At 43.9% G+C, this 72,089-nt stretch overlaps 1 pseudogene; it reads right to left on the bottom strand.

The window, feature by feature from the left end:
• Positions 1–38,203: 38,203 nt before the first annotated feature.
• LOC125519114 lies at positions 38,204–43,995 on the bottom strand (annotated as a pseudogene).
• Between the last annotated feature and the right edge of the window lie 28,094 nt (positions 43,996–72,089).

Below are 72,089 nucleotides of genomic sequence, written 5' to 3'. Positions count from 1 at the left end.
CTAGGATTCCTTTTGAATGGCTTTTTCCGCTGACCGGATTTAGAGCCTCTAAATCCAGCATTAACTGTCGTATCCTCAGCATTGTCGCCATTTATGCGGCGCTTCTGCTTGTTGCGACGCGACCTGCCACTATTGTCCCTGGTGTCCGAATTACCAGGGTTCTTGGTTATATTGTTGCTACGAGCAAGCCAGCTGTCTTCTCCCGCGCAAAAGCGGGTCATGAGTGTCGTGAGTGCTACCATAGATTTCGGCTTTTCCTGTCCAAGGTGCCGGGCCAGCCACTCGTCACGGATATTGTGTTTGAAGGCTTCTAGGGCCTCAGCGTCCGGACAGTTGACTATTTGATTTTTCTTTGTTAGGAACCGTGTCCAGAATTGCCTGGCCGATTCCTCTGGCTACTGAATTACGTGACTTATGTCATCGGCGTCTGGGGGTCGCACATAAGTGCCCTGGAAATTGTCGAGGAATGCGGCTTCCAGGTCCTCCCAACAACTGTTTGATCCTGTTGGCAAGCTGTTAAGCCAATGCCGAGCTGGTCCTTTAAGCTTGAGTGGGAGGTATTTGATGGCGTGGAAATCATCGCCGCGGGCCATGTGGATATGAAGGAGATAATCCTCGATCCATACCGCAGGATCTGTTGTTCCATCATATGATTCGATGTTTACGGGTTTTAAACCCTCGGGGATTTAATGATCCATTATTTCATCTATAAAGCAGAGTGGGTGTGCGGCGCCTCTGTACTGGGCTATATCGTGACGTAGCTCCAATGAGCCTTGTCTACTGTGTTCGGCCCCGCCGAATATGTGGCCGGCGTGACGGTTACCGTCTTGAGCCGTGGGGCGCCCACGCGATCCGTAGATCGATCTTGTTTGCCTTGCCTTGTCCTCCAACATGTCTCGTAAGTCCGGCGCATATTCCCGTGCCTTGGTACGGGGTGCGGCTTGATTGGAGGGCCGAGAGGCCTCTCTGTCGCGACCACGAGGTGGCCGGTCGGCCGCATCAAGTGCTTCCTCCTCTAATCGGGGTAGCAACCTGCGCTTTGGGTAGCTCTTGGAGGGGCGTTCGAGTTTATGCTCTTCGGCCGCAAGGACTTCAGTCCATCTGTCGACTAGCAAATCTTGATCAGCTCTAAGCTGTTGCTGTTTTTTCTTGAGGCTTCTTGCCGTGGCCATAAGCCTGCGTTGAAAACGCTCTTGCTCGACGGGATCCTCTGGTACGACGAATTCGTCGTCCTCGAGGCTTGCCTCGTCTTCGGAGGGAGGCATATAATTATCGTCCTCGACCTCTCTGTCTGCCGCTCTCTCATGAGGGCTGGTTTCTCCATCCTCCTGTGCTAAATCTTGCTGGAGGGGGTTTTCTTCGGCACTTTCCAGAGTATTATTATCTCCCGTGCTGGAATCACCTTGTTTGTTTTGGCGGGATTTTGAGCGGCGCCGCTGACGCCGGCGCTTAGGCTGTTTCTTGGAAGGGTCATCCTCCGCGCTTCCATCGCCATCTCCCTCTTTTGGGGTGTCCACCATGTATATGTCATATGACGAGGTGGCTTTCCAGGGCCTAGTAGGCGCTGGTTCTTCATCATCTCCTTCATCGGCGTCCACACCGTCGATATCTTCGGAGTCGAAGTCGAGCATGTCGGTTAAGTCGTCGACAGTGGCTACAAAGTGGGTGGTGGGTGGGTTTTGAATTTCTTCATCGTCCTTACCCCAACCTTGCTGACCGTAGTCCGGCCAGGGCTCTCCTGATAAAGAGAGAGAGACTTTAGTGACTTCAGGATATCGCCGAAAGGCGAGTGCTGAAAGATGTCCGCGGTAGTGAACTCCATGATCGGCGCCCAATTGGATTCGATCGGCAGGGGCGCGGAGGTTTCGGTGTCCGGAGAGGAGTCCGGCTCCTTGGAGTCATGAGTCTCGCAGAGTATGGAGCTGGTGCTTGGCTCAATCGCCGTTGGGGTCGCAGCCCCTGAGGTGGCATCCAACTGCCCATCCTCGATCGACGCAGTTGGCTCCGAATTAAGGGTCGGAGCCGATGCGGGTGCGGCCTCCAGGGCACTGTTCGGCGGCAAAGCTAGATCATGCTCGTCGTGACAGTGCGGCGCGCTCGGCAGTGGCTCGAATCCATCGAAGATCAAGTCCCCGCGGATGTCAGCCGTGTAGTTTAAACTTCCAAATCTGACCTGACGGCCAGGGGCGTAGCTTTCGATCTGCTCCAGACGGCCAAGCGAATTGGCCCGCAGTGCGAAGCCGCCGAAGACGAAGATCTGTCCGGGGAGGAAGGTCTCACCCTGGACTGCATCGCTATCGATGATCATAGGAGCCATCGAGCCTGACAGCGACGACACAGAGGAACTCTCAATGAAAGCACCAATGTCGGTGTCAAAACCGGCAGATCTCGGGTAGGGGGTCCCGAACTGTGCGTCTAGGCCGGATGGTAACAGGAGACAAGGGACACGAAGTTTTACCCAGGTTCGGGCCCTCTCGATGGAGGTAAAACCCTACGTCCTGCTCGATTAATATTGATGATATGGGTAGTACAAGAGTAGATCTATCACGAGATCGAGGAGGCTAAACCCTAGAAGCTAGCCTATGGTATGATTGTTGATGTGTATGTTGTCCTACGGACTAAAACCCTCCAGTTTATATAGACACCAGGTAGGGTTAGGGTTACATAGAGTCGGTTACAATGGTAGGAGATCTACATATCCGTATCGCCAACCTTGCCTTCCACGCCATGGAAAGTCCCTCCCGGACACGGGACGGAGTCTTCAATCTTGTATCTTCATAGTCCAGGAGTCCGGCTGAAGGTATAGTCAGGCCATCCGGACACCCCCTAATCCAGGACTCCCTCAGCAAGAACTACCAATCTAGTTGGCCAAACCAAACGGATAATTCGAAGAGACTTGCAAAGGTAACCAATCATACATAAAAGAATTCGGAGAAGATTCAAATATTATCCATAGATAGACTTGATCATAAACCCACAATTCATCAGTCTCAACAAACACACCGCAAAAGGAAGATTACATCGAATAGATCTCCACAAGAGAGGGGGAGAACTTTGTATTGAGATTCAAAGAGAGAGAGAAGAAGCCATCTAGCTATTAACTATGGACCCGAAGGTCTGAGGTAAACTACTCACACTTCATCAGAGAGGCTATGATGATGTAGAAGCCCTCCGTGATGACGGCCCTCTCCGGTGGAGCTCCGGAACAGGCCCCAAGATGGGATCTCGTGGATACAAAAAGTTGCGGCGGTGGAATTAGGTTTTTGGCTCCGTATCTGATCGTTTGGGGTACGTATGTATATATAGGAAGAAGAAGTATGTCGGTGGAGCACCGAGGGGCCCACGAGGCAGGGGGGCACGCCCTGGGGGGGCTGCCCCCACCCTCGTGACCTCCTCTTTGACTCCTTGGAGTAGGGTCCAAGTCTCCTAGATCACGTTCGGTGAGAAAATCACGTTCCCGAAGGTTTTATTCCGTTTGGACTCCGTTTGATATTCCGTTTCTCCGAAACACTGAAATAGCTAAAAACAGCAATTCTGGGCTGGGCCTCCGGTTAATAGGTTAGTCCCAAAAATAATATAAAATTGTAAAATAAAGCCCAATATAGTCCAAAACAGTAGATAATATAGCATGGAGCAATCAAAAATTATAGATACGTTGGAGACGTATCAGGCATACCCAAGCTTAATTCCTGCTCGTCCTCGAGTAGGTAAATGATAAAAAGAGAATTTTTGATGCGGAGTGCTACTTGGCATAATTTCAATGCAAATCTTCTTAATTGTGGTATGAATATTCAGATTCGAAAGATTCAAGACAAAAGTTTATATTGACATAAAAATAATAATACTTCAAGCATACTAACAAAGCAATTATGTCTTCTATAAATAACATGGCCAAAGAAAGTTATCCCTACAAAATCATAGACAAAAGTTTATATTGACATAAAAATAATAATACTTCAAGCATACTAACAAAGCAATTATGTCTTCTATAAATAACATGGCCAAAGAAAGTTATCCCTACAAAATCATATAGTCTGGCTATGCTCTATCTTCACCACACAAAATATTTAAATCATGCACAACCCCGATGACAAGCCAAGCAATTGTTTCATACTCTAACTTTTTCAAAACATTTTCAATCTTCACGCAATACATGAGCGTGAGCCATGGATATAGCACTATAGGTGGAATAGAGTGGTGGTTGTGGAGAAGACAAAAAGGAGAAGATAGTCTCACATCAACTAGGTGTATCGACGGGCTATGGAGATGCCCATCAATAGATATCAATGTGAGTGAGTAGGGATTGCCATGCAACGGATGCACTAGAGCTATAAGTATATGAATGCTCAAAATGAAACTAAGTGGGTGTGCATCCAACTTGCTTGCTCATGAAGAACTAGGGAAATTTGAGGAAGCCCATCATTGGTATATACAAGCCAAGTTCTATAATGAAAGATTCCCACTAGTATATGAAAGTGATAACATGAGAGACTCTCTACTATGAAGATCATGGTGCTACTTTGAAGCACAAGTGTGGTAAAAGGATAGTAACTTCGTCCCTTCTCCATTTTCTCTCATTATTTTTTTATTTGGGCCTTTTATCTCCCTTTTTATGGCCTCTTTTATTTGGGCTTCTTTGGCCTCTTTTTTATTTTATTTTTATTTTTCGTCCGGAGTCTCATCCCGACTTGTGGGGGAATCATAGTCTCCATCATTCTTTCCTCACTGGGACAATGCTCTAATAATGATGATCATCACACTTTTATTTTTCTTACAACTCAACAATTACAACTCGATACTTAGAACAAAATATGACTCTTTGTGAATGCCTCTGGCGGTGTACCGGGATATGCAATATGACAATGATGGAGAGTGTCATAATAAACGGAACGGTGGAAAGTTGCATGGCAATATATCTCGGAATGGCTATGGAAATGCCATAATAGGTAGGTATGGTGGCTGTTCTGAGGAAGGTATATGGTAGGTGTATGATACCGGTGAAAAGTGCGCGGTATTAGAGAGGCTAGCAAAGGTGGAAGGGTGAGAGTGCATATAATCCATGGACTCAACATTAGTCATAAAGAACTCATATACTTATTGCAAAAATCTAGAAGTTATCAAAGCAAAGTATTAGGCACATGCTCCTAGGGGGATAGATTGCTAGGAAAAGACCATCGCTTGTCCCCGTCCGCCACTCATAAGGAAGACAATCAATAAATAAATCATGCTCCGACTTCATCACATAACGGTTCACCATACGTGCATGCTACGGGAATCACAAACTTTAACACAAGTATTCTTTAAATTCACAACTACTCAACTAGCATGACTTTGATATTATCACCTCCATATCTCAAAACAATTATCAAGCATCCAACTTTTCTTAGTATTCAACACACTCAAAAGAAAGTTTCACAAATCTTGAATACCAAGCATATTATTAAGCAAATTACCATGCTATTAAGAGACTCTCAAAATGATTTAAGTGAAGCATGAGAGATCATAGTTCTTTAAAACAAATCCACCACCGTGCTCTAAAAGATCTAAGTGAAGCACATAGAGCAAAATTATAATGCTCAAAAGATATAAGTGAAGCACATAGGGCAAAACTACATAGCTCAAAAGATATAAGTGAAGCACATAGAGTATTCTATCAAATTCTAATTCATGTATGGCTCTCTCAAAAGGTGTGTACAGCAAGGATGATTGTGGCATACTAATACACAAAGACACAAATAATAAAAGACGCTCCAAGCAAAACACATATCATGTTGGTGAATAAAAATATAGCTCCAAGTAAATTACCGATGGAAGTGGACGAAAGAGGGGATGCCTTCCGGGGCATCCCCAAGCTTTGAATTTTTGGTGTTCTTGGATTATCTTGGGGGTGCCATGGGCATCCCCAAGCTTAGTCTCTTGCCACTCCTTGTTCCATAATCCATCAAAAGAATTCACCCAAAACTTGAAAACTTCACAACACAAAACTTAAAGTAGAAAACTCGTGAGCTCCGTTAGCGAAAGAAAACAAAAGACGACTTCAAGGTACTGTAATGAACTCATTCTTTATTTCTATTGGTGTTAAACCTACTGTATTCCAACTTCTCTATGGATTATAAACTATTTTACTAGCCATAGATTCATCAAAATAAGCAAACAACACACGAAAAACAGAATCTGTCAAAAACAGAACAGTATGTAGTAATCTGTATCTAGCGCAAGATCTGGAACCCCAAAAATTCTAAAATAAATTTCTGGACATGACTAATTTATCTTTTAATCATCTGAAAAAAGAATTAACTAAATATCACTCTTCAAATAAAAATGACAGCAGTTCTTGTGAGCGCTAAAGTTTCTGTTTTTTACAGCAAGTTCAACAAGACTTTCCCCATGTCTTCCCAACGGTTCTACTTGGAACAAACACTAATTAAACACAAAAAACACAACCAAAACAGAGGCTAGATAATTTATTTATTACTAAACATTAGCAAAAAGCAAGGAATAAAAATAAAATTGGGTTGCCTCCCAACAAGCGCTATCGTTTAACGCCCCTAGCTAGGCATAAAAGCGAGGATAGATCTAGGTATTGCCGTCTTTAGTAGGCAATTCTTCTATGAGGCGTCTATTTCCCTTAGGAATTTCTTTCTTTCTAGTGATTATCAAACTTTTAGGCACAAGATCGAAAAATTCATTTGTAGCAATTGGTTCCTTAATGATAGCAAAAAGATTAGGATGAATACTTATAGATTTAAGATCCGCAGTTTCCTTACTAGATGATTCACCCTTATTTTTAGGAACATACATAAGCTTGGCAATTTTCTTAGGAGGACTTGGAGTATACTTTACGGAAGAAAAAGCGGTTCCCAAGTTTGTAATGATACCCTCAAGTTTATCAATTATAGTAGAATCTAAGTTTATGTTCTCATTAACTATGGGTTCCTTTTCCTTAATATTTATCAAAGTCATTCCTACCTTAGATCCATATTGAGTAATTTGATTGTGGATATTTTTATCTAGATTTTAAATTAATTCAATAGTAGCAACTTTATTTCCAATAATTTCAAGTCTTGGCATAACATGCTCCAAAGTTAACATGGTTCCATTAACCAAAAGAGGTGGTGAGCCAAATACATCTAACATAGCATTATAAGAATCAAAAGTATGGCTACCCAAGAAGTTCCCTTCGGTAATGGTATCGAGGATATATCTATACCAAGGATTAACACCTACATAAAAATTGTGGAGGAGAACTAAGGTAGATTGCTTCCTGGTAGATCTATTTTGAGCATTGCAAATTCTATACCAAGCATCTTTTAGATTTTCTCTCTCCCTTTGTTTAAAATTTAAAACTTCACTCTCGGGAGACAACGGAGAAGATATGAGACTAGCCATGACGACAAGCGAACTAGCACACGAGCAAACAGGAAGCAAGCGGGCAAAAAGATGCAAATAGAGAGGGAGGATAGAGAGAGAGGGCGAATAAAACGGCAAGGGAGAAGTGGGGGGAGAGGAAAACGAGAGGCAAATGGCAAATAATGTAATGCGAGAGATAGGGATTGTGATGGGTACTTGGTATGTTAACTTTTTCGTAGACTCCCCGGCAACGACGCCAGAAATGGCTCATTGTCGGTAGTCAAATGTTGACTTGCGCGAACCTCCCCGGCAAAGGTGCCAGAAATCCTTCTTGCTACATCTTGAGCTTGCGTTGGTTTTCCCCGAAGAGGAAGGGATGATGTAGCAGAGTAGCGTAAGTATTTACCTCAGTTTTGAGAACCAAGGTATCAATCCACTAGGAGGCCATGCTCAAGTCCCTTGTACCTGCACAAAACGATAGCTACTCGCAACCAATGCGATTAGGGGTTGTCAATCCCTTCACGGTCACTTATGAGAGTGATATCTGATAGATATAATATTTTTGGTATTTTTGGTATAAAGATGCAAAGTGTAAAGTAAAAGCAAAGTAAAAAGCAAAGCAAGATTAAAGTGATGGAGATTGATATGATGAGAATAGACCCGGGGACCATAGGTTTCACTAGTGGCTTCTCTCAAGAGCATAAGTATTCTACGGTGGGTGAACAAATTACTGTTGAGCAATTGACAGAATTGAGCATAGTTATGAGAATATCTAGGCATGATCATGTATATAGGCATCACGTCCGTGATAAGTAGACCAAAATGATTCTGCATCTACTACTATTACTCCACTCATCGACCGCTATCCAGCATGCATCTAGAGTATTAAGTTAAAAACAGAGTAACGCCTTAAGCAAGATGACATGATGTAGAGAGATAAATTCATGCAATATGAAATAAATCCCATCTTGTTATCCTCGATGGAAACGATGCAATACGTGCCTTGCTGCCCCTTCTGTCACTGGGAAAGTACACCGCAAGGTCGAACATAAAGCAAAGCACTTCTCCCATGGCAAGGACTACCAATCCAGTTGGCCAAACCAAACGGATAATTCGAAGAGACTTGCAAAGATAACCAATCATACATAATAGAATTCAGAGAAGATTCAAATATTATCCATAGATAGACTTGATCATAAACCCACAATTCATCGATCTCAACAAACACACTGCAAAAAGAAGATTACATCGAATAGGTCTCCACAAGAGAGGGGGAGAACTTTGTATTGAGATTCAAAGAGAGAGAAGAAGCCATCTAGCTACTAACTATGGACCCGAAGGTCTGAGGTAAACTACTCACACTTCATCGGAGAGGCTATGATGATGTAGAAGCCCTCCGTGATGACGGCCCTCTCCGGCGGAGCTCCGGAACAGGCCCCAAGATGGGATCTCGTGGATACAGAAAGTTGTGGCGGTGGAATTAGGTTTTTGGCTCTGTATCTGATCGTTTGGGGGTACATATGTATATATAGGAGGAAGAAGTACGTTGGTGGAGCACCGAGGGGCCCACGAGGCAGGGGGCGCGCCCTAGGGGGGGCACCCCCACCCTCGTGACCTCCTCTTTGACTCCTTGGATTTTTGTCCAAGTCTCCTGGATCCCGTTCGGTGAGAAAATCATGTTCCCCAAGGTTTTAGTCTGTTTGGACCCCGTTTGATATTCTGTTTCTCCGAAACACTGAAATAGGCAAAAAACAGCAATTCTGGGCTGGGCCTTCGGTTAATAGGTTAGTCCCAAAAATAATATAAAAGTGGAAAATAAAGCCCAATATAGTCCAAAACAGTAGATAATATAGCATGGAGCAATCAAAAATTATAGATACGTGGGAGACGTATCACCTCCCAACAAGCGCTATCGTTTAACGCCCCTAGCTAGGCATAAAAGCGAGGATAGATCTAGGTATTGCCATCTTTGGTAGGCAATCCATAAGTGGCTCTCATGATAGTTTCATATGGCAATTTTATTTTCTTTCTTGGAAAGTGTTCCATGACCTTTTTTAATGGAAATTGAAATCAAATATTCCCTTCCTTCATATCAATAATCGCACCAACCGTTCTAAGGAAAGGTCTACCAAGAATAATAGGGCAAGAAGGATTGCAATTTATATCAAGAACAATGAAATCTACGAGCACATAATTCCCATTTGCAACAATAAGAACATTATTAATCCTTCCCATAGGTTTCTTAATAGTAGAATCCGCAAGATGCAAGTTTAGAGAGCAATCACCAAAATAGCGGAAATCAAGCAAATCACACAAAACATTGGGGATAGTGGAGACACTAGCACCCAAATCACACAAAGCATAAAACTCATGATCTTTAATTTTAATTTTAATAGTTGGTTCCCACTCATCATAGAGTTTTCTAGGGATAGAAACTTTCAACTCAAGTTTTTCTTCTTAAGATTGCATCAAGGCATCAACAATATGTTCGGTGAAGGCTTTCTTTTGACTATAAGCATGTGGAGAATTTAGCATGGATTGCAACAAGGAAATACAATCAATTAAAGAGCAACTTTCATAATTAAATTCCTTGAAATCCAATATAGTGGGTTTAGCAACATCTAGATTTTTATTTCTTTCAATCCCACTTTCAATTCATCATAAAGATCTAAATACTCCGAATTTTTAGAACGCCTTCTAGGTAAAGGAAAATCATATTCAGTTTCGTCAAGATTCATATTGCAAAACAAAGATTTAATAGGAGACACATCAATAACTTTTAGATCTTCATCTTGATTTTCATAGGAATTGGAAGAACACGCTTTAATAAAGGCATCTTTGGAAGCACGCATCCTAGCGGTTCTTTCCTTGCACTCGTCAATGGAAATTCTCATGGGTTTGAGAGACTCATTGATATCATTCTTAGGAGGAATAGATCTAAGCTTTAAACAATCAACCTCAAGGGAAATTCTATCAACGTTCCTAGCCAAATCATCAACTTTAAGCAATTTCTCTTCAAGCAAAGTATTAAAATTCTTTTGTGAATTCATAAACTCTTTAACACTATTCTCAAATTCAGAGGGCATCTTATTATAATTTCCATCAGAGTTGTTGTAGGAATTCCCATAATTATTAGAAGGATTACTAGGATATGGCCTAGGATTAAAATTCCCTCTATAAGCGTTGTTACCAAAATTATTCCTACCAACAAAATTCACATCCATAGATTCATTGTTATTCTCAATCAAACTAGACAAAGGCATATCATTAGGATCAGAAGAAACACTCTTAGTAGCAAATAATTTCATAAGTTCATCCATCTTTCCACTCAAAACATTGATTTCTTCTATCGCATGCACTTTTTTATTAGAAGATCTTTCAGTATGCCATTGAGAATAATTAACCATAATATTATCTAGGAGTTTAGTAGCATCTCCTAAAGTGATTTCCATAAAAGTGCCTCCCGCGGCCGAATCTAAAAGATTTATAGAAGTAAAATTCAATCCGGCATAAAATTTTTGTATAATCATCCACAAATTCAAACCATGAGTAGGGCAATTACGTATCATTAATTTCATTCTCTCCCAAGCTTGTGCAACATGTTCATGATCAAGTTGCTTAAAGTTCATAATATCGTTTCTAAGAGAGATGATCTTAGCAGGAGGGAAATACTTAGAGATAAAAGCATCTTTGCACTTGTTCCAAGAATCAATACTATTTTTAGGCATAGACGAAAACCAAGCTTTAGCATGATCTCTAAGCGAAAAAGGAAATAACTTCAATTTAACGACATCATTATCGACATCTTTTTTCTTTTGCATATCACATAAATCAACGAAGCTATTCAGATGGGTAGTGGCATCTTCACTAGGAAGGCCAGCGAATTGATCTTTCATAACAAGATTCAACAAAGAAGTATTGATTTCACAAGACTCAGTATTGGCAAGAGGAGCAATCGGAGTGCTAAGGAAACCATTATTATTAGTATTGGTGAAGTCACACAATTTGGTAGCATCTTGAGCCATCGCGACAAACACGCAACCCAACACACGGGCAAACAAAAAGGCAAGCAAAAAAAGGCAAACGGAGAAAGAGAAGGAGAAGGAGATTGAGAAAGAGAGGGTGAATAAAACGACAAGGGTGAAGTGGGGGAGAGGAAAATGAGAGGCAAATGGCAACTAATGTAATGCGAGAGATAGGGATTGTGATGGGTACTTGGTATGTTGACTTTTTGCGTAGACTCCCCGGCAACGGCGCCAGAAATTCTTCTTGCTACCTCTTTAGCTTGCGTTGGATTTCCCCGAAGAGGAAAGGATGATGCATCAGAGTAGCGTAAGTATTTCCCTCAGTTTTTGAGAACCAAGGTATCAATCCAGTAGGAGGCCACGCTCAAGTCCCTCGTACCTGCACAACGTGATTAGGGGTTGTCAATCCCTTCACGGTCACTTACGAGAGTGAGATCTGATAGATATAATATTTTTGGTATTTTTGGTATAGAGATGCAAAGTGAAAAGTAAAAGGCAAAGTAAAAAGCAAAGCAAGATTAAAGTAATGGAGATTGATATGATGAGAATAGACCCGGGGGCCCTAGGTTTCACTAGTGGCTTCTCTCAAGAGCATAAGTATTCTACGGAGGGTGAACAAATTACTGTTGAGCAATTGACAGAATTGGGCATAATTATGAGAATATCTAGGCATGATCATGTATATAGGCATCACGTCCATGACAAATAGACCGAAACGATTCTGCATCTACTACTATTACTCCACTCATCGACAGCTATCCAGCATGCATCTAGAGTATTAAATTAAAAACAGAGTAACGCTTTAAGCAAGATGACATGATGTAGAGAGATAAATTCATGCAATATGAAATAAACCCCATCTTGTTATCCTCGATGGAAACGATGCAATACGTGCCTTGCTGCCCCTTGTTTCACTGGGAAAGGACACCGCAAGATTGAACCCAAAGCTAAGCACTTCTCCCATGGCAAGAAAAACCAGTCTAGTAGGCCAAACCAAACTGATAATTCGAAGAGACTTGCAAAGATAACCAATCATACATAAAAGAATTCAGAGAAGATTCAAATATTGTTTATAGATAGACTTGATCATAAACCCACAATTCATTGGTCTCAACAAACACACCGCAAAAAAGAAGAAGATTACATCGAATAGATCTCCACAAGAGTGGGGAAGAACTTTGTATTAAGATCCAAAAAGAGAGAAGAAGCCATCTAGCTAATAACTATGGACCCAAAGGTCTGAGGTAAACTACTCACACTTCATCGGATAGGCTATGGTGATGTAGAAGCCCTCCGTGATGACGGCCCTCTCCGGCGGAGCTCCGGAACAGGCCCTAAGATGGGATCTCGTGGATACAGAAAGTTGCGGCGGTGGAATTAGGTTTTTGGCTCCGTCTCTGTTCGTTTGGGGGTACGTAGGTATATATAAGAGGAAGAAGTACGTCGATGGAGCTTCGGTGGCCCCACGAGGGTGGGGGCGCGCCTGGGGGTATAGGGCGCGCCCCCTACCTCGTGCCCACCTCGAAGCTTCCTTGGCGTAGGGTCCAAGTCTCCTAGGTCATATTCGGGAAGAAAATCACGTTGCAGAAAGGTTTATTCCGTTTGGACTCCGTTTGATATTCCGTTTCTTCGAAACACTGAAATAGGCAAAAAACAACAATTCTGGGCTGGGCCTCTGGTTAATAGGTTAGTCCCAAAAATAATATAAAAGTGGAAAATAAAGCCCAATATAGTCCAAAACAGTAGATAATATAGCATGGAGCAATCAAAAATTATAGATACGTTGGAGACGTATCAAGCAGCAGCATATAGTTCATCACACATAGAACATGTCACATATAGGCATCATTGAACAAAAGAAGCAATGATTCTGAAAAACATTCCACATAAAAGGAATAGTGCATAAAAGGTGAAATAGTAATGAAGACACTCGACTACCACAAGTTTACAAGTCTCAAGAGGCAAGAGTTCTCAACATACAAGGAACAGTTTCAAACATAACATAACATGAAGTTCACACAATTTTGGAGACCGAAGTGATAACATCAACATTAGAAGGCATCATTCCGTTTGCTGCCCCAACTCCACCAACCGGAGTGATAACATCAACATTGAAAGTGTTGGGGAACGTAGTAATTTCAAAAAATTTCCTACGCACACGCAAGATCATGGTGATGCATAGCAACGAGAGGAGAGTGTGATCTACGTACCCTTTGTAGATCGACAACGGAAGCGTTTGGTTGATGTAGTCGTACGTCTTCACGGCCCGACCGATCAAGCACCGAAACTACGGCACCTCCGAGTTCTAGCACACGTTCAGCTCGATGACGATCCCCGGACTCCGATCCAGCAAAGTGTCAGGGAAGAGTTCCGTCAGCATGACGGCGTGGTGACGATCTTGATGTACTACTGTCGCAGGGCTTCGCCTAAGCACCGCTACAATATTATGGAGGACTATGGTGGCAGGGGGCGCCGCACACGGCTAAGAATATGATCACGTGGATCAACTTGTGTGTCTCTGGGGTGCCCCTGCCTCCGTATATAAAGGACTAAAGGGGGGGTGCGGCCGGCCTAGGAGAGGCGCGCCAGGAGAGTCCCTGCCTAGTTGGAGTAGGATTCGCGGAGGGGGGAATAGAGAGAGAGAGGGGCCGGCCCCCTCTCCTTGTCCTATTCGGACCAAGGGAGGGGAGGGGCGCGCGGCCCATGTAGGGCTGCCTCTTCTCTTTTCCACTAAGGCCCATCATGGCCCATATAGCTTCCGGGGGGTTCCGGTAACCTTCCAGTACTCCGGTAAAATCCCGATTTCACCCGGAACACTTCCGATATCCAAATATAGGCTTCCAATATATCAATCTTTATGTCTCGACCATTTCGATACTCCTCGTCATGTCCGTGATCACATCCGGGACTCCGAACAAACTTCGGTACATCAAAAATGCATAAACTCATAATATAACTGTCATCGTAACCTTAAGCGTGCGGACCCTACGGGTTCGAGAACAATGTAGACATGACCGAGACATGTCTTCGGTCAATAACCAATAGCGGAACCTGGATGCCCATATTGGCTCCTACATATTCTACGAAGATCTTTATCGGTCAGACCGCATAACAACATACGTTGTTCCCTTTGTCATCGGTATGTTACTTGCCCGAGATTCGATCGTCGGTATCCAATACCTAGTTCAATCTCGTTACCGGCAAGTCTCTTTACTCGTTCCGTAATACATCATCTCGCAACTAACTCATTAGTTGCAATGCTTGCAAGGCTTATGTGATGTGCATTACCGAGAGGGCCCAGAGATACCTCTCCGACAATCGGAGTGACAAATCCTAATCTCGAAATACGCCAACCCAACATCTACCTTTGGAGACACCTGTAATGCTCCTTTATAATCACCCAGTTACGTTGTGACGTTTGGTAGCACCCAAAGTGTTCCTCCGGCAAAACGGGAGTTGCATAATCTCATAGTCATAGGAACATGTATAAGTCATGAAGAAAGCAATAGCAACATACTAAACGATCGAGTGCTAAGCTAACGGAATGGGTCAAGTCAATCACATCATTCTTCTAATGATGTGATCCCGTTAATCAAATAACAACTCTTTTGTTCATGGTTAGGAAACGTAACCATCTTCGATTAAGGAGCTAGTCAAGTAGAGGCATACTAGTGACACTTTGTTTGTCTATGTATTCACACATGTATTATGTTTCCGGTTAATACAATTCTAGCATGAATAATAAACATTTATCATGATATAAGGAAATAAATAATAACTTTATTATTGCCTCTAGGGCATATTTCCTTCAGTCTCCCACTTGCACTAGAGTCAATAATCTAGTTCACATCGCCATGTGATTTAACAGCAATAGTTCACATCACCATGTGATTAACACCCATAGTTCACATCGATATGTGATCAACACCCAAAAGGGTTTACTAGAGTCAGTAGTCTAGTTCACATCGCTATGTGATTAACACCCAAAGAGTACTAAGGTGTGATCATGTTTTGCTTGTGAGATAATTTTAGTCAACGGGTCTGCCACATTCAGATCCGTAAGTATTTTCCGAATTTCTATGTCAACAATGCTCTGCATGGAGCTACTCTAGCTTATTGCTCCCACTTTCAATATGTATCTAGATCGAGACTTAGAGTCATCCAGATCTGTGTCAAAACTTGCAACGACGTAACTTTTTACGACGAACCTTTTTGTCACCTCCATAATTGAGAAATATTTCCTTATTCCACTAAGGATAATTTTGACCGCTGTCCAGTGATCTACTCTTAGATCACTATTGTACTCCCTTGCTTAACACAGTGTAGGGTATACAATAGATCTGGTACACATCATGACATACGTTATAGAACCTATGGCCAAGGCATAGGGAATGACTTTCATTCTCTTTCTATCTTCTGCCGTGGTCGGGCTTTGAGTCTTACTGAACTTCACACCTTGTAGTACAGGCAAGAACTCTTTCTTTGACTGCTCCATTTTGAACTACTTCAAAATCTTGTCAAGGTATGTACTCATTGAAAAAACTTATCAAGTGTCTTGATCTATTTCTATAGATCTTGATGCTCAATATGTAAGTAGCTTCACCGAGGTCTTTCTTTGAAAAACTCCTTTCAAATACTCCTTTATGCTTTGCAGAATAATTCTACATTATTTCCGATCAGCAATATGTTGTTTACATATACTTATCAAAAATGTTGTAGTGCTCCCACTCACTTTCTTGTAAATACAGGCTTCACCGTATGTCTGTATAAAACTATATGCTTTGATCAACTTACCAAAGCGTATATTCCTACTCCGAGATTCTTGCACCAGTCCATAGATGGATCGCTGGAGCTTGCATATTTAGTTAACACCTTTAGGATCGACAAAACCTTCTAGTTGCATCGTATACAACTCTTCTTTAGTAAATCCATTAAGGAATGTAGTTTTGTTTATCCATTTGCCAAATTTCATAAAATGCGGCAATTGCTAACATGATTCGGACAGACTTAAGCATAGATACGAGTGAGAAAATCTCATCGTAGTCAACACCTTGAACTTGTCGAAAACCTTTTGCGACAATTCTAGCTTTGTAGATAGTAACATTACTATCAGCGTCCGACTTCCTCTTGAAGATCCATTTATTTTCGATGGCTTGCCGATCATCGGGCAAATCCATCAAAGTCCATACGTTGTTCTCATACATGGATCATATCTCAGATTTTATGGCCTCAAACCATTTCGCGGAATCTGGGCTCATCATCGCTTCCTCATAGTTCGCAAGTTCGTCATGGTCTAGTAACATGACTTCCAGAATAGGATTACTGTACCACTCTGGTGCGGATCTCACTCTGGTTTACCTATGAGATTTGGTAGTAACTTGATCTGAAGTTACATGATCATCATCATTAGCTTCCTCACTAATTGGTGTAGTAGTCACAGGAACAGATTTCTGTGATGAACTACTTTCCAATAAGGGAGCAGGTACAGTTACCTCATCAAGTTCTACTTTCCTCCCACTCACTTCTTTCGAGAGAAACTCCTTCTCTAGAAAAACTCCGAATTTAGCAACAAAAGTCTTGCCTTCGGATTTGTGATAGAAGGTGTACCCAACAGTCTCCTTTGGGTATCCTATGAAGACATATTTCTTCGATTTGGATTTGAGTTTATTAGGATGAAACTTTTTCATATAAGCATCACAACCCCAAACTTTAAGAAACGACAACTTTGGTTTCTTGCCAAACCACAGTTCAGATTGTGTCGTCTCAACGGATTTAGAGGGTGCCCTATTTAACGTGAATGCAGCTGTCTCTAATGCATAACCCCAAAACGATAGTGGTAGATCGGTAAGAGACATCATAGATTGCACTATATCCAATAAAGTACGGTTATGACGTTCGGACACACCATTATGCTGTGGTGTTCCATGTGGCATGAGTTTGTGAAACTATTCCACATTGTTTTAATTGAAGAACAAACTCGTAACTCAAATATTTGTCTCTACGATCAGATCGTAGAAACTTTATTTTCTTGTCACGATGATTTTCCACTTCACTCTGAAATTCTTTGAACTTTTCAAATGTTTCAGACTTATGTTTCATCAAGTAGATATACCCATATCTGCTCAAATCATCTGTGAAGTTCAGAAAATAACGATACTTGCCGTGAGCCTTAACACTCATCGGACTGCATACATCAGTATGTATTATTTCCAATAAGTCAGTTGCTCGCTCCGGAGAACGGAGTCATAGTCATCTTGCCCATGAGGCATGGTTCGCAAGCATCAACTGATTCATAATCAAGTGATTCCAAAATCCCATCAGCATGGAGTTTCTTCATGCGCTTTACACCAATATGACCTAAACGGCAGTGCTACAAATAAGTTGCACTATCATTATTAACTTTGCATTTTTTGGTTTCAATATTATGATTATGTGTATCACTACGATCGAGATCCAACGAACTATTTTCATTGGGTGTGTAACCATATAAGGTTTTATTCATGTAAACAGAACAACAATTTATTCTCTTACTTAAATGAATAACCGTATTACAATAAACATGATCAAATCATATTCATGCTTAACGCAAACACCAAATAACACTTATTCAGGTTCAACACTAATCCCGAAAGTATAGGGAGTGTGCGATGATGATCATATCAATCTTGGAACCACTTCCAACACACATCGTCACTTTACCCTTAACTAGCCTCTGTTTATTCTGCAACTCCCGTTTCGAGTTACTAATCTTAGCAACTGAACTAGTATCAAATACTGAGGGGTTGCTATAAACACTAGTAAAGTACACATCAATAACATGTATATCAAATATACTTATGTTCACTTTGCCATCCTTCTTATCTGCCAATCACTTTGGGTAGTTCCGCTTCTAGTGACCAGTCCCTTTGCAGTAGAAACACTTAGTCTCAGGCTTAGGACCAGACTTGGGCTTCTTCACTTGAGCAGCAACTTGCTTGCTGTTCTTCTTGAAGTTCCCCTTCTTCCCTCTGCCCTTTTCTTGAAACTAGTGGTCTTGTCTACCATCTACACTTGATGTTTTTCTCGATTTCTACCTTCGTCAATTTCCGCATTACGAAGAGCTTGGGAATCGTTTCCGTTATCCCTTGCATATCATAGTTCATCACAAAGTTCTACTAACTTGGTGATGGTGACTAGAGAATTCTGTCAATCACTATCTTATCTGGAAGATTAACTCCCACTTGATTCAAGCGATTGTTGTACTCAGACAATCTGGCACATGCTCACTAGTTGAGCGATTCTCCTCCATCTTTTAGCTATAGAACTTGTTGGAGACTTTCATATCTGTTAACTCGGGTATTTGCTTGAAATATTAACTTCAACTCCTGGAACATCTCATATGCTCCATGATGTTCAAAACGTCTTTGAAGTCCCGATTCTAAGCCATTAAGCATGGTGCACTAAACTATCAAGTAGTCATCATATTGAGCTAGACAAACATTTATAACGTCTGCATCTGCTCCTGCAATAGGTCCGTCACCTAGCGGTGCATCAAGGACATAATTCTTCTATGCAGCAATGAGGATAAACCTCAGATCACGGATCCAATCCGCATCATTGCTACTAACATCTTTCAACACAATTTTCTCTAGGAACATATCAAAATAAACACAGGGAAGCAACAACGCGAGCTATTGATCTATAACATAATTTGCAAAATACTACCAGGACTAAGTTCATGATAAATTTAAGTTCAATTAATCATATTACTTAAGAACTCCCACTTAGATAGACATCCCTCTAATCCTCGAAGTGATCACGTGATCCAAATCAACTAAACCATGTCCGATCATCACGTGAGATGGAGCAGTTTCATTGGTGAACATCACTATGTTGATCATATCTACTATATGATTCACGTTCGACCTTTCAGTCTCCGTGTTCCGAGGCCATATCTGTATATGCTTGGCTCGTCAAGTATAACCTGAGTATTCTGCGTGTGCAACTGTTTTGCACCCGTTGTATTTGAACGTAGAGCCTATCACACCCAATCATCACATGGTGTCTCAGCATGAAGAACTTTTGCAACGGTGCATACTCAGGGAGAACACTTCTTGATAATTAGTGAGAGATCATCTTAAAATGCTACCGTCAAACTAAGCAAAAATAAGATGTATAAAAGATAAACATCATATGCAATCAAAATATGTGACATGATATGGCCATCATAATCTTGCTTCTTTGATCTCCATCTCCAAAGTACTGTCATGATCTATATCGTCACCGGCATGACACCATGATCTCCATCATCTTGATCTATATCAATGTGTCGTCACGTGGTCGTCTCGCCAACAATTGCTCTTGCAACTATTGCTATCGCATAGCGATAAAGTAAAGCAATTATTTGGCGCTTGCATCTTATGCAATAAAGAGACAACCATAAGGCTTTTGCCAGTTGCCGATAACTTTAACAAAACATGATCATCTCATACAACAACTTATATCTCATCACGTTTTGACCATATCACATCACAACATGCCCTGCAAAAACAAGTTAGACGTCCTCTACTTTGTTGTTGCAAGTTTTATGTGGCTGCTACGGGCTTAAGCAAGAACCAATCTTACCTACGCATCAAAACCACAATGATAGTTTGTCAAGTTGGTGCTGTTTTAACCTTCGCAAGGACCGGGCGTAGCCACACTTGGTTCAACTAAAGTTGGAGAAACTCTCACTCGCTAGCCACCTTTGTGCAAAACACGTCGGGAGAACCGGTCTCGCGTAAGCGTACGCGTAATGTCGGTCCGGGCCGCTTCGTCCAACAATACCGCCGAACCAAAGTATGACATGCTGGTAAGCAGTATGACTTATATCGCCCACAACTTACTTGTGTTCTACTCGTGCATATAACATCAACATAATAAACCTAGGCTCGGATGCCACTGTTGGGGAACGTAGTAATTTCAAAAAATTTCCTACGCACACGCAAGATTATGGTGATGCATAGCAACGAGAGGAGAGTGTGATCTACGTACCCTTTGTAGATCGACAACGGAAGCGTTTGGTTGATGTAGTCGTACGTCTTCACGGCCCGACCGATCAAGCACCGAAACTACGGCACCTCCGAGTTCTGGCACACGTTTAGCTCGATGACGATCCCCGGACTCCGATCCAGCAAAGTGTCGGGGAAGAGTTCCGTCAGCACGACGGCGTGGTGACGATCTTGATGTACTACTGTCGCAGGGCTTCGCCTAAGCACCGCTACAATATTATCGAGGACTATGGTGGCAGAGGGCGCCGCACACGGCTAAGAATATGATCACGTGGATCAACTTGTGTGTCTCTGGGGTGCCCCTGCCTCCGTATATAAAGGACTAAAGGGGGGGTGCGGCCGGCCTAGGAGAGGCGCGCCAGGAGAGTCCCTGCCTAGTTGGAGTAGGATTCGCGGAGGGGGGAATAGAGAGAGAGAGGGGCCGGCCCCCTCTCCTTGTCCTATTCGGACCAAGGGAGGGGAGGGGCGCGCGGCCCATGTATGGCTGCCTCTTCTCTTTTCCACTAAGGCCCATCATGGCCCATATAGCTCCCGGGGGGTTCCGGTAACCTCCCGGTACTCCGGTAAAATCCCGATTTCACCCGGAACACTTCCGATATCCAAACATAGGCTTCCAATATATCAATCTTTATGTCTCGACCATTTCGAGACTCCTCGTCATGTCCGTGATCACATCCGGGACTCCGAACAAACTTCGGTACATCAAAAATGCATAAACTCATAATATAACTGTCATCGTAACCTTAAGCGTGCGGACCCTACGGGTTCGAGAACAATGTAGACATGACTGAGACATGTCTCCGGTCAATAACCAATAGCGGGACCTGGATGCCCATATTGGATCCTACATATTCTACGAAGATCTTTATCGGTCAGACCGCATAACAACATACGTTGTTCCCTTTGTCATCGGTATGTTACTTGCCCGAGATTCGATCGTCGGTATCTCAATACCTAGTTCAATCTCGTTGCCGGCAAGTCTCTTTACTCGTTCCGTAATACATCATCTCACAACTAACTCATTAGTTGCAATGCTTGCAAGGCTTTATGTGATGTGCATTACCGAGAGGGCCCAGAGATACCTCTTCGACAATCGGAGTGACAAATCCTAATCTCGAAATACGCCAACGCAACATGTACCTTTGGAGACACCTGTAGAGCTCCTTTATAATCACCCAGTTATGTTGTGACATTTGGTAGCACACAAAGTGTTCCTCTGGCAAACGGGAGTTGCATAATCTCATAGTCATAGGAACATATTTAAGTCATGAAGAAAGCAATAGAAACATACTAAACGATCGGGTGCTAAGCTAATGGAATGGGTCATGTCAATCAGATCATTCAACTAATGATGTGACCTTATTAATCAAATAACAACTCATTGTTCATGGTTAGGAAACGTAACCATCTTTGATTAACGAGCTAGTCAAGTAGAGGCATACTAGTGACACTTTGTTTGTCTATGTATTCCCACATGTATTATGTTTCCGGTTAATACAATTCTAGCATGAATAATAAACATTTATCATGATATAAGGAAATAAATAATAACTTTATTATTTCCTCTAGGGCATATTTCCTTCAAAAAGGCATCATTCTTTTTGCTGCCCCAACTCGACCAACTTGAGGTGGAACTACCGGAACATCGTTCGACCCTTGTGATGGGTTGAGCTGTGATGGATTGATCCAATAGTGAGATGAATGCATATGGTAATGCCGAAAATGGTGATAGAAATAGTTTGAACCAAACTCACAATGTTCCACTCTGGCGTCGGTGGCATCTCTGGGACTGGTTGGCCTTGCATGGAATAAAGATTGGCCAACACATGTTGTAAAGACTTCACTAGATCATCTTGTGCCTTCATCTTGGCCTGGTTTTCATCTCGTTCTTTCTCGGTGTCAATCAGTCGAGTCTACAACATGGCAATGCAAATGTCATTCATGTTGAAATGCAAATATGCAGGACCATAGGACTCGAGACCTCTCGAACAGCGACCAGCTCTCGCCTTATCATGACAGTCAGTTTTATCTTTCTCTACTGAGGTGCTTCCCAGATGAACCGGGGCACAATCGCAGTAGTTCTCCCAGCGCTACCTTAGCCGATATAGCGGAACGTAAGGTACCAAAACTTGGGAGCCGGGCAAACCCAACTATTGACCCAAGACATGATTTGGACCCGATGCATATAATGCTATAAGTTCGGGGTGCCGCACTATCGAAAGTGTTCGGACATCTCATGCCGTATTATGGGGTATGCTTATGTCCCTGGCGTATTGGCCGTACCAGAGTGTACGGGTGCTGAATGTCATGAATGAACATATATATATAAAAGAATAGAGAATGCGGTAATAGTCTAGTGCTATGCATTGTTTATTCAAAAAGGTGTGTCGAAGCAGAGTGATACAAGTAGTGCGATAAGCAAAAAGTAGGACTATTTGACATGTCCCCTCCAAGGGCAAGCTGAGGAATGGTATTTAAAGCAAGTATTTCACTCGTTCTCAGAGACCACCTGGGAGTTCCATGGTGCGACGTAGCTTTCTGCCTCCTTGGTTGTTGTATCATGTATCCGGCAATCGTACTGCCGGACGGGGTTTCCAGAGAGTAAAGTTCTGAAAGAGAGAAAAGAATAACAAAGCGGCAAGCCCCTAGTGCGGTTGAGCCGCGTTTTGGGGCGTGCCGTACTCGTTCCCCCCACTTATGCCCATGTTATTTCTAATGCATAATTATGTATGCGTGGCATGGATTTCACCATTTCGCTGCGACTGGGGTGGGGGCCGCATTGCTATGCGAGCTCGGAACGTGCCAGGCGGTCTTGTTGTAGATTACTCCGGGCGCGCTTGACGGTGTCCGGGTGTTTAATCACCGAACTGGTGGATTGCCTGAAGAGGCTGCTTTGTGCTTCTGCTGCGAGGGCCGCAGTGTGCTTGTCCGTGCGAAGAGAGCGCTCTATGTTTCCATTGACTGTGATGACCCCCCGAGGTCCTGGCATCTTGAGCTTGAGGTAAGCACAATGCGGCACCGCATTGAATCTCGCAAATGCGGTTCGCCCGAGCAATGCATGATAGCCACTGCAGAACGGGACTATATCGAAGATTAACTCCTCGCTTCAGAAGTTATCCGAGGATCCGAAGACCACTTCCAGCGTGACTGAGCCTGTGCAACGGGCCTCTACACCTGGTATGACGCCTTTAAAGGTCGTTTTTTTGGTTTGATCCTTGTGGAGTCTATACCCATTTTGCGCACTGTGTCTTGATAAAGCAGGTTCAGGCTGCTGCCGCCGTCCATAAGGACTCGAGTGAGGTGAAATCTGTCGATGATTGGGTCTAGGACCAGTGCGGCGAATCCATCATCACGGATACTAGTGGGATGGTCCCTGCGATCGAAGGTGATCGGACAGGAGGACCATGGGTTGAACTTTGGGGCGACTGGCTCCAATGCATATACGTCCCTTAACGCACGCTTCCGCTCCCTCTTGGGGATGTGGGTTGCGTATATCATGTTCACCGTCTGCACTTGTGGGGGGAACCTCTTCTGTCCTCCGGTGTTCGGCGGCCGGGGCTCCTCCTCGCCATCGCTATGTGACCCCTTATCTTTGTTTTCAGCATTTAACTTGCGGCCTGCTTGAACACCCAACATTCCATGTTGGTGTGGTTGGCTGGCTTGTCGGGGGTGTCGTGTATTTGACACGAGCGATCGAGTATACAGTCCAAACTAGATGGGCCCGTGGTGCTTCTTTTGAATGGCTTTTTCTGCTGACCGGGTTTAGAGCCTCTGAATCCGGCATTGACTGTCGTATCCTCGGTATTGTCGCTGTTGATGTGGCGCTTGTGTTTGTTGCGACATGACCTGCCACTGCCATCCTTGGTATCCGAAGTACCATGGTTCTTTGATATATTATTGCTGCGAGCCAGCCAGCTGTCCTCTCCCGCGCAAAAGAGGGTCATGAGTGTCGTGAGGGCTACCATAGATTTCGGCTTTTCCTGGCCATGGTACCGGGCGAGCCACTCGTCGCGGATGTTGTGCTTAAAAGCCGCTAGCGCCTCTGCATCCGGGCAGTCGACGATTTGATTTTTCTTTGTCAGGACCATGTCCAGAATTTCCTGGCCGATTCCTCTGGCTGCTGAATTATGTGGCTCAAGTCATCGGCATCTCGTGGTCGCACATAAGTGCCCTGGAAGTTGTCGAGGAATGCGGCTTCCAGATCTTCCCAACAGCCAATGGATTCTACTGGCAGGCTGTTGAGCCAATGCCGAGCTGGTCCTTTGAGCTTGAGTGGGAGGTATTTGATGGCGTGTAGATCGTTACCGCGGGCCATGTGGATGTGCAGGAGGAAGTCCTCGATCCATACCGCAGGATCTGTTGTGCCGTTGTATGATTCGATATTTACGGGTTTGAAACCCTCTGGGATTTGGTGATCCATTAATTCGTCTGTGAAGCATAGGGGGTGTGCGGCGCCTCTGTACTGGTCTATGTCGCGATGCAGCTCATATGTGTCTTGTCCGCTGTGTTCAGCCCAGCCGGATTTACTTTTATTGTATCCTGCGTGACGGTTATCGTCTCGCGTAGTGGCGCGCCCCCATGATCTCTAGATCGATCTTGCGTGTTTTGCTTTGTACTCCAATACGTCTCGCAGGTCTAGCGTGTTTCCCCGTGCCTTGACATTTTCATTTGGGTGGCGTCGGGGTGCGGGCTGAGCTTTTGGCTGAAATGCCTCTCTGTCGTGGCCACGAGGTGACCGATCAGCTGCGTCATATGCTGGAGATGTAGGTTTTAATGCTTCCTCCTCCAGTCGGGGTAGCAACCCACGCTTTGGGTATCTCTTGGAGGGGCGTTCGAGTTCATATTCCTCGGACGCAAGTGTTGGGGAATATAGTAATTTCAAAAAATTTCCTACGCACACGCAAGATCATGGTGATGCATAGAAACGAGAGGGGAGAGTGTGATCTACGTACCCTTGTAGATCGACGACGGAAGCGTTTGGTTGATGTAGTCGTACGTCTCCACGGCCCGACCGATCAAGCACCAAAACTATGGCACCTCCGAGTTCTAGCACATGTTCAGCTCAATGACGATCCCCGGACTCCGATCCAGCAAAGTGTCGGGGAAGAGTTCCGTCAGCACGACGGCGTGGTGACAATCTTGATGTACTACCGTCGCAGGGCTTTGCCTAAGCACCGCTACAATATTATCGAGGACTATGGTGGAAGGGGGCACCGCACACGGCTAAGAATATGATCATGTGGATCAACTTGTGTGTCTAGGGGTGCCATCTACCCCCGTATATAAAGGATCCAGGGGAGGAGGCCGGCCGGCCCTCTATGGCGCGCCAAGGAGGAGTCCTCCTCCTAGTAGGAGTAGGACTCCTACTAGGAGGGGGAAAGAGGTGGGGAGGGAGAGGGCAAGGGGGGGCACCGCCCCCTCTCCTAGTCCAATTCGGACCAGGGGGGAGGAGGCGCGCAGCCCACCTCTGGCAGCCCCTCTCTCTCTCCACTAAGGCCCATATGGCCCATTACTTCTCCCGGGGGGGTTCCGGTAACCCTCCGGCTCTCCGGTTTTCTCCGAAATCACCCGAAACACTTCCGGTGTCCGAATATAGCCGTCCAATATATCAATCTTTATGTCTCGACCATTTCGAGACTCCTCGTCATGCCCGTGATCACATCCGGGACTCCGAACTAACTTCGGTACATCAAAACTCATAAACTCATAATATAACTATAATCGAAACCTTAAGCGTGCGGACCCTACGGGTTCGAGAACAATGTAGACATGACCGAGACGCGTCTCCGGTCAATAACCAATAGCGGAACCTGGATGCTCATATTGGCTCCTACATATTCTATGAAGATCTTTATCGGTCAGACCGCATAACAACATACGTTGTTCCCTTTGTCATCGGTATGTTACTTGCCCGAGATTCGATCATCGGTATCTCAATACCTAGTTCAATCTCGTTACCGGCAAGTCTCTTTACTCGTTCTGTAATACATCATCCCGCAACTAACTCATTAGTTGCAATGCTTGCAGGGCTTAAGTGATGTGCATTACCGAGAGGGCCCAGAGATACCTCTCCGACAATCGGAGTGACAAATCCTAATCTCGAAATACGCCAACCCAACATGTACCTTTGGAGACACCTGTAGAGCTCCTTTATAATCACCCAGTTACGTTGTGACATTTGGTAGCACACAAAGTGTTCCTCTGGCAAACGGGAGTTGCATAATCTCATAGTCATAGGAACATGTATAAGTCATGAAGAAAGCAATAGCAACATACTAAACGATCGGGTGCTAAGCTAATGGAATGGGTCATGTCAATCAGATCATTCACCTAATGATGTGATCCCGTTAATCAAGTAACAACTCCTTGTTCATGGTTAGGAAACATAACCATCTTTGATTAACGAGCCAGTCAAGTAGAGGCATACTAGTGACACTCTGTTTGTCTATGTATTCACACATGTATTATGTTTCCGGTTAATACAATTCTAGCATGAATAATAAACATTTATCATGATATAAGGAAATAAATAATAACTTTATTATTGCCTCTAGGGCATATTTCCTTCAGTCTCCCACTTGCACTAGAGTCAATAATCTAGATTACACAGTAATGATTCTAACACCCATGGAGCCTTGGTGCTGATCATGTTTTGCTCGTGGAAGAGGCTTAGTCAACGGGTCTGCAACATTCAGATCCGTATGTATCTTGAAAATCTCTATGTCTCCCACCTGGACTAGATCCCGGATGGAATTGAAGCGTCTCTTGATGTGCTTGGTTCTCTTGTGAAATCTGGATTCCTTTGCCAAGGCAATTGCACCAGTATTGTCACAAAAGATTTTCATTGGACCCGATGCACTAGGTATGACACCTAGATCGGATATGAACTCCTTCATCCAGACTCCTTCATTTGCTGCTTCCGAAGCAGCTATGTATTCCGCTTCACACGTAGATCCCGCCACGACGCTTTGTTTAGAACTGCACCAACTGACAGCTCCACCGTTTAATGTAAACACGTATCCAGTTTGCGATTTGGAATCGTCCGGATCAGTGTCAAAGCTTGCATCCAAGTAACCTTTTACGATGAGCTCTTTGTCACCTCCATATATGAGAAACATATACTTAGTGCTTTTCAGGTATTTCAGGATGTTCTTGACCGCTGTCCAGTGATCCACTCCTGGATTACTTTGGTACCTCCCTGCTAGACTTATAGCAAGGCACACATCAGGTCTGGTACACAGCATTGCATACATGATAGAGCCTATGGCTGAAGCATACGGAACATCTTTCATTTTCTCTCTATCTTCTGCAGTGGTCGGGCATTGAGTCTTACTCAACTTCACACCTTGTAACACAGGCAAGAACCCTTTCTTTGCTTGATCCATTTTGAACTTCTTCAAAACTTTGTCAAGGTATGTGCTTTGTGAAAGTCCAATTAAGCGTCTTGATCTATCTCTATAGATCTTAATGCCTAATATGTAAGCAGCTTCACCGAGGTCTTTCATTGAAAAACTTTTATTCAAGTATCCCTTTATGCTATCCAGAAATTCTATATCATTTCCAATTAGTAATATGTCATCTACATATAATATCAGAAATGCTATAGAGCTCCCACTCACTTTCTTGTAAATACAGGCTTCTCCAAAAGTCTGTATAAAACCAAATGCTTTGATCACACTATCAAAGCGTTTATTCCAACTCCGAGAGGCTTGCACCATTCCATAAATGGATCGCTGGAGCTTGCACACTTTGTTAGCTCCCTTTGGATCGACAAAACTTTCTGGTTGCATCATGTACAACTCTTCTTCCAGAAATCCATTCAAGAATGTAGTTTTGACATCCATCTGCCAAATTTCATAATCATAAAATGCGGCAATTGCTAACATGATTCGGACAGACTCAAGCATCGCTACGGGTGAGAAGGTCTGATCGTAGTCAATCCCTTGAACTTGCCGAAAACCTTTTGCGACAAGTCGAGCTTTGTAGACAGTAATATTACCGTCAGCGTCAGTCTTCTTCTTGAAGATCCATTTATTCTCAATTGCTTGCCGATCATCGGGCAAGTCAACCAAAGTCCACACTTTGTTCTCATACATGGATCCCATCTCAGATTTCATGGCTTCAAGCCATTTTGTGGAATCTGGGCTCACCATCGCTTCTTCATAGTTCGTAGGTTCATCATGATCTAGTAGCATGACTTGCAGAACAGGATTACCGTACCACTCTGGCGCGGATCTTACTCTGGTTGATCTACGAGGTTCAGTAGTATCTTGTTCTGAAGTTTCATGATCATCATCATTAGCTTCCTCACTAACTGGTGTAGGTGTCACAGAAACAGTTTTCTGTGATGCACTACTTTCCAATAAGGGAGCAGGTACAGTTACCTCATCAAGTTCTACTTTCCTCCCACTCACTTCTTTCGAGAGAAACTCCTTCTCTAGAAAGTTTCCGAACTTAGCAACAAAAGTTTTGCCTTCGGATCTGTGATAGAACGTGTATCCAATAGTTTCCTTTGGATATCCTATGAAGACACATTTCTCCGATTTGGGTTCGAGCTTATCAGGTTGAAGCTTTTTCACATAAGCATTGCAGCCCCAAACTTTCAGAAACGACAACTTTGGTTTCTTGCCAAACCACAGTTCATAAGGCGTCGTCTCAACGGATTTTGATGGTGCCCTATTTAACGTGAATGCGGCCGTCTCTAGAGCGTATCCCCAAAATGATAGCGGTAAATCAGTAAGAGACATCATAGATCGCACCATATCTAGTAAAGTACGATTACGACGGTCGGACACACCATTACGCTGTGGTGTTCCAGGTGGCGTGAGTTGCGAAACTATTCCACAATTTTTCAAATGTACACCAAACTCGTAACTCAAATATTCTCCTCCACGATCAGATCGTTGGAATTTTATTTTCTTGTTACGATGATTTTCTACTTCACTCTGAAATTCTTTGAACTTTTCAAATGTTTCAGACTTGTGTTTCATTAACTAGATATACCCATATCTGCTTAAGTCATCTATGAAGGTGAGAAAATAACGATATCCGCCACGAGCCTCAATATTCATCGGACCACATACATCTATATGTATGATTTCCAACAAGTCTGTTGCTCTCTCCATAGTACCGGAGAACGGTGTTTTAGTCATCTTGCCCATGAGGCACGGTTCGCTAGTACCAAGTGATTCATAATCAAGTGGTTCCAAAAGTCCATCAGTATGGAGTTTCTTCATGCGCTTTACACCGATATGACCTAAACGGCAGTGCCACAAATAGGTTGCACTATCATTACCAACTCTGCATCTTTTGGCTTCAACATTATGAATATGTGTGTTACTACCATCGAGATTCAATACGAATAGACCACTCTTCAAGGGTGCATGACCATAAAAGATATTACTCATATAAATAGAACAACCATTATTCTCTGATTTAAATGAATAACCGTCTCGCATCAAACAAGATCCAGATATAATGTTCATGCTTAACGATTGCACCAAATAACAATTATTTAGGTCTAATATTAATTCTGAAGGTAGATGTAGAGGTAGCGTGCCGACTGCGATCACATCGACTTTGGAACCGTTTCCCACGCGCATCGTCACCTCGTCCTTAGCCAATCTTCGCTTAATCTGTAGTCCCTGTTTCGAGTTGCAAATATTAGCAACAGAACCTGTATCAAATACCCAGGTGCTACTGCGAGCATTAGTAAGGTACACATCAATAACATGTATATCACATATACCTTTGTTCACCTTGCCATCCTTCTTATCCGCCAAATACTTGGGGCAGTTCCGCTTCCAGTGACCAGTCTGCTTGCAGTAGAAGCACCCAGTTTCAGGCTTAGGTCCAGGTTTGGGTTTCTTCTCTTGAGTAGCAACTTGCTTGCCGTTCTTTTTGAAGTTCCCCTTCTTCTTCCCTTTGCCCTTTTTCTTGACACTAGTGGTCTTGTTGACCATCAACACTTGATGCTCCTTCTTGATTTCTACCTCCGCAGCTTTCAGCATTGCGAAGAGCTCGGGAATAGTCTTATCCATCCCTTGCATATTATAGTTCATCACGAAGCTCTTGTAGCTTGGTGGCAGTGATTGGAGAATTCTGTCAATGACGCAATCATCTGGAAGATTAACTCCCAATTGAATCAAGTGATTATTATACCCAGACATTTTGAGTATATGCTCACTGACAGAACTGTTCTCCTCCATCTTGCAGCTATAGAACTTATTGGAGACTTCATATCTCTCAATCCGGGCATTTGCTTGAAATATTAACTTCAACTCCTGGAACATCTCATATGCTCCATGACGTTCAAAATGTCGTTGAAGTCCCGATTCTACGCCGTAAAGCATGGCACACTGAATTATCGAGTAGTCATCAGCTTTGCTCTGCCAGACGTTCATAACATCTGGCGTTGCTCCAGCAGCAGGCCTGGCACCCAGCGGTGCTTCTAGGACGTAATTCTTCTGTGCAGCAATGAGGATAATCCTCAAGTTACGGACCCAGTCCGTGTAATTGCTACCATCATCTTTCAACTTTGCTTTCTCAAGGAACGCATTAAAATTCAACGGAACAACAGCACGAGCCATCTATCTACAATCAAGCATAAACAAGCAAGATACTTATCAGGTACTAAGTTTCATGATAAATTTAAGTTCAATTAATTTACTTAAAGAACTCCCACTTAGATAGACATCCCTCTAATCCTCTAAGTGATTACGTGATCCAAATCAACTAAACCATGTCCGATCATCACGTGAGATGGAGTAGTTTCATTGGTGAACATCACTATGTTGATCATATCTACTATATGATTCACGCTCGACCTTTCGGTCTCCGTGTTCCGAGGCCATATCTGTATATGCTTGGCTCATCAAGTATAACCTGAGTATTCCGCGTGTGCAACTGTTTTGCACCCGTTGTATTTGAACGTAGAACCTATCACACCCGATCATCACGTGGTGTCTCAGCACGAAGAACTTTCGCAACGGTGCATACTCAGGGAGAACACTTCTTGATAATTAGTGAGAGATCATCTTATAATGCTACCGTCAATCAAAGCAAGATAAGTTGCATAATAGATAAACATCACATGCAATCAATATAAGTGATATGATATGGCCATCATCATCTTGTGCTTGTGATCTCCATCTCCGAAGCACCGTCGTGATCACCATAGTCACCGGCGCGACACCTTGATCTCCATCATAGCATCGTTGTCGTCTCGCCAAACTTGTGCTTCCACGACTATCGCTACCGCTTAGTGATAAAGTAAAGCATTACAGCGCGATTGCATTGCATATAATAAAGCGACAACCATATGGCTCCTGCCAGTTGCCGATAACTCGGTTACAAAACATGATCATCTCATACAATAAAATTTAGCATCATGTCTTGACCATATCACATCACAACATGCCCTGCAAAAACAAGTTAGACGTCCTCTACTTTGTTGTTGCAAGTTTTACGTGGCTGCTACGGGCTTAAGCAAGAACCAATCTTACCTACGCATCAAAACCACAACGATATTTTGTCAAGTTGGTGCTGTTTTAACCTTCGCAAGGACCGGGCGTAGCCACACTTGGTTCAACTAAAGTTGGAGAAACTGTCACCCGCAAGCCACCTATGTGCAAAGCACGTCGGGAGAACCGGTCTCGCGTAAGCGTACGCGTAATGTCGGTCCGGGCCGCTTCGTCCAACAATACCGCCGAGCCAAAGTATGACATGCTGCTAAGCAGTATGACATATATCGCCCACAACTCACTTGTGTTCTACTCGTGCATATAACATCAACATATAAAACCTAGGCTCGGATGCCACTGTTGGGGAACGTAGTAGTTTCAAAAAAATTCCTACGCACACGCAAGATCATGGTGATGCATAGCAACGAGAGGGGAGAGTGTGATCTACGTACCCTTGTAGATCGACAACGGAAGCGTTTGGTTGATGTAGTCGTACGTCTCCACGGCCCGACCGATCAAGCACCGAAACTACGGCACCTCCGAGTTCTAGCACACGTTCAGCTCGATGACGATCCCCGGACTCCGATCCAGCAAAGTGTCGGGGAAGAGTTCCGTCAGCACGACGGCGTGGTGACAATCTTGATGTACTACCGTCGCAGGGCTTTGCCTAAGCACCGCTACAATATTATCGAGGACTATGGTGGAAGGGGGCACCGCACGCGGCTAAGAATATGATCACGTGGATCAACTTGTGTGTCTAGGGGTGCCCTCTACCCCCGTATATAAAGGATCCAGGGGAGGAGGCCGGCCGGCCCTCTATGGCACGCCAAGGAGGAGTCCTCCTCCTAGTAGGAGTAGGACTCCTACTAGGAGGGGGAAAGAGGTGGGGAGGAAGAGGGAAAGGGGGGGCGCCGCCCCCCTCTCCTAGTCCAATTCGGACCAGGGGGGAGGAGGCGCGCAGAGCACCTCTGGCAGCCCCTCTCTCTCTCTCTCCACTAAGGCCCATATGGCCCATTACTTCTCCCGGGGGGGTTCCGGTAACCCTCCGGCTCTCCGGTTTTCTCCGAAATCACCCGGAACACATCCGGTGTCCGAATATAGCTGTCCAATATATCAATATTTATGTCTCGACCATTTCGAGACTCCTCGTCACGTCCGTGATCACATCCGGGACTCCGAAATAACTTTAGTACATCAAAACTCATAAACTCATAATATAACTATCATCGAAACCTTAAGCGTGCGGACCCTACGGGTTCGAGAACAATGTAGACATGACCGAGACACGTCTTCGGTCAATAACCAATAGCGGAACCTAGATGCTCATATTGGCTCCTACATATTCTACGAAGATCTTTATCGGTCAGACCGCATAACAACATACGTTGTTCCCTTTGTCATCGGTATGTTACTTGCCCGAGATTCGATCGTCGGTATCTCAATACCTAGTTCAATCTCGTTAGCGGAAAGTCTCTTTACTCGTTCTGTAATAGATCATCCCGCAACTAACTCATTAGTTGCAATGCTTGCAAGGCTTAAGTGATGTGCATTACCGAGAGGGCCCAGAGATACCTTTCCGATAATCGGAGTGACAAATCCTAATCTCGAAATACGCCAACCCAACATGTACCTTTGGAGACACCTGTAGAGCTCCTTTATAGTCACCCAGTTACGTTGTGACGTTTGGTAGCACATAAAGTGTACCTCTGGCAAACGGGAGTTGCATAATCTCATAGTCATAGGAACATGTATAAGTCATGAAGAAAGCAATAGCAACATACTAAACGATCGGGTGCTAAGCTAATGGAATGGGTCATGTCAATCAGATCATTCACCTAATGATGTGATCCCATTAATCAAATAACAACTCCTTGTTCATGGTTAGGAAACATAACCATCTTTGATTAACGAGCCAGTCAAGTAGAGGCATACTAGTGACACTCTGTTTGTCTATGTATTCACACATGTATTATGTTTCCGGTTAATACAATTCTAGCATGAATAATAAACATTTATCATGATATAAGGAAATAAATTATAACTTTATTATTGCCTCTAGGGCATATTTCCTTCAGCAAGGACTTTAGTCCATCTACCAGCTAGCAAATCTTAATCAGCTTGAAGCTGTTGTTGCTTTTTCTTAAGGCTATTTGTCGTGGCTATAAGCTGGCGCTTGAAGCGCTCTTGCTCGACGGGATCCTTAGGCACGACAAATTCGTCATCGTCGAGGCTTGCCTCGTCTTCGGAGGGAGGCAGGTAATTATCATCCTTCGCCTCTCCATCTGCCGCTCTCTCGGGAGGGCTGGCTTATCCATCCTCCTGCTCTAAATCTTGCTGGAGGGGATTGTTGTCATCTTCGGCACTGTCCGGAGTGCTATTATCTCCTGTGCCGGTATCAGCTCTTTTGCTTTGGCAAGACTTAGAGCGGCGCCGCTGACGTCGGTGCTTGGGTTGCTTCTTGGAGGGTTCATCCTCCGCTGTCCCGTCGCCATTGCCTTCTTTGGGTGTGTCCACCATGTATATATCATATGATGAGGTGGCCGTCCAGTGCCCTGTGGGCAGTGGTTCCTGTTCGTTTCCCGGATCGTCGTCCATACCGTCGATGTCTTCGGAGTCGAAGTCGAGCGTGTCGGTCAAATCGTCGACAGTGGCTACTAAGTGGGTGGTGGGTGGGCGGCGAATTTCTTCGTCATCCGCGTCCCAATCCTGCCGAACATAGTTCGGCCAGGACTCTCCTGACAAGGAGAGAGACCTTAATGAGTTCAGTATGTCACCGAAGGGCGAGTGCTGAAAGATATCCGCGGAGGTGAACTCCATGATCGGCGCCTAGTCGGATTCGATAGGCAAGGGCGCAGGCGGTTCGGAGCCCGTGGCCGAGGAAGAATCCGGCAGTTCGGCGTCACGGCTCCCGTGAAGGGTAAGGTCGATACTCGGCTCGATCGCCGCTGACAATACGGCCTCCGTGGCGGGGTCTATCCACCCGTCCATGGATGGCGCAATTGGCTCCGAATTGAGGGTCGAAGCGGTTGCCGGTGCGGTCTCCTGAACATTGTCCGATGGTAGAGCTAAATCATGCTCATCGCGACCGTGCGGCGCACTCGGCAGGTGCTCGAATCCGTTGAAGATCAAGTCTCCGCGGATGTCGACCATGTAGTTTAAGCTTCCAAACCTGACCTGGTGGCCAGGGCCGTAACTTTTGATCTGCTCCAGATGGCCAAGCGAGTTGGCCCGCAGTGCGAAGCCGCCGAATACAAAGATCTGTCCGGGGAGAAAAGTCTCACCCTGGACTGAATCGCTATCGATGATCGAAGGATCCATCAAGCCTAACGGTGACGACACAGAGGAACTCTCAATGAAAGCACCAATGTCGGTGTCAAAACCGGCGGATCTCGGGTAGGGGGTCCCGAACTGTGCGTCTAGGCGGATGGTAACAGGAGGCAGGGGACACGATGTTTTACCCAGGTTCGGGCCCTCTTGATGGAGGTAATACCCTACGTCCTGCTTGATTGTTCTTGATGATGTGAGTATTACAAGAGTTAATCTACCACGAGATCAGAGAGGCTAAACCCTAGAAGCTAGCCTATGGTATGATTGTTTGTTGTCCTACGGACTAAAACCCTCCGGTTTATATAGACACCGGAGGGGGCTAGGGTTACACAGAGTCGGTTACAAGGAAGGAGATCTACATATCCGTATTGCCAAGCTTTCCTTCCACGCCAAGGAGAGTCCCATCCGGACACGGGACGAAGTCTTCAATCTTGTATCTTCAATCTTGTATCTTGTCATCAGCATCCATGTATTCTCTATTATCAGCCTCCATGATTCCAGTGATTACTCTTCAATTTTTCAGTTTGTCCATGATAATTTTTTCAGTGATTTATTATGGAAATTAAAGATGACTGGTCAGTGTTTCAGTTTTAGTTTTCGGTTTCAATCATCTTCATTGTAGGTTTCTTTCAGTTTTTCAGAGTTTCCTTCAGTTTAGATATTTATTTCTCAGTTTGTTTTGGTGGTAGGCCATTTTTTAGTGTCATTCCTCAGTCTACCAGGTTTCTTCAATAGATATGTCCTTAAGTTTTCTCCAGTTATTGATTTATGTATTTCATGATTAGGTTCAGTGACATTTTCAGTCTTATTCATGTTTCAGTCATTTGTAGCTTTCTCCTTTCTTTTTTGTGAGTAATTTGTAGCTTTCTCCTGGTACTCATTTCTTCAGTGGTAGGTTAGTTTGCTAGTTTAGCATTCATTTAGTTTTTAGTCTATCTATATTTTCTCATTTCACTTCTTTAGCCTTCATATTTATTTCCTCACTTCCTTTTTTCCAGATGGTCGTATGGCATTCAGCAAGGATGCCTGGGAGGAATTCACGGAGGAGAACGAACTAAAATAGGTTGGCCGAGTGGTGCTAATCATCGTTAGGAATAGTGCATTGGACAATCTAGAAATGATGGTTGTCAGTCTGATTTAAGATTTCCATCAGTGTTAATGCTCTAGTTTTTGTCGTTGTTATCTATGTCTTACTGATGTCATCTATCTATGTCGCTCCGCGGGATGGACGAACTATGTGTCTTCTCTCTTTTATAGGTATCTTTTGTTTGGTTATGTATGGCACTGTCAAGTACAATTTAATATGGGGCATGAAAACCTTTTAAATGCTAGTCTATTTGGTTAGTGTTCAGCTTTAACATGGAGGGTTTGCGTTTAGTTTTTATCAGTATTTTGGATATTTTTTTGGATCGACCATTTTTTCAATGCTGGGAGTAACTTTTCAATTATTTGAAATTCAGTATTCAGTATACTGTCAAATTCAATTATGTCGGTAAGATCCAACTCCTCGGATCATTATGTTTGATGGAAGTCTTTTTGACCGGTTTTCAGTGTTTTGCATTTTTTCATTATTGTTCAGAGTTGTTTGGTGTGGGTCTTCAGTAAGAAGTTTTAAAGAAGTAACCACATTTCTGCCACTAGCATTCATCATCTTTCTATTTTTTCTTAAAACAAATGGGATTATCTCCTGTCACTAGTACTCCCTCCGTTCCTTAATGTAGTGCATATAGATTTTTTGAAAACTCAAACTTTGACCAAGTTTATGAAGAAAACTATTTATGTCCACAATACCAAATATATGAATTATGAAACTACCTCTTATGATAATTCTAATGATATATGTTTGACATTCTAGATGTAAATATTTTTCTCCACAAACTTGATCAAAGTTTGTGAGATTTGACTTTTCCATCGGTATTGTTTTACTTCTTTGGTTGTATCCGTATTTAGCCATTCTTTTGACTTTGGTCTTATTCATCTGTTAGTCTAGTGTCTGAAGTCGTAGGTGTCAAATTCAATTGACAGTTTTGTGTTCAGTGTTAGGTGCTGTTTTCAGTTTCGTCAGTTTTCAGTTCTGTCACCTAACGGCATTCTCCGTTAGGTCTGCTTCGGTTATCCCCTTTCTTTCGGCGGAAAGGAACGCATAGAGTGGTGCAAAATGAGGCAGCCATTCTATAGGAGCAGCAAGGTGGGAACTCGGATGTGGGCAGCGGCCGCGCAGCTCCACATATTCAGTAAAGTCAACCCCCCTCTTCTTGTGATCTTGATTTGATTCATATCCGACTCTTCTAATTCAATCAGAGTTATGTACCCACTTTGCAATGTGACTAAGAAAACCACAGACCTCATGGGTTAGCATTTAAGAAGATAAGTTGCAAAGTGATTGGTCTTTTTCCGATGAAAAAGAAAACCATGGTGGTTGAGACCCTGTGGCCTTGTCGGTCGACCCGCCACATATCGTAGAGTACCCTCACCTCCATGACTTTGGTCTAGTTATCCTCCGTATGATCGTCCAGGTAGAAGCGGACGCACCAGTCGTAGCCGCCGATGAAGGTAGCGGACTCAATGGACTTGCCAATGCAGAAGCCCCTGTTCAGGTTGTACCCATCAATCCTGAAGATGTGCGTCCTGTGCGCAGTCTCCAGGGCGCAGGTCGAGGCCATCCTCGTTAGTAAGCTCGTAGACGCGGCCATCGTGGCCTCTAGGTGGGGTAGAAACTAAGCGCGGCGGGGACGGGGGCGGTGATGGGTGCCATCGGGAAGGGGAACGAGCGATGGGGCGAGTCAGAAGGCAAAAGTAGCACAGTGGGTGGTGGAAACAATCAACGACAAGTTGGCGAAAAGAATTTTGCAATGACTGCCGCGCGAGAAGGGACGAAGATATATGGTGAAATTGTTCGGCCCAACTTTTCCATGATGGATTCCAATTCCAGCTTACCAAAAAAATCTCGGTTTGGAAGCTAAAGTTGATGGATCTCCAATTTCTCGTGGACAAAGTTGCAAGCAAGTTATCAAAGTATGATGGCCAAAACATCACCACCATTGGATGTACGGCTCTTGTCAAGTCCGTGATCATATCCCAAGTGGTCTACCCCACCACCCCGTTGGTCATCCCACCACATACTTCACAACGCCAACAAGCTCGAGAGAGATTTCCTTTGGTCCGGTTCGGACAAGACAACGGGGGCCAAATGCAAGGGGAATTGGGAGTATGTTTGCCAGCCACTTGAGTATGGAGGTCTTGGGGTCCTCAACACAGACAAGTTTACGAGGGCTCTCCGGTTGCGATGGTCGTGGTATGAATGGAAGGATCCCACCAAGATGTGGGTGGGAATAGGAAACCCATGCAATGGGGAGGACCTCAACTTTTTCTATGCTTCCACCACCATCACCGTTAGTAATGGTGTGAGGACCCACTTTTTGGACTCTCCTTGGCTTCTTGGGTGAAAGCCTAAAGATATTGCCCCACTCATCTATGAAGCTTCCAAGAGAAAGAATTGGAAGGTGAGGGAGTCCCTAAAGCACAACGCTTGGATTCTCAAGATCACACCCCTCCCACTACCACCACCACCACCACCACCAATGTCTCCGTTGAGCACATCATGCAATTCTGCGCTCTATGGATGATACTAAATGAGGTTCATCTTTAGTTGTCTTTAGTTGTGGCTTCTAGTGAAAAAATGAAGAAAAGCTATGGATGAAGAATATACGGCTCTAATGAAGAGTAACACATGGCACTTAGTACTCCACCTCGAGGTAAAAACATGATGGGCCAGAAACAAGTTTATCCCAGGTATAAAGTGTGCCTTGTTACCATAGGCTTCAAGAAACACTAATGTTTTGATTATCAGGATGCTAACCTATTATAAAAGCTTCCACCATAAGACTTGTATTAGGCACAACAGTCTCCAAAGGGTGGTGTTTATGCTTGTTGTGCGGAACATGTCAATTCTCAATGTTATGCAAGACAAAGTGTATCTCAAAGAACCACTGGTATATGAAAATGGATACACATATCACTATGTTTGCAAACTTGTCAAAGCACTCTATTGCCTTAAAGAGGCCCCTCGAGCATGATACTCTTGATCAACCATCTCACGCATTGGGCGGCTTAACTTATAGAACTATCATGCTTCTTCCACGATAGCATCATCTCCAGTGAAATCCTACATTGAGAGAAAAGTGTTATTTAAGTACACATGTCCAACTCAACAATTCATATGGAGCACATAGATTCGTACAAATGAGAAAAGTTCTTACTTCCACATGCATGTTGGAAAATATATCATTGAGAAGTCACTGATTTCATTCAAATGATCATTAAGAGGTTGCTGATTAAGTGTGCCTTCTTGCATAGGAACAATGCTAGCTCCATCCCCACCATCATGTAGCTGAGTCAATGAGACGAAATCATCTGTCTGAAGGGTGTGAAGCATCGAAGTAGTTCTTTCACTTTTGACCAGATGAGTATCATTAGTTGAAGTTCTACTTGCATCAAGTGTAGAGTTACCATTCAACATCGTTCCTACTGAGCTTATGTTGCTTGCCATGTTGAATGGTGCCATCTGCTCAGTGAAGCCTCCCACTGATGTGGTGTTGCTTATGAATGGTGCCTTTTCATTTTGCAGAGGCAGCCGGCCAGATGACATTGCATATCTCTCTAGTTAGTTGCTATGTGGGAAGTTCACCTGTGATGCAACAAGAGACCTCCCGCCACCAACTGTTGTGTTTGCAAATGAACTTTGAAGATTGGAAGGGGTTTTGCCTTTGCTTATCTCCATTATCTTGCCATGCATGATGTTAGCATAGGAATTACTATAATTGAATGATGGAAATTCATCTGACATTATCTCATTGGGTATGTTGTCGTATAGGCTGACGGGAGGGTCAGCAAAACCTGTGAATCTTCTCGCATCTGACGGTAGTTTCCCAACATACTTTGGCATTCTACGATCATGGAGGTATGACCCTGTGTAGAAGTTGCTTTGGATGTTCATCGGCGGAGCCAAGTGACCCGTTGAACCATACTTGTTTGTACTCCAAGAGGCAGTGTCGCCAGAGGACACACTCCATCTTCCATGTTCGTGATTATGCATGAAATTGCCCTTGTTGTTCATGTTGTACGATGAGTTCCATCTTTCATATGCATCACTAGAGGGATTTGACTTAACTCTTTTTAAGTGCAATCTATACTTCTGAAATAAAAAGATAGACAAAATAACAAGGTATAAGATGGATGATCATCGAAAAAAATAACGTAAACATGTGAGTACAATAAGAACTGAAGATGTTGCATGGGAAAAAAACTCCTAAAAATGTGGGCCATGCATTATATGAGATAAGCCTCGCATTTTAAGGGACACACTTAATTAGAATTACACATCATGGTAGTTCCATTACTAGAGCTTTGACTGATATGTTCCCTAGAAAATAAAAGCTTTCACTTATATATGAAAAAATGTTAGACTATGAATAATAGTAACAAAAACATAGAAATTAAGCATAAAGGTTGCAAATAAACCTGTAGATGACTCGCAATATTCTCTCTACTGAGGTGATCCACATTCATCAGCTCCAATACCTTTTTTGGAACAGCCCCTACAATTATGTAATAAAAATTATAATGAAAATATCGAGCAGCCACCAGCATTGTCGATGAATGAGGCACAGGATGTGAATTCTTACTATCAAGGCCGATCTGGTTGATAGCTTCTAGAAACTTGTTATGCAGCGCAATTGTCCATGTCATCCTGGGCTTTCTGTGGATGGCGGATATATGCGTGCCCTCATTGTTCTCGCTAGAATCATCTCCAACATTTCTCTTATTCCCCGAGTACTTACTCTTGTCAGTAGTCGCTGGTTGAACTCTCTGGACATCATTGTCATGATCGCTGATGTGGCTTATTGCTTTGGGATTTCTCCACCTTTGAACATGTTGCCATATGTTTTTGAGCTCATGGGTACGCACTGGCTTCACCATAAAGTTGGACGCGCCATGATCTATCCCCTTCATCACAACCTTCTTGTCGCAATCAACGGATATCACTGCATGCCATAGGACCAATGACTTAGATTTAGAATTCAGAAATTCACAAAAATCTATGAAGTGGACATATGTTTTGGTCAAAGTGCCTATAGACGCAAAAGCATTTCAATGTTCAGTTTTATAATTCTTCTTCAGTGCAAACTAAATGGGAAAAATTACACACATTCAATAGGAAGATACGAAAACAAAGGTTAAAACAATAACGGTAACACAATGACTAAGCCATATCACAACATGTTCCACACAAGGAAATCACATCATCATGTCTAACTATTGGTGAACCTGAAGATCAAGTATTATTATTGGCAGTCAGCCAAGTTTCTCTAGCATACTAGGTAGCATCTATCGGCCCACGTAACACTCTAAGCATTTTAAGTGATCACATTCATTAGTTTGTAAACGTTTACCACCATTGTCAATAGCTTTTTTATTACGAATAGCTAATTGTTTGTGCTTGCCACGGGGACATACATATTCTACATGATAATGTCCATGCTTAATGTGGTCCTACCGTCCAGTGCTCGATGATACGTTTCATAATTAACGTGATACTCTTGTCCAAAGAATGATACTCTCCATAATTAACGTGGTCCTCTCATCCAATGCTCGGTGATAGTTTCCATAAATTAATGTTTGGACAATTGACATGCGTAATTAACTATATAGCTAATTAATTGCATGCAGCTGTGGGCGAGGTAGAGATTGGGCAAGAATTATCTTGGACAATTTTTGTGCAATAATAGTAGAGATTCAGGAAAATAAGTATTTGTGGCTGCACTTTCAGTGAAAGTAATTTGACTAAAAATTAGTGTGCTTATTCAAAGTCAACAAATATGTAGTATTGTAGGTATTACCCATGGTTAACCTACTCATGTATGTACTTAAAAGGGGCATTCCTACTTTACATGCTATTCTTGAGAGTAAATTGTCATATGGAGTAACAACTTTAAGGAGAATGAAGATGAGTAGTAATCTTAATAATATCACTACAATTCACAAAAAAATATCAATACAACATAGGTATTTCTTAATTGTAGTATTCATGCAACCCTAGCAAACAGGTCTGGCGCAATCGTATACCTTGTGTGATTGTTAGAACGCAATTTTTAATATTAGCTTTGAAAAAAAATATAACTTGGTCATTTCATGAACTATGAATAGATTAAAGTTTTCATTCCTATTGGTAGGATTGTACAATTAATTGAGATGATATAAAATTAAATTATAGTTGTCCATAAATAAAACCATCGAACATGTGGATAGTGGGGTCTACATTACATAGGAGTGATAGAGAGTCTCACTAAGCCAAACTACTCATTTATAAAATTAAATTCTAGATAGTCCATAAATACGCCCATCGAACGCGTGGATGTGGAATCTATTTTACATTGGAGTGACAGAGACTCTCACTAGCCCAAATTAGCCATTGGAGTGACCATGTCTCTAGCCTACTAAACACTATTAGCCCAATTATTAAAAACAACAATTGGGATCTCACAATCAGGTGCTATCCATGTTTGTTCCCCATCCCCACCATCCATCCGATCTGATGGATGGATGGTTAGATAGGATCTCATTGTTTTGGGCTAGAAACCGACAATGCATCCCCTACTAGCTCATGTGTCGCTCCACCTCCGCTCTCCTACCCCAGTCACCATCCGATCAGACGGATGGTTAGATAGGATCCCATTGGTTTGGGCTAGAAGCGACACTACGTCCCCTACTAACTCATGTGCCGCTCCACCTCCGCTCTCCTACCCCACTCGCCATCCGATCGGACGAGTGAACGGTTAGATGGGACCCCGTTGGTTCGGACTCAGTGGGGATCCCGTTCTTTAGAACTCTTCCAGGTTAGAAATAGAGTGTGGGTTTTGTGCATGTGTATGTGGTTTCATAAAATCGTCCTACATATAGGGCCTCTTTGATTCGTAGGATTGCAAAAACACAGGAATAGGAAAAACGTAGGATTGAAATGGCATGTCCATTGCATCCCTATTGGATTTGAGTTTGTTTGATTGTGGCATGGGGAAAGCAAAGGATTTCTTTCAAGAGGTTGGAGTGGATGTTAGAATTCCTGTGAAATGTAGTACAAATAAATCCTTAGGAAAAAATCCTACAAGATTTAATCCTACGAATCAAACAACCAACGTAGGAAAAATTCCTAAGGATTCCAATCCTTCAAAAATCCTATAAAGATCCTTTGAATCAAAGAGACTCATATAGGATCTCACACGCTGCCCAAAGAAATTAATATCCTCTCAAGGTATCAACAAGATTGAGGAGTAAAAGTACGTTCTTGAAAACAATTGTCAGTGTTCATGGATAGAAAACTCAAAAATTGGACTTTGGATTGAGAGCAGTGAGAGTACTGATGACGGGCAGATCCATCTCGAGGCGGGTGAGCTCGAGGAGCTTGAAGCCGTCCATGTCCGGCATGCGCACGTCGGTGATGACCAGGTCGAACTGCTGCTTCCCCGCCATGAGCATCCTGAGCGCCGTCTTTCCATCCATCACCGTCGTTGCTGCATAGCGGCAAGCATTATTCGCAGAGAAACAAATAGATCACAAGGCCCCGATTTTAATGGACTATGGCGAAGTGGAGGGATCAAGAGACTCACGTTGGTATTTACAGCGGCGCAACAGGGCTTCAAGTACCATGAGGCAGACGCGGTCGTCGTCCACGACGAGGACGCGTAACCCTTCGGGAAACTTGTCCTCCGCCGCATCCTCCATCATCTGCCTTCGGTCCCCACCCATCGTGGCCATGTTCTCCGAACTTCTTCCCACCTGGAAAAGCAAACGCCATCAAGAAAAATACTGATTAAAAAACCAATCAGCACAAACCGCACAGCCAAAACCTCTATTAGCTTCCTCGTCTCAGGACACAACTGATGTTACTGCTTTGCTCCTCGTCTAAAAACAATCCGTATTCAGAGGAGTGGTGAGAAGGGCTGGAGGAAGGGCGTCTATTTATAGGGGTAGAGGGGTCAAGGGAAGGAGTGGAAGTCTCGCGGTCCAGACTCCAGAGGTCAAAGGCGCTCTCCCCGTGCTTGTGTGCATGCGCTGCTTCTACTCCTTAATTTCTGCAGCTACGCCATTTGATCTGCCGATGTCAATGTGCGTGTCTGCTTGTGCCGCGACCCATGGTCTCTTCCATGAGAGGTGAGGAAAACCACGGGTGGTGTTGCTGTTTTTTGCTTTTGTTCTTTTCTCACCAAATATTTAATGTTGGACACAAATGTTAGAGCATCTCCGGCCGCGTCCCCAACAAGGCCCACCAGGTGACTTTTCGGCTGCCGACGCCAAAAAATCGGCCCAGTCGCGCCCCCAAGGGCTCAATTTTCACCGGCTCGGGCAGAAATTGGCGCCGGCAGACCCAACCCGACCCCGGTGTGCTGGGGGGCGCTCGGGGATGCCGGGCGAATCGCTTTTGGCGCAAAAGAGCCGCGGGCCCTCCTTGCCAGCGACTAGTCTCGCTTCTCGCCGCTTCGTCGTCCTCATCGCCTCGTTTCCCGTGGCGAATCAATGCTAAAGCTGCCGCGCCGGTCAGCCTCCGCCATTGATGCCTCACGGGCGGCGCAGTGAAAACGAGACGACGCGCGTCCCCTCGCATGCCACGCGTAACGCGGCGGCCACGCGTATGCGCGGCACCTCTGCCTATATAAAGCCGACCCCAAGCGCGCCGGTGGCACGCACAGAGTCTCCACCACGAACGCCTCCTTTCTCCCCCTTCCTCCCTCTCCTCTCGCCGTCTTCAGCTCAAAGAATGGCCGAACGCTTCCCAGGCGACGGTGCGGCGGCGAACGGCTTTGGCCGCCACCACCTTCACGAGGACGAAACTCGGCTCCTTTTTAAGGCCGAGTTTCTGGTCCCGCCGAACATGCGGGTACCCGGGGCATGGAGAATCAGCGCCGGCGGGGTCCCGGTGCCACCGCCGCCGACCGGGGCGGCGCGGCGTGCGGGATCGCGCGAATCCGCACCTCCCTGCTGCGGCGGCGAGGGAGGGGCCACGCTACGTCCCCGACAGCCCGCTCTGGGAGCCATACTTCCGCCGCCGCCACGTCGAGCAGATCGAGGCCACCAACAGCGTCGTTCCCTCCGGCAGGCTCAACTCCGAGTGGCGGCGCCGATGGTGGGGCGTGCCCGGCCGCATGCCGCAGGCCGTCCTCGAGTACATCGAGGGCGGCAACACGCCGAGGCTGGAGTACCCCTCCCCCCGTCCTTCTCTCGCCGCCGTGAGAGCTCGTGGACCCGAGGCGCATGGACCCCGGGGCGTCCTCCTCCTCGCCAGGTCGGTCGACCGGCTCTCCTTGCCTCCGCCCCGTCAAGCCGGAGCCCTAGGACACGTCTGTCAGCCGGCGCACCCGCAGCTCCGGCGTCCGCATCGGCGACTCCACCCCCGCCTCTGGCCGCCTCGTCCTCATCGCACCCAAACCGGAGCCCGGCCTCCCCGCGGAGTACAAGGAGATAGCCCGGCGCGGCATCTCCGACGAGGACGCCATGCAGTGGGCGCGGGATGACTACCTTCGCGATGAGATGGTCCGGCAGCGCCGGGCCCTGGAGGAGATAGCCGCCCGCAAACGTGGGCGCGAGGACGAGCATGGTGTCATGATCCTCAACAGCGACGACGACGAGGACGCCCCCGGACCGTCCAACCCGCCACGCCAACCGGGGGAGGGTTGCAGCAGGGACGGCGGCCGTAGTGGAGGCGGCGACGACGACGATGACGACGGCGGCGACTACACGCGGTTCTACAGCATCCTTGGCATGTAGATCTGCAAGGGCGGCGGGCGGCGAGGAGCGGCGAGGGAGACGGCGAGGAGCAACCTAGTAGCTTTTTTTTTCCTTTTTGTAAAATATTTTAAATATGAACGAACTTGCCGAAATTTGGTTGAATTTGCGCCATGTTCGTGCCGTAATTTATATTTTCAAAAAACCGTGGGCGCCGTGACTGGGGGCATCACGCCCCCAACGTGTGGTTTATCGCCGGTGCGCCCCAGGGGGTGATTTTTAGCGCCTCCTGAGGGTCCAACGGCTGGAGATGCTCTTATGGTCTTGAATTACAAAAAGGAGAGGCTCCTGCTTTGCTCCTGCTCCTGCTTCCTTTGACCGGGAACAGAGAGAGCGTTCATGTCTCAGTCGTCAGATTCCTACCTACTTTTGCATGGCAACGTGAAAATGTGAAGGCCTAAACTCAAGGAGTGGAAGTCTTTCTCCACTTATCACTTTGTGGAAAATTAATATGACAAGGGCATTTTATCTGAAGAAAAACACTTCAAGCAAATAAGTTCAAGGGTGTTTCAGACTAGGGAGTACCGGATGCACCCTAGCTAAGGGCGAGAGTAAGTGAGTAACACACAAATTCGAACCAAATGATAGCTTATGCTTTGATCCTTATTATGAGGTGTCAGGCCTATGTATTCAACAAAGAAAGAAATATGTCGTTTAGAAAGCAGAGAGAAAGAAATACAGGGATAGAAGAGTGGAGTCCTTGTGGTCCAGGCCTTGGATGTCTGTAGTTTCTGCCATTTTTATTTTCATTACACTCCATTAAAAAATTCCGTTTTTGTTTCCATTCCATTGTCAAATTTTAACTTTCTTGTGGTCCAACGTAGGAGCTAGATGATATTGTCTGTATTCCAAAAGAGGCGTTTGGCGATGTTCAGGTCATATCTCAAATTAATGCGTCACCTTTATTCTCATGAAATTTGTTTCGGTGCACTGAAAGGAGTCAAAGCGCCACTCGACAAAGAGAGATGAAAGGATTTAGCACATCACGTGTAAAATGGAAATGAAATGATTCAACCCGACACATGACAAATGAAGATGAAAGGAGATAATACACTATGCGACAAATATATGTCGTGAGAATCAAAAAAGTTTGGATTTGGAGGGCCAGATTGCCAACCAATGATTTCTATATAGAAAGACCTAGAGGCACCACTTAAGCTCATTATTTAAATGGAGGCCAACAGGAGGCATTGATGTAATGGTTTTCTCTTTCTAGGATTTTTTCTTTGGAGAAGGTGCTAACCCACCCAATGGAAATGGAATTTTTCTTTTTTTACACTGCTTCTCCATTTTTCGTGTGGTGCATAGACTCCCTTTTTGTAAAAAAATATCATGTAGATTGTATGCATTTGATTATTTCTTTATTCTTATATAAAAATAGTTTACAACCATATCACAATCAATAGAATCTCATAACTCACATGAGAATTCAGGATTTTGACAATCCACAATCTCGATGCATCCAAGAAACGAGTATATTCATGGAAACTCATGGGATATTATCCCCTCCATGTTTTTTCGAAAACATTGACGGTCACGACCTTGACGCGCCTTCTCTGCCCCAACGCGTTCTCAAGGCTCCGGTGGCTCATGTGCCGGCGCCTGTTGCCGTTCCAGGGGCGGCCAGCGGCACATGTTCTCTGTCATTGCGATGTGCACCACTGCTACCTCTTGAGCACTACGTTGGATTTCCCCGAAGAGGAGAGGATGATGCAGCAAAGTAGCGTAAGTATTTCCCTCAGTTTTTGAGAACCAAGGTATCAATCCAGTAGGAGGCTACGCGCAAGTCCCTCGTACCTACACAAAAACAATAACTCAACGCAACCAACACGCTTAGGGGTTGTCAATCCCTTCACGCTCACTTACGAAAGCGAGATCTGATAGAGATGATAAATAATATTTTCGGTATTTTTGGTATAGAGATGCAAAGTGAAAAGTAAAAGGCAAAGTAAAAAGCAAAGCAATAATAAAGTGATGGAGAGTGATATGATGAGAAAGAAACCTGGGGGCCATAGGTTTCACTAGTGGCTTCTCTCAAGAGCATAAGAATTCTACGGTGGGTGAACAAATTACTGTTGAGCAATTGACAGAATTGAGCATAGTTATGAGAATATCTAGGTATGATCATATGTATATAGGCATCACATCCGAGACAAGTAGACCGACTCCTGCCTGCATCTACTACTATTACTCCACTCATCGACCGCTATCCAGCATGCATCTAGAGTATTAAGTTAAAAACAGGGTAACGCCTTAAGCAAGATGACATGATGTAGAGGGATAGTTTCATGCAATATGATAAAAAAAATCCATCTTGTTATCCTCGATGGCAATGATACAATACGTGCCTTGCTGCCCCTTCTGTCACTGGGAAATGACACCGCAAGATCGAACCCAAAGCTAAGCACTTCTCCCATGGCAAGAACAACCAATCTAGTAGGCCAAACCAAACTGATAATTCGAAGAGACTTGCAAAGATAACCAATCATACATAAAAGAATTCAGAGAAGATTCAAATATTATTCATAGATATACTGGATCATAAACCCACAATTCATCGGTCTCAACAAACACACCGCAAAAAGAAGATTACATCGAATAGATCTCCACGAGAGAGGGGGAGAACATTGTATTGAGATCCAAAAAGAGAGAAGAAGCCATCTAGGTACTAACTATGGACCCGTAGGTCTAAAGTAAACTACTCACACTTCATCGGAGGGGCTTGGATGATGATGTAGAAGCCCTCCGTGATCGATGCCCCCTCCGGCGGAGCTCCGGAACAGGCCCCAAGATGGGATCTCATGGATACAGAAAGTTGCGGCGGTGGAATTAGGTTTTTGGCTCCGTATATGATCGTTTGGGGGTACGTAGGTATATATAGGAGGAAGAAGTACGTCGGTGGAGCTTCGAGGGGCCCACGAGGCAGGGGGCGCGCCCTAGGGGGGGGCGCCCTCCACCCTCGTGACCGCCTCATGGCTTTCGTGACGGAGGGTCCATGTCTCCTGGGTCTTATCTGATGACAAAATCGTGTTCCCGAAGGTTTCATTCCGTTTGATATTCTGTTTCTCAGAAACACTGAAATAGGCAAAAAACAGCAATTCTGGGCTGGGCCTCCGGTTAATAGGTTAGTCCCAAAAATAATATAAAAGTGGAAAATAAAGCCCAATATAGTCCAAAACAGTAGGTAATATAGCAGGGAGTAATCAAAAATTATAGATATGTTGGAGACGTATCAAGCATCCCCAAGCTTAATTCCTGCTCGTCCTCTAGTAGGTAAATGATAAAAACAGAATTTTTGATGCGGAGTGCTACTTGGCATAATTTCAATGTAATTCTTCTTAATTGTGGTATGAATATTCATATTCAAAAGATTCAAGACAACAGTTCATATTGACATAAAAATGATAATATTTCAAGCATACTAACAAAGCAATTATGTCTTCTCAAAATAACATGGCCAAAGAAAGCTATCACTACAAAATCATATAGTCTGGCTATGCTCTATCTTCACCACACAAAGTATTTAAATCATGCACAACCCCAATGACAAGCCAAGCAATTGTTTCATACTTTTGACATTTTCAAAACTTTTTCGATCTTCACGCAATACATGAGCGTGAGCCATGGATATATCACTATATGTGGAATAGAATGGTAGTTGTGGAGAAGACAAAAAGAGGGGAAGATAGTCTCACATCAACTAGGCGTATCAACGAGCTATGGAGATGCCCATCAATAGATATCAATGTGAGTGAGTAGGGATTTCCATGCAACGGATTTACTAGAGCTATAAGTATATGAAAGCTCAACAAAAGAAACTAAGTGGGTGTGCATCCAAATCGCTTGCTCACGAAGACCTAGGGCATTTTGAGGAAGCCCATCATTGGAATATACAAGCCAAGTTCTATAATGAAAAATTCCCACTAGTATATGAAACTGACATAATGAGAGACTCTATATCATGAAGATCATGGTGCTACTTTGAAGCACAAGTGTGGTAAAATGATAGTAACATTGTCCCTTCTCTCTTTTTCTCTCATTTTTTGTTTGGGCCCTCTCTTTTTTTATGGCCTCTTTTTTTCGTCCGGAGTCTCATCCCGACTTGTGGGGGAATCATAGTCTCCATCATCCTTTCCTCACTTGGGACAATGCTCTAAAAATGATGATCATCACACTTTTTATTTTTCTTACAACTCAACAATTACAACTCAATACTTAGAACAAAATATGACTCTATATGAATGCCTCCGGCGGTGTACCGGGATATGCAATGAATCAAGAGTGACATGTATGAAAGAATTATGAACCGTGGCTTTGCCACAAATACGATGTCAACTACATGATCATGCTAGCAATATGACAATGATGGAGCGTGTCATAATGAACGGAACGGTGGAAAGTTGCATGGCAATATATCTCGGAATGGCTATGGAAATGCCATGATAGGTTGGTATGGTGGCTGTTCTGAGGAAGGTATTTGGTGGGTGTATGATACCGACGAAAAGTGCACGGTATTAGAGAGGCTAGCAATGGTGGAAGGAAGGAAAGTGCGTATAATCCATGGACTCAACATTAGTCATAAAGAACTCATATACTTATTGCAAAAATCTAGAAGTTATCAAAGCAAAGTATTACGCGCATGCTCCTAGGGGGATAGATTGGTAGGAAAAGACCATCGCTCGTCCCCGACCGCCACTCATAAGGAAGACAATCAATAAATAAATCATGCTCCGACTTCATCACATAACGGTTCACCATACGTGCATGCTACGGGAATCACAAACTTTAACACAAGCATTTCTCAAATTCACAACTACTCAACTAGCATGACTCTAATATCACCATCCTCATATCTCAAAATATTATCAAGCATCAATTTTTTTCTTAGTATTCAACGCACTCAAAAGAAAGTTTTACAAATCTTGAATACCAATCATATTATTATTAAGCAACTTACCATGCTATTAAGACTCTCAAAATAATCTAAGTGAAGCATGAGAGATCAATAGTTTCTATAAAACAAATCCACCACCGCGCTCTAAAAGATATAAGTGAAGCACTAGAGCAAAATTATATAACTCAAAAGATGTAAGTGAAGCACTAGAGTAAAACTATAGAGGTCAAAATATATAAGTGAAGCACATAGAGTATTCTACCAAATTCAAAATTATGTATGGCTCTCTCAAAAGGTGTGTATGATACGTCTCCATCGTATCTACTTTTCCAAACACTTTTGCCCTTGTTTTGGACTCTAACTTGTATGATTTGAATGGAACTAACCTGGACTGACACTGTTTTCAGTAGAATTACCATGGTGTTGTTTTATGTGCAGAAAACAAATATTCTCGGAATGAACTGAAACTCCATGGAACATTTTAGAAAAAACAATAAAAAATCCTCGCCAAAGATGAAGATCAGGGGGGCCACACCCTTCTCACGAGGGTGGGGGGCGCGCCCTAGGGGGGCCCCCTGGAGACCCTCCAACGCCAACTCCAACTATATATATATTTGCTTTTGGAGAGAAAAAAATAAGAGAGAAGAAATCATCGCGTTTTACGATACGGAGCCGCCGCCAAGCCCTAAAACCTCTCGGGAGGGCTGATCTGGAGTCCGTTCGGGGCTCCGGAGATGGGGATTCGTCGCCGTCGTCATCATCAACCATCCTCCATCACCAATTTCATGATACTCACCGCCGTGCGTGAGTAATTCCATCGTAGGCTTGCTGGACGGTGATGGGTTGGATGAGATTTATCATGTAATCGAGTTAGTTTTGTTAGGGTTTGATCCCTAGTATCCACTATGTTCTGAGATTGATGTTGCTATGACTTTGCTATGCTTAATGCTTGTCACTAGGGCCCGAGTGCCATGATTTCAGATCTGAACCTATTATGTTTTCATGAATATATGTGAGTTCTTGATCCTATCTTGCAAGTCTATAGTCACCTACTATGTGTTATGATCCGGCAACCCCGAAGTGACAATAATCGGGACCACTCCCGGTGATGACCATAGTTTCAGGAGTTCATGTATTCACTATGTGCTAATGCTTTGTTCCGGTTCTCTATTAAAAGGAGGCCTTAATATCCCTATGTTTCCAATAGGACCCCGCTGCCACGGGAGGGTAGGACAAAAGATGTCATGCAAGTTCTTTTCCATAAGCACGTATGACTATATACGGAATACATGCCTACATTACATTGATGAATTGGAGCTAATTCTGTGTCACCCTATGTTATGACTGTTACATGATGTTACCGCATCCGGCATAATTATCCATCACTGATCCGGTGCCTACGTGTTTTCCATATACTGGTTTACGCTTATTTACTTTTCCACTGCTACTGTTACAATCACTACAAAATATCAAAAACATTACTTTTGCTGTCTTTACTTTTGTTGCCGCTACCACTACTATCATATTACTTTGCTACTAAACACTTTGCTGCAGATATGAAGTTTCCAGGTGTGGTTGAATTGACAACTCGGCTGCTAATACTTGACAATATTCTTTGGCTCCCCTTGTGTCGAATCAATAAATTTGGGTTGAATACTCTACCCTCGACAGCTGTTGCGATCCCCTATACTTGTGGGTTATCAAGACTAATTTCTAGCACCGTTGCCGGGGAGCATAGCTCTATTCTTTGAGTCACTTGGGATTTATATTTGCTGGACACTATGAAGAACTTGAGAGATCCAAAAACCAAGATCTATCCCTCAACTACGAGGGGAGGTAAGGAACTGCCATCTAGCTCTGCACTTGATTCACCTTCTGTTATGAGTAAGCTAGCGACACCTACACCTGCTTCTGCTATTCGTTCTGATATGTCACATGTTATTGATGATGCCACTTGTGCTATGCATGATACTTATGATGAAACTGCTTCTGTGTCTGATACTACTGTGCCCCTTGGTGAATTTCTTGATGAACAAATTGCTAGGGCTAGACAAAAAGAAATTATTAAATCTGAATACGATGATGATAGTGATGATGAAAATATGCCTGCTATTCCTGAGGGTTATCTTTTTGATGTGGAATCTTCTGTCGCTATTTTAGCTTGCAAAGATAGATATGAGCTTAAGAGGTTATTAATTAAATGGAACAAAGAATCACTTAGAGATAAAATGAAACCCGACCCTGCTTTTGCTACTTCACCTATATGTGTTCCTGATAAGGATTATGAATTCTCTGTTGATCCTGATATAATTACTTTGGTTGAATCTGATCCGTTTTATGGCTATGAATCTGAAACTGTTGTGGCACATCTTACTAAGTTAAATGATATAGCTGCCCTGTTCACTAATGATGAGAGATCGCGTTACTTGTATATACTCAAAATATTTTCGTTCTCATTAAAGGGTGATGCTAAGATATGGTTTAATTCTCTTGATCCTGGTTGTGTGTGTAGTACCCAGGATATGATTTATTACTTCTCTGCTAAATATTTCCCTGCTTATAAGAAACAAGCTGCTTTGAGGGAAATATACAACTTCGTGCAAATTAAAGAAGAGAGTATCCCACAAGCTTGGGGGAGGCTTCTCAAGTTACTTAATGCTTTGCCTAATCATCCTCTTAAGAAACCTGAAATACTTGATATCTTTTATAATGGACTAACCGGTGCTTCTAGAGATTACTTGGATAGTTGTGCTGGTTCTCTTTTCAGGGAAAGAACACCGGATGAAGCTGAAAATCTATTGAACAATATGTTGACAAATGAAAATAATTGTGCACCTCCTGAGCCAGCTCCTGAGCCAACTCCTGCTCCAATTACTGAGCCTATTCTTAAACCAACTCCGAAGAAGAGAGGTATTCTATTTCTCAGTCCCGAAGATATGCAAGAGGGAAAGAAATCTATGAAAGAAAAAGGTATTAAAGCTAAAGATGTTAAGAATTTACCTCCTATTGAAGAAATACATGATCTTAATATACCGCCTATTGAAGAAACATATGATCTCAATTCTTTATTTACTGAAGAACCTCCTAATCCCGATATCCCGACACAGGTAGTGTCGTGGAATTGTCACGGCAGATGTCCTTAGTGTGAGGACTTAGTCGCGAGGCCAACGCGTCTATGTGGTAGCTTGAGAGGGGTTGAGCGGAATCGAGAGACGCAACACAAGACAAGGGTTTAGACAGCTTCGGGCCCCGGGAAACATCATCCGGTAACAACCCTACATGTTGTTTGAGGCTAGATCTCATTATCATCACGAGGGATTCACCGTAAACCGGCTCTCCTTCAGTTGTATCTAGCCCTAGAGATTGTTTCTTTCTTCTCCCCCTTTGAGGAGCCCTGCCCCTCCTTATATATGTTGAAGGGGCGGGTTACATGTGGAGTCCAACTCGGACTTTAACTTAAACTATTTTGACTTCCCTTCCTAGGCTTCTTAACGTTTGCCGGTTTAACATTGTCTGCCAGTTTAACATTGTCTGCCGGTTTAACAACAGCCGGTTTACCGTCTGTCTTACCCATCTGTCTTGACTCTTTGTCTTAACTCTCCGCCGGTTTAGCATCCATCGGTTTACCAAGTCCCAGCCGGTTTACATCTCCAGCCGGGTCATACTGCAGGGTATATCCCCGACAGGTAGTAAAGGTAAATTCTCTCTATAGATATGATAAAGCTGAAGTCCCTCCTACTAAAATTGCTAGTCAGTGCTTGGATGAGTTTGATAACTTTATGTTTAAGCAAGACGACTTCAATGCTTATTTTGGTAGACAATTAAAAGAAAATGCTTACATGATTAGACGCTTGGGTGATTATATGGCTGATATTAAAGGTGAACTTAAACTTGTTAGCAAACATGCTTCTATGATTACCACTCAAGTAGAACAAGTACTTAAAAGCTCAAAAAGAAGTGCTAGATGAAATGAATAGTAAGAAAAATGATTATGCTGTTAGAGTGGCTACTAGAACTGGTAGAATGACTCAGGAACCTTTGTATCCTGAAGGCCACCCTAAGAGAATCGAGCAAGATTCTCAAAGAAATAATATTGATGTTCCTAGTTCTTCTAAAAAGAAGAAGAAAAATGATAGAATTGTGCAAACTTCTAGTGAACCTATTGCTGAACCACCTGATAATCCAAATGATATCTCTATGTCTGATGCTGAAACACAATCTGGTAATGAACATGAACCTAGTAAAAATATTAATGATGATGTTCATGATGATGCTCAACCTAGTAATGACAATGATGTAGAAATTGAACCTGCTGTTGATCTTGATAACCCACAATCAAAGAATTAACGTTATGATAAAAGAGACTTTGTTGCTAGGAAACATGGAAAAGAAAGGGAACCTTGGGTTCAGAAACCCATGCCTTTTCCTCCGAAACCATCCAAGAAAAAGGATGATGAGGATTTTGAGCGCTTTGCTGAAATGATTAGGCCTATCTTTTTACGTATGAGATTAACTGATGTGCTCAAAACAAATCCTTATGCTAAATATATGAAGGATATCATTACTAATAAAAGAAAGATACCGAAGCTGAAATTTCCACCATGCTTGCTAATTATACTTTTAAGGGTGGAATACCAAAGAAACTTGGAGATCCCAGAGTACCTACTATACCTTGCTCCATTAAAATAAATTATATTAAAACTGCTTTATGTGATCTTGGAGCCGGTGTTAGTGTTATGCCTCTCTCTTTATATCGTAGACTTGACTTGAATAAGCTAACACCTACTGAAATATCTTTGAAAATGGCTGATAAATCAACTGCTATACCTGTCGGTATTTGCGAGGATGTGCCTATTGTGGTTGCAAACGTTACTATTTTAACGGACTTTGTTATACTTGATATTCCCGAGGATGATAGTATGTCTATTATTCTTGGAAGACCTTTTCCTAATACTGCAGGGGCTGTTATTGATTGCAACAAAGGCAATGTCACTTTTCATGTTAATGGTAATGAGCATACGGTACACTTTCCGAGGAAACAACCTCAAGTTCATAGTATCAACTCTATTGGAAAAATTCCATTGATTATATTTGGAGGTTTTGAATTTCCTCTTCCTACTGTCAAGAAGAAATATGATATACTTATTATAGGGGATGTGCATATCCCCGTTGAGGTAACTTAGTGTTATTCGAAATTTCTCCGGTTTCATGATTATCGGAATGAGTTTGTTAACAAGACTTGATCAACCTTGTTAGTGGATTCTTTTCGATGAGCATGAGATCGATGAAACTAGAAGCACAAACTTCTGTACCCCACTTTTACTTTCTGTTATTTATATTAAATAAAGTAAAAATAGTATTTTCAGTCTGTTTTCTGGCTTATCCATGCAATATAAAAATATCCCGAAAATAAAAGTCCTCAGAATGCCATGCCAATTTAATATGATTTTTTTGAGAATATTTGAGAATTTACTGTGCAAAAATTACCGTGGGAGGAGCTGCCACCTGGTCACGAGGGTGGTGGGTGCGCCCCCCCTATAGGGCGCGGCCCCCTACCTCGTGGGCCCATGATGGCGCTCCTCCACTTATCCCAGCACCCATCTTCTTCCTCTGTCTCACACAAACCCGAAAAACCAACTCAAGCACGAGTTCCAGCCACTTTTGCTGTGATTTTCGATCTCCTTGCTCAAAGCACCTCTCACAAAACTGCTTGGGGAGATTGTTCCTTGGTATGTGACTCCTCCATTGGTCCAATTAGTTTTTGTTCTAGTGCTTTATTCTTTGCAAATTTATGCTGCATAGGTGACCATGTTCTTGAGCTTGCATGTCAAATTTATATGGTTCCAAGTAGTTCTAATGCTTCATATAGTCTCTAGGCACTTGTAGGAGTAGATGCTATCAGTTTTATTGAGTTTGGTTTACTTTTATTTTGAAGTTACTAAGAATTTCAGATTATTTCAGAAAAATAATGAGGAGATTTTTGAGGGGCTCATCGAGCCGAAGCTCAAAGGAAAAGGCATCGAAGCCTAAGTATAATTTGCCGCGCACCGCGGAGATTCGGGCGTGTGAATGACCTTCTGAAGATTTCTTGACAGCAGCCGGTATCTATGAAGATTTTCATGAATTGGCTCACAATGCAGGCCTCACCGCTTTCCTCCACGACCAATGCGATCAGTATCTCTTACTCACAAATACTTTTGTGCAAAACTTTCATTTTCATTCCAGGAACTCACCACCTACGGTGGAGTTTCATTTATATGATGAGCATAAGGAGATGTCGCTTTATGATTTCTGTCGGATTTGTTTAGTCCCTTTTGAGGGCAAGACAGAAGAACCACATCATGATGATGTGGCTGGGTTTATTGATACTATCACTGTAGGAGAAACTAGGAAGGTTTGTGATGCACGAATCACTAGCATACATTTTCCTGTTTTATGTTACTTTACATTATTTGCTAGTCGTTGCTTAATTGGACACGGAAACTGTGGAAATCTTAGCATTCCTGATATAATTATTCTGCACCACGGTTTATACAGTGATAACACTGTTAGTATGGGCGGTATTATTGCTAGACGGTTAAGTATGAACCGTATTAAGGGTCCCATCTTTGGAGGCGTCTATGCCACACGCCTAGCTGCACATTTTAACATACCTATTAGGCATGCTAAGAAGGAAGAAAAGGTTGAGAAGGAATAAAAGGTGCTGCCCCGTGTTTATCTAGATCATAAAAGTATGGTGGCACATGATTTTATTGTTAAGAATAGGGCAGGAGAGCTTAAGTATCAATTGTTCTTTAACAAACATCACCCTGAGACTATTATCCTGCCTGCTCCTTCTTTGTTTAATTTTGTAGGACCCTACCTTGTTACGTGGGCAGCCGTCCAAGCCTACAAGAATCCTGCACCAGCCCCGGAACAGGAACCACAAGATGAGCCTCTACGACAATCTGTTTATTCTTGGGATCCAGAGATGACTGTCAGCCAGTGGCAGTCAGAGTCTTCTTCTTCATCACAGTGTGATCCCAACTATTCCTCCTCGTCACAGTACGACCCCAACAACTATTATTATGGATATCCACCAGGCCAGCCGTGGCCATGACCAACTTAGGCCAAAAGCCTAAGCTTGGGGGAGTACGTATTTCTCACCGACATTACATTTATGTTCACACACACTCATTGCTAGATGTCGGTGTTCATACTTTTTCACTGTAATATCCATGCTAGTTTATTTTCTTTTTTTCCTGCTTTCTTCTTGTGTGCTTGTTAAACCTTAAGAAAAAAAATAGTAGTAGTTTATTTTTCTGCTGTAGTAGTAATAATTAAAAAGAAAAGCCAAAAATATTTCCCATTCTTCTTTTGCTTGTTGGGAGCTTTCCCGTGTAAATAGTTTTATTTCTTTTCTTTTATTTTGGGGTCAGTAGGAGAAGACCATAATTAAATTGTTGAAATGGCTCTTATATGCATTATTGTTGATTTAACCCAAAGCCCATATTTCCTTGTCTTCTCCTGTTTATTGAATGCTCGCAGATTCCAGCTTAGTCCAATGCACGTGCACTCTTATTATTATTCACACTGTTCGGTCGTGCAAGTGAAAGGCAATTATGATGATATATGATGGACTGACTGAGATAAGAAAAGTTGGTATGAACTCAACCTCTTTTGTTTTTGTAAATATGATAAGTCCCTCGTTCTTGATTCAGCTTATTATGAATAAACATGTTTGCAATGACAATTAGAGATCGTAGTTGCTTGTGCCATGCTTGATTAGCTATGAGTTATAATGGTTTACCTTGTGTGCCAACATGCTATTGAGATGATTATGATGTGGTATGATGGGGTGATATCCTCCTTTGAATGATTTAAGTGACTTGACTTGGCACATGTTCATGCATGTAGTTGAAACAAAATCAACATAGCCTTCATGATATTTATGTTCATGGTGGATTATATCCTACTCATGCTTGCATCCAATGTTTATTAATTTTAATGCATGTACATGGCTGTTGTCGCTCTCTAGTTGGTCGCTTCCTAGTCTTTTGCTAGCCTTCACTTGTACTAAGCGGGAATACTGCTTGTGCATCCAATCCCTTAAACCCCAAAGTTATTCCAGATGAGTCCACTATACCTTCCTATATGCGGTATCTACTTGCCGTTCCAAGTAAATTTGTATGTGCCAAACTCTAAATCTTCAAATAAACATTCTGTTTTGCATGCTCGAATAGCTCATGTATCAACCAAGGCTGTCCTTATCTTCCGTGTTAGGCGAGTTATTCTCAAGAGGAGTGGACTCCGCTCCTCACTGACAAGAAAATGTCTGGTCACCGGGATGCCCAGTCCCATGCTTTATGCAAACTAAATCAAAATTAATTTCAAACAAAACTCCCCTTGGGACCTGATGTATGTTGGAGGCACTCATTGTTTCGAGCAAGCCATGGATTGATGCTTGTTGGTGGAGGGGGAGTATAAACTTTACCATTCTGTTTGGGAACCGCCTATAATGTGTTTAGCATGGAAGATATCGCCATATCTTAGTTGTTACGTTGACAATGAAAGTATACCGCTCAAAATACAATTTATCTCTATTTCAAAATCGAGCTCTGGCACCTCTACAAATCCCTGCTTCCCTCTGTGAAGGGCCTATCCATTTACTTTTATGTTGAGTCATCACCCTCTTATTAAAAAGCACTAGCTGGAGAGCACAACTGTCATTTGCATTTATCACTGTTAATTTATATTGGGTGTGACTATGATTGGATCTCTTTTACCATGAATTACAATGTCTAGTCAGTCCTTGATCTTTAAAGGTGCTCTGCATTTATGTTTTGCGGTCTCAGAAAGGGCTAGTGAGATACCATCTTGTTATATCATATTATGATTGTTTTGAGAAAGTGTTGTCATCCGAGATTTATTATTATGACTTGCTAGTTGATTATGATATTGATATGAGTAATTATGAGACCTGAGAATTATTGCAAATGTGGTTAGTTATGATTTATGCTGAAAACTTGAATGCTGGCTTGACATAATTGCAACAACAAGAGCAAACGGAGTTTGTAAAAGTTTTTCTTTCTTTCTTCCAGATTGTCAACTGAATTGCTTGAGGACAAGCAAGGGTTTCAGCTTGGGGGAGTTAATACGTCTCCGTCGTATCTACTTTTCCAAACACTTTTGCCCTTGTTTTGGACTCTAACTTGTATGATATGAATGGAACTAACCCGGACTGACGCTATTTTCTGCAGAATTACCATGGTGTTGTTTTATGTGTAGAAAACAAATATTCTTGGAATGACCTGAAACTCCATGGAACATCTTAGAAAAAACAATAAAAAATCCTCGCCAAAGACGAAGACTAGGGGGCCCACACCCTTCTCACGAGGGTGGGGGGCGCCCCCCCTAGGGCGCGCCCCCCTACCTCATGGGCCCCCTGGAGACCCTCCGACGCCAACTCCAACTATATATATATTTGCTTTCGGAGAGAAAAAAGTAAGAGAGAAGAAATCATCGCGTTTTACGATACGTAGCCGCCGCCAAGCCCTAAAACCTCTCGGGAGGGCTGACCTGGAGTCCGTTCGGGGCTCCGGAGAGGGGGATTCGTCGTCGTCGTCATCATCAACCATCCTCCATCACCAATTTCATGATACTCACCGACGTGCGTGAGTAATTCCATCGTAGGCTTGCTAGACGGTGATGGGTTGGATGATATTTATCATGTAATCGAGTTAGTTTTGTTAGGGTTTGATCCCTAGTATCCACTATGTTCTGAGATTGATGTTGCTATGACTTTGCTATGCTTAATGCTTGTCACTAGGGCCCGAGTGCCATGATTTCAGATCTGAACCTATTATGTTTTCATGAATATATGTGAGTTCTTGATCCTATCTTGCAAGTCTATAGTCACCTACTATGTGTTATGATCCGGCAACCCCGAAGTGACAATAATCGGGACCACTCCCGGTGATGACCATAGTTTGAGGAGTTCATGTATTCACTATGTGCTAATGCTTTGTTCCGGTTCTCTATTAAAAGGAGGCCTTAATATCCCTAAGTTTCCAATAGGACCTCGCTGCCACAGGAGGGTTGGACAAAAGATGTCATGCAAGTTCTTTTCCATAAGCACGTATGACTATATACGGAATACATGCCTACATTACATTGATGAATTGGAGCTAGTTCTGTGTCACCCTATATTATGACTTTTACATGATGAACCGCATCCGGCATAATTATCCATCACTGATCCGGTGCCTATGAGTTTTCCATATACTCGTTTACGCTTATTTACTTTTCCGCTGCTACTGTTACAATCACTACAAAATACCAAAAACATTACTTTTGCTGTCTTTACTTTTGTTGCCGCTACCACCACTATCATATTACTTTGCTACTAAACACTTTGCTGTAGATACTAAGTTTCCAGGTGTGGTTGAATTGACAACTCAGCTGCTAATACTTGACAATATTCTTTGGCTCCACTTGTGTCGAATCAATAAATTTTGGTTGAATACTCTACCCTCGAAAGCTGTTGCGATCCCGTATACTTCTGGGTTATCAGTGTACAGCAAGGATGATTGTGGTAGACTAACACGCAAAGACTCAAATCATAAAAGACGCTCCAAGCAAAACACATATCATGTGGTGAATAAAAATATAGCTCCAAGTAAAGTTACCGATAGAAGTAGACGAAAGAGGGGATGCCTTCCGAGGAATCCCCAAGCTTTGGCTTTTAGGTGTCCTTAGATTATCTTGGGGGTGCCATGGGAATCCCCAAGCTTAGGCTCTTGCCACTCCTTGTTCCATAATCCATCAAATCTTTACCCAAAACTTGAAAACTTCACAACACAAAACTTAAAGTAGAAAACTCGTGAGCTCCGTTAGCGAAAGAAAACAAAAGACCACTTCAAGGTACTGTAATGAACTCATTCTTTATTTATATTGGTGTTAAACCTACTGTATTCCAACTTCTCTATGGTTCATAAACTATTTTACTAGCCATAGATTCATCAAAATAAGCAAACAACACACGAAAAACAGAATCTGTCAAAAACAGAACAGTCTGTAGTAATCTGTAGCTAGCGCAAGATCTGGAACCCCAAAAATTCTAAAATAAATTGCTGGACATGAGGAATTTATCTATTAATTATCTTAGAAAATAATTAACTAAATAGCACTCTCCAAATAAAAATTACAGCACTTCTCGTGAGCGCTAAAGTTTCAAATCAGAAGATAAATAATTTATTTATTACTAAACAGGAGCAAAAAGCAAGGAATAAAAATAAAATTGGGTTGCCTCCCAACAAGCGCTATCGTTTAACGCCCCTAGCTAGGCATAACAAGTAAGAATAGATCTAGGTATTGCCATCTTTGGTAGGCAATCCATAAGTGGCTCTCATGATAGATTCGTATGGCAATTTTATTTTGTTTCTAGGTAAGTGTTCCATGCCCTTTTTTAATGGAAATTGGAATCTAATATTCCCTTCCTTCATATCAATAATTGCACCAACCGTTCTAAGGAAAGGTCTACCGAGAATAATAGGGCAAGAAGGATTGCAATCTATATCAAGAACGATAAAATCTACGGGCACATAATTCCTATTTGCAACAATAAGTACATCATTAATTCTTCCCATAGGTTTCTTAATAGTGGAATCCGCAAGATGCAAGTTTAGAGAGCAATCATCAAAATTACGGAAATCTAGCAAATCACACAAAGTTTTGGGAATAGTAGAGACACTAGCACCCAAATCACACAAAGCATAAAACTCATGATCTTTAATTTTAATTTTAGTAGTAGGTTCCCACTCATCATAAACTATTCTAGGGATAGAAACTTCCAATTCAAGTTTTTCTTCATAAGATTGCATCAAGGCATCAATGATATGTTTAGTAAACGCTTTATTTTGACTATAAGCGTGAGGAGAATTTAGCACGGATTGCAACAAGGAAATACAATCAATCAAGGAGAAATTTTCATAGTTAAATTCCTTGAAATCCATAATAGTGGGTTTAGCAACATCTAGGGTTTTAATTTCTTCAATCTCGCTTTTATCAAATTTAGCATCAAGATCAAAAGATTCAGAATTCTTGGAACGCCTTCTAGGTAAAGGTGGATCATATTCAGTCCCATCATTATCAAGATTAATATTGCAAAACAAAGATTTAATAGGGGACGCATCAATAACTTTTAGATCTTCATCTTGATTTTCATAGGAATCCGGTTTAGCGGCCATCTTATTGACTAAGGTAGCTTGCATATTCAAAATTTCAGCAGTTAATTTTTCAAGACGAGCAATTTGGGATCTTATACCATCAAATTCTTTAGACATATCATCGAGCTCTTTATTCATATATCTCATAAAACCTTTTTGTTCCTTAAGCTCATTTCTAAAGAAATTATTATACTCAAATTGCAAAATCGTAAACTTCCTGACGTTGTTTTCGATCTCCTCTAACCTTTTAAGGTGATGATCACCGAATCTAGGAAGAGCCATCACGACAAACAAGCAAACTAACACACAAGCAAACAAAAAGGCAGATGGGCAAAAAGAGGAAAATAGAGAAAGATAGGGAGGATAGAGAGAGAGAGAGGGCGAATAGAATGGCAAGGGTGAATTGGGGGGAGAGGAAAATGAGAGGCAAATGGCAAATAATGTAATGCAGGAGATAGGAATTGTGATGGGTACTTGGTATGTTGACTTTTGCGCAGATTCCCTGGCAACGGCGCCAAAAATTCTTCTTGCTACCTCTTGAGCACTGCGTTGGATTTCCTCGAAGAGGAGAGGATGATGCAGCAAAGTAGCGTAAGTATTTCCCTCAGTTTTTGAGAACCAAGGCATCAATCCAGTAGGAGGCTACGCGCGAGTCCCTCATACCTACACAAAAACAATAGCTCAACGCAACCAACGCGCTTAGGGGTTGTCAATCCCTTCATGGTCACTTACGAAAGTGAGATCTGATAGAGATGATAAATAATATTTTTGGTATTTTTGGTATAGAGATGCAAAGTGAAAAGTAAAAGGCAAAGTAAAAAAGCAAATCAATAATAAAGTGATGGAGATTGATATGATGAGAAAGAGACCCAGGGGCCATAGGTTTCACTAGTGGCTTCTCTCAAGAGCATAAGTATTCTACGGTGGGTGAACAAATTACTGTTGAGCAATTGACAGAATTGAGCATAGTTACGAGAATATCTAGGTATGATCATATGTATATAGGCATCACATCCAAGACAAGTAGACCAACTCCTGCCTGCATCTACTACTATTACTCCACTCATCAACCGCTATCTAGCATGCATCTAGAGTATTAAGTTAAAAACAGGGTAACGCCTTAAGCAAGATGACATGATGTAGAGGGATAGTTTCATGCAATATGATAAAAAACCCATCTTGTTATCCTCGATGGCAATGATACAATACGTGCCTTGATGCCCCTTCTGTCACTGGGAAATGACACCGCAAAATCAAACCCAAAGCTAAGCACTTCTCCCATGGCAAGAACAACCAATCTAGTAGGCCAAACCAAACTGATAATTCGAAGAGACTTGCAAAGATAACCAATCATACATAAAAGAATTCAAAGAAGATTCAAATATTATTCATAGATAGACTGGATCATAGACCCACAATTCATCGGTCTCAACAAACACACCGCAAAAAGAAGATTACATCGAATAGATCTCCACGAGAGAGGGGGAGAACATTGTATTGAGATCCAAAAAGAGAGAAGAAGCCATCTAGGTACTAACTATGGACCCGTAGGTCTGAAGTAAACTACTCACACTTCATCGGAGGGGCTTGGATGATGATGTAGAAGCCCTCCGTGATCGATGCCCCCTCCGGCGGAGCTCCGGAACAGGCCCCAAGATGGGATCTCATGGATACAGAAAGTTGCGGCGGTGGAATTAGGTTTTTGGCACCGTATATAGGAGGAAGAAGTACGTCGGTGGAGCTTCGAGGGGCCCACGAGGCAGGGGGGCGCGCCCTGCACCCTCGTGACCGCCTCGTGGCTTTCTTGATGGAGGGTCCAAGTCTCCTGGGTCTTATCTGATGAGAAAATCGTGTTCCCGAAGGTTTCATTCCGTTTGGACTCCATTTGATATTTTGTTTCTCCGAAACACTAAAATAGGCAAAAAACAGCAATTCTGGGCTGGGCCTTCGGTTAATAGGTTAGTCCCAAAAATAATATAAAAGTGGAAAATAAATCCCAATATAGTCCAAAACAGTAGGTAATATAGCATGGAGCAATCAAAAATTATAGATACATTGGAGACGAATCAACCACCATAAAAGCGGCACCCATAGCTGCCTCTTCGTCATCTGCTCCTATCTCAGACCTCACCGTCCACAACAACGTCATCCACAAGCGGGACGTTCACTCCCAGCGGAAGGTCTCCACGGCCAAGCTGCATCACAGTGCGCGCATTGCCGGCCTGAAGACCCCGTTCATGTAGCCGCAAATGACCTGGCAGCGGCAGGGCTCCTCTCTTTGCACCTCTGATAGCGAGGCATCAGGCGCAGATGACGTAGCAGAAAAACTGCCCCATATCGCTCTGGTTTGCGGCAACGATAGTGACGAGGCGGACATTGTTCGCGCTACCGATGCTTTCCCTTCACCATGATCAGCCATCAATGTTCAACCAGGAGAGCTCACTCGGGTGTTGGGTGCTTTTGTATCTTTGTGCGGGTAGCCGCGCGCTTTTTTCATCTGCTTCGTAGTCTCCATAGGTCTAGCCTGCTCCTAGCCATCGATGGGATACTTCCTCGATGTGCCCCCTCTTTCCCTTGTATTTCCTTGCTATTATGCTCTCGGGCTGGTGGTGAAAGGATGTTTATGTTATGAATCAGTCTCGTTCACTATCCTCTCTTGGAACGTTCGCGGCCTCGGTGATGTTGATAAGTGCAAGGACATCTTCTCTGAAATCACCGCGATTAAAAGCTATGTTGCGCTTCTACAAGAAACAAAGCTAGACTTCGTCATTGTCCCTAAGTTAAACTTATTCCTACCTCGAACGCTAGACCAAGTTGTCTCCCTTCCCGCTATCGGTTTTGATGGAGGTATTTTTTCTGTGATTAACCCCCTCACGATCTAACCCTCCTAAACCACTCTCACGGTAGGTTTTCTACGTCTCTCAGCCTCTCTTGCCCGGTCTTTGGCACCAACCTCACAATCTCCAACATTTACGCCCCATCGCAATGACCACTCAAAATGGACTTCCTCCAAGAGCTCAGAGACATCGCCCCCACAAACTCTACACCGTGGCTTCTTATGGGTGATTTCAACCTTATCCGTTTCGCTTGCAAGAAAAATAACAAAAACTTCCACAGCTTTGAGGCTAACATGTTTAACACGGCCATCTCAGACCTGCAGCTCATTGAGCTCCCGCTTTTGGATACCTTTACTAGGTCTAACTATTGTCTAACTCCAACTCTAGAATGCCTTAATAGAGCCTTCTTTAACCTTGCTTGAGAAGACTGCTTCTCAATATCAATTCTGTCTTCCCTAACACGTTTCTCTTCCGACCAAGTTTCTCTCATCGTCAACATATCTTCGCATATCACCCGTTCCCGCCTGTTTTGTTTGGACTCTTTCTGGCCCTTCACCTGGCATGCAAGCGTATCGTATCTGAGGCTTGGCCCGCAAACCACCCTTCAATTTCTTTGGACCTAGACCTTTCTAGTGCCATAAAATATACTAGAGCGAACCTCAAAACTTGGTCCAAAACTATCAAACCAGATGACCAACAAGAAATTGACTGCAAGCTTATCATCGATTGGATCGACAGGCTTGAAGAAGGCTCCCACTCCCGAACCGAGTCCTCTCTTAGACTAGTCATTATAACTGCCCTTAATGTGCTATCCGCCAGAAGGTTCTCTTCTAGAAACAAAGGAGGAAAGTGAAAGTCATCATCGATGGGGATGACAACTCCAAATTCTTACATGCCTCTGCCTCCCAGAGGTTCCGCAAAGACAACATCGCCATCCTTGAGGACAATGGGGTCAATTTTTTGCCCATGACACCAAGGTTGTCATCCTCCACAATTTATTTCGCTACCTTCTCGGCACTCCAACAACCTCGACATGTCTCTTCCCACTCCAGGACCTTTACCCGGCGCAACTCCCTCAGCTTCTCCACCTAGACTCCCCCTTCTCCGCTCAAGAAATCTAAGATGACTTCCTCTAGAACGTCAATGCTAGTCCTGGTCCTAACAGGCTTGGGCCAGGGTTCTACCACAAGTTTGGGCACAACATTAAACATACGATCATTCCCTTCTTCGAGGACTTAACAAACATCCGTGTAGATGTAAAACGCTTCAACAGAGCACATATGCTTTTGCTCCCTAATGACTTCCGACCTATATCCTGGTAGAACTGCACCCCCAAGGTGATCATTGAGGTCATTATTACCAACAAGATAAAACCACTAATTCCTCTTCTTGTCCATGGAGACCAAACTGGCTTCATCTCCGGCAGATGCATTGTTGAGAACTTCATCTATGCGGCCGACATCCTCCGCGCCTGCCACATTCGGAAGGCACCCAGTATGGTTTTCAAACTTGACTTCCACAAAGTGTTTGACTCTATTTGTTGGGAATCGCTCCTCCTCATTCTCCTCTCCAAAAGATTCCCACCTACCATCATAAGCTGGACCCGAACTCTGCTTGTCTCTAGCAAGACGGCGATGCTGCTAAATGGGACTTCGGGTCATTAGGTTAACTATGAGAATTGTCTATGGCAGGGTGGCCCGCTTTCACCCGACCTCTTTATCCTCGTCGCACACTTGCTTCAATGCTTAATCATTCAGGTTTTCTCGCTCGACCAGCTCTGCCCCCTGATCTACACTAGCAGACCTCCGATTGTGCTCCAGTATGCTGACAACACCCTAATCATTGCCCATGCCTCTAGCCACGCCGCGACCACGCTCAAAGACATCTTTGACAAGTTTTCCCTCGCTACTGGCCTCTCTATCAACTTCCAGAAAACTACCTTCCTACCCATCGACACGGACCCCACAACTAGCCTTAACATCACCCAAACCTTCGGTTGTGACATGTCCTCCTTCCCCCAGATTTATCTAGGTCTCCCCCTCTCTCACACGCGCCTTCCGTCCTCAGCTTTTGAACCCATCATTCAGCGCTTTCTAACATACCTCTCTGTGTGGGCGGCAAAACTTCTCACCTAAGGAGCCAGACTTACCCTCATTTTCTCCACTCTAGACGCCCTCGCTACTCACTTTATGTCTATCTTTAGACTACCCAAGAAGATTATCAAAAGGTTAGACGCTATCTATATATCCTTCTTCTGGGTGGCTGAAAAAATTGCTCCGGGTTAAATGCCTTATCGCCTGGAAAAATGTGTGCACTCCCAAGACGGCAGGCGAGCTTGGTATGAAAATTTTGGCTCTCCAAAACAACTGCCTCCTCATGAAATTCACGTTCAAACTTCCCCAAAAACTCGACCTGCCTTGGGTGAACCGGTTCTTCCAACACTACTCTCTCAACTTCACATATAAATCCCCAAACCACCATTACCTCTGAGAATTGTTAACCAATAGCTCTGTCACCTTCGTAAAATTTCCTTCGTCCTTACTAACAATGGCACTTACACCTTATTTTGGCTCGACGCTTGGCTTCTGCCGACTCCGCTCGTAGAAAACTACCCCCACTTCTTCTCTCACTCCACTTCATCCTCTATATTGGTAGCTCATGTCATGCATAATGGCTTACTCCCGACTCTACAGAACCTCCTAACCAATGTGGCTTCTACAGAGCTTGCGTTTGTTTTGTCTTGCTACAGGATGTTACCACAAGCAATTCGCCCGGTGACAGTTCCTCACCCAGGACTCCTGGTTCACCTAGAGGTGTGCCTACTCATTGCTCTCCTCCGACCATGAGCTTGATCTCAACGCAAGGCACATTTGGGGCTCCAAGGCACCTATCAAGGTTAAGATCTTTAGCTAGATCCTCTATCGTGACAGGCTAAGCATGATGGCGAACTTACATCGCAAGACCATCACGTCGGTGCCGTCTTTCCCTCACTGTGACTTATCTTTTAAGGACACGACGCACCCCGCCTCCTCTACCCATGCGTGGCTCAGGCTGGTCCCTCTTGGGACTCCAGGCCCCTTACAACATCCACCTCATCTGGGATACTCATCCGCCGGTTGGCCTCAACATCAACATTTGGCCTAACGTCGTCCTCGCCATCCTCTAGGAGCTCCGGGACTCCAGGAACACTCATGTTTTCCGTAACAAGACGCACTCCCTCCTAGATACTATTCGGAACATTATCTCAGATTTTACGCTTTGGGCCTTCAGATTTAAGGACCACATTAGCAGGGAGGCTGCCGTGTCTTGGCCCTATACCTCTACTCTCTCTATAATCTCTAATGTAACCTGCAACCTGCCCTTGGGAATCTTTGAGTAATACATTCATGTAGGGATCATCTCCCCCCTCCCCCCTAGGAGATTGTTTAAAAAAGATCAACTCATAAAACTCTGGTGTTGGGGATATGACTATTTGTGCAAGCCATCCAGGAGAGGCCGGGTTACGCAAATAGAGGTTCATCAGAAGCCCAAGACCAAGGCATGAAGATGGAGGTTCACTAAAAGGCTTAAAGGCCCACAGGCGACTCTGAGGCCTGTAAAGATAAACCGCCATGATGGTATAACTTGTACTGTAAGGTAGAAGTAACTAGTCGCCGAGCCGGACACTTTTTATGAGCCGGCCGGGACTCTGTAGGCCGCAGGGCGTCAACCCGTGTATATAAGGGGACGACAAGCCAGCGGCTTAGGGAAAGAAACAACTGATCGAGAGCCAGGCATAGTGTATCTCGCTCCCTGGTCATCGAAACCTCAAGCAATTCCAACCCAACTAGACGTAGGCCTTCCTTCACCGTAAGGGGTTGAACTAGTATAAACCTCGCGTGTCCTTGTCCCGATTAACTCCTTTAAGCTTCCTAGTTGCGATGGCTCCACGACTAAGTCCTTGCAAAAGGACATCTGCCGTGACAATTCCACGATAGCTGGCGCCCACCGTGGGGCCAGCGCACGGTGGATTTGAGTTCTTGAAGGGCAGCTTCGAAGGGCTTAAGGGATACGCAGTTGGCCGGATGACCAAGAGTCGTCGCGGCAAGATCTACATCAACGACGAAGGCTGGGGCCCCGACGTCGGCTCAATTGAGTACGGGTACCAGGTCCCCTTTGGCGGAATTCACGTCTTCATCAACTGGATGGGTGAGCCGGGCCCTGAGCCTGATAGCTGCACCGACCTCGTCGAGACGGCTCAGCGTGCAAAACCCGCCCGAGCTCAACCCGTCGTGAAGCGTGCCTTTGTGGGTTGAATCCACGGAGGTGAACTTTCTGAAGGATCTGAAGGTGATGGTGAGCCGACCGTCCTCTCTGACGGTGATTCGTCCGCCGGCTCAACAGATTCGCTATATCAAGTTCAATATGGTGTGCTTGGGGGCTGTTCCAATGGCAGCACTATTTCGGACCCCTCAGAGTCGCCAAACTGGGCAGGAGTCTTCATGGCTGGTACTCAACCCGGCCAAAATTCTACGGCCTCAGTGGCGATAACGTCCGGGTTAGGAGCAGCCGGGGCAGGAGGCCCTGTGCGCTCACCGGCTCAGGTGCTGATCGATCTCATGGATAAACTTACGGCCTTGTTAACTGCAACAGTCGTCCCTGTGAACCAATCTGAGCATGAGGCAGAGGTGGCACAGGTTCGTGAAGAGATCGCCCGGGCCAGGGAAACCTTAGCAGCTGAAGATACTAAATTAGCCATAGAGCGGGCGGCTTTGGACGTAGGGGCGCAGCAACTTCAGGCAGAGGCCTTTCAGCTCATGTTAAGCTTGAACGCATCTAATGAGGTAATGAGGAGGAGACATCAGAAAACTCAGTCTCGTTTACCTCGGATTTATGATCCTCGGAATCTCTTTGCTACACCCGGGGCCGGCCCAAGTAACCTGCCAGGTGCAAATCAGTTTATGACATCCGGAGCGGGAGGCCCTGTCCAGCCTCCGGTGACGGCACCTCTTCGCGGCAATATGGCACCGTCCCATTACGTACCAATACCACAGGGTCACTTCTCCAACCCCATGGAGAACTTAATCACAGCATCAGCATGTTTGGCGGCTCTCCTAGTAGATGGTGATGATCCGACAGTGGTGGAAACCCGGAGGATCAGGGAACTTGTCCAAACAGCCCTGGTTCAGCAAGAGACCTACTCCTACAGCCGGGACAGGATTCACTCAACTCCTCTGCCCTGGTTAGCTCTGCCTCGTCAAAACCGGAGCCCGAGTTACAGTAGACACATGGAGTCAGAGGCCTTGTCAAGTAGCGCTCAGCGCCGGAACCAGCCCGGCGGGTATAACCCGGTTCAGGATCGGATACGTCAGGAGGACGAGCGGGCGGCTCAGCTAGCAGCCCAACAGGACTCACCAGCTTACCCGACGACTTCCGTTGAGGCGGGTGTTTCTACTAGAACCGGAGGAGTTCCTTGTTTGGTACCGGATCTACGTAATGTACGTCTGCCCAAGGATTTCAAGGGACCTCGAAAGGTGCTGAATTATACGGCCGATTTACGGCCTGGGGCGTGGATTGAAAGTTACGAGATGGCCATGGAGCTGCTGGAGGTTAGCGATGAAGCGATGGATAAATACTTCACCATGATGTTGGACGGAATGGCCCGTTCTTGGTTAAAGGGTTTGCCACCCAATTCCATTAGGTCATGGGCGGAGCTAAAGGCCCGTTTCATCCAGAACTTCAAGGACACTTGCAAGCAGTCTATGTCGATTGTGGACCTGACAAATTGTAAGCAGGAGGAAGGTGAATCTACGACTCATTGGGTGCGCCGGGTCAAAGACATAATACATTCGTCTGACAAGATGGATGCCGGCTCAGCAGTTCTCATGCTGGAGAAGAATTGCCGCTTTGAGCCTCTGAGACAGAAACTGGGGCGCCTTAAGCGTGATTGCAATGATATGGGGACGCTGATGGCGGCTTTAGTCAAGTATGCCGATTCTGATAGTACCAAGGATCCCGTGTCTGATGAGGAAAAGACAGGGAAGGGAAAGAAGAACGGTAATGGAAAGGGTCAGCAGCATAACCCGGCGAGTCAAGGAGGCAATAAGAGTAAGGCGGACGGTAACCCGGAATTTGTGGCCAATG

This window comes from Triticum urartu, chromosome 7 (genome assembly GCF_003073215.2).
Source record: "Triticum urartu cultivar G1812 chromosome 7, Tu2.1, whole genome shotgun sequence".
In the NCBI taxonomy this organism is placed as follows: Eukaryota; Viridiplantae; Streptophyta; class Magnoliopsida; order Poales; family Poaceae; genus Triticum; species Triticum urartu.
The sequence above is the reverse complement of the archived record's forward strand: the minus strand, read 5'-3'. Positions and strand labels throughout refer to the sequence as shown.